Source organism: Phragmites australis, chromosome 1 (genome assembly GCF_958298935.1).
Source record: "Phragmites australis chromosome 1, lpPhrAust1.1, whole genome shotgun sequence".
NCBI lineage: Eukaryota > Viridiplantae > Streptophyta > Magnoliopsida > Poales > Poaceae > Phragmites > Phragmites australis.
The window spans coordinates 7,176,523-7,248,611 of NC_084921.1; the positions used below are offsets into that span (position 1 = coordinate 7,176,523).

General features: G+C 45.8%; 3 protein-coding genes and 2 pseudogenes across 3 annotated transcripts; all 5 read right to left on the bottom strand.

Moving 5' to 3' along the window:
- Positions 1-19,379: 19,379 nt before the first annotated feature.
- Positions 19,380-20,712, bottom strand: LOC133930741 (uncharacterized; annotated as a pseudogene).
- A 5,304-nt stretch (positions 20,713-26,016) lies between these two features.
- LOC133899662 (probable staphylococcal-like nuclease CAN1) lies at positions 26,017-29,015 on the bottom strand. The gene is made up of 9 exons (XM_062340728.1): positions 28,652-29,015; positions 28,518-28,573; positions 27,969-28,083; positions 27,758-27,868; positions 27,476-27,663; positions 27,357-27,417; positions 27,106-27,264; positions 26,616-26,684; positions 26,017-26,492 (listed from the first exon to the last, which is right to left on the bottom strand). Exons 1-9 carry the CDS (start codon positions 28,781-28,783, stop codon positions 26,391-26,393), a joined length of 993 nt encoding a protein of 330 aa, XP_062196712.1. The 5' UTR covers positions 28,784-29,015; the 3' UTR covers positions 26,017-26,390.
- Positions 29,016-62,485: 33,470 nt separating this feature from the next.
- LOC133887371 (uncharacterized) lies at positions 62,486-63,893 on the bottom strand. The gene is made up of 2 exons (XM_062327306.1): positions 63,147-63,893; positions 62,486-63,052 (listed from the first exon to the last, which is right to left on the bottom strand). Exons 1-2 carry the CDS (start codon positions 63,699-63,701, stop codon positions 62,978-62,980), a joined length of 630 nt encoding a protein of 209 aa, XP_062183290.1. The 5' UTR covers positions 63,702-63,893; the 3' UTR covers positions 62,486-62,977.
- A 4,913-nt stretch (positions 63,894-68,806) lies between these two features.
- LOC133899742 (protein ABCI7, chloroplastic-like) lies at positions 68,807-71,756 on the bottom strand. The gene is made up of 3 exons (XM_062340834.1): positions 70,810-71,756; positions 70,046-70,305; positions 68,807-69,559 (listed from the first exon to the last, which is right to left on the bottom strand). The coding sequence occupies exons 1-3, from the start codon at positions 71,650-71,652 to the stop codon at positions 69,223-69,225; spliced, it is 1,440 nt and encodes a 479-aa protein (XP_062196818.1). The 5' UTR covers positions 71,653-71,756; the 3' UTR covers positions 68,807-69,222.
- On the bottom strand, positions 70,609-70,717 carry LOC133891245 (U2 spliceosomal RNA; annotated as a pseudogene).
- Positions 71,757-72,089: the final 333 nt, after the last annotated feature.

Sequence of the window (72,089 nt, forward strand, 5' to 3'; positions counted from 1 at the left end):
TTGGCACAACATTGGGGAGAAATTTCTAGCTAAGGGAAGCAAGATTGCTGAAAGGGATGGCCAAACACTTCATTAATTCTTTTTATCAGCAATAACTAATCACCTTCTAGAATTTGTGGTGTTGACACCTTCTTAGGGTTCAATTTGCAAAATTCTTGTGGTGGTGATGTGACATGAAAGGTGATGTAAAGCTAGAAATATTTATAAATAATTTGCGTCGGTCGGGTTCTATTTTGATATCAACTTGGAGTAGTTGTCCCTAGCTTTTCCTGTCTTGATTTTAGTATGCAATTGAATGGTGCACTGAATATTAATCATATAAAGATTACTAACAATTAATCCACCATAACTGCTTTAAGAAAGTAGTATAATTCAATAGACTACTCAGCGCAGGTTGGGCATAACTGTTCAAATCACATGTTACCTGTCAACTCCCACTAGCCTACATCTTAAGTGAGTTATTTGTAGATTATTGGTATTTGGTAACGCATGTATTGTTAATTATTAATATTAAGGCAGTTATCTTAACCCTTTGATCCACACGCAAAATAAAGAAGATATGCATACTCATTTGCCCTTATTTCCTAGCTTATGTTAGCACTCTCTATGTTGACAGAACTTGCGACGCATGTCATGAAAAGAGGCTATGTTGTACTTTCTGACATGCAGAGATAAACAACATCGTACTACTTTATATTCTAGTTTTAAGGATCACTTGTATCATGCTTGTCAGTTCTCATACATTAAATCCAATTTGGTACTAAAACATTCCTTTGTGAATCAAGAAAATCAAATAGTACGATTCTTTTTGGTATTGTCTTTATTTACTAAGGCAGGAAAAAAGATTAGGTGATGCATCCCCTCTAAGGTCTAAAATTTGGAAATTGCATGATGTTAGTAGTTAAAAACCAACCTAGATACAGCTAATAATACTTTTCCCAAAATGGAAGACACAAAAATTAAACAAATACCCTTCATATAGTTGCAAATTAAGGTTGAAACATTGCCTAGGGGAGCCATATCATGCATTTATGCATCTTGGATTGCAACTACTATTAGTTGGATTATTCGAATATCCTTAGCAAATGGAAAGCATATTTGGAGGAACTTATAATTGATCACTATATATCTAACATATTGCTCTGTTTTGGAAAAGTTCTTGCTTTTGAAAGAAGGTGACATAACAAACTGAATGACAACCGAACAAACATTTGCCCACAAAGGTTTTCTTAAACCATATTTGTGAAGTAGGACACCCAACCACTAGAAGCAAGGAACTGATGAACCATCATATTTCCTAACAAGCTATAGCTATGTTGATACCCTTACCACAAGGCATCTAGAATTTTTTTCTTGCCTCCCAGTAGTAAAGGCTAAAGAACTAATGCTAGCTAAAACCTATGGCCTGAGGCCCATGTGAGTCACCATCACCAAGATGTCCCAACTACAAACAAGATCTCAAAAGGGGAGATTTGAAAACACTTTTGCTATCATCTCACTTGAGTCCTTGATGTATTTTTATATCAATAAACCTTATCCTAAATGGAACGTGATTAGATTGTGGGCCCTAGCCTGCCTCTCTTGTTGGTTTGTAACAAGGTTCCTCAACTTGATTATGCGCCAAAAGAAGTCAGCTTGTTTGTTTTTGGAGAACTCAAATATGCTATAAGTGTATATATGTGGTCTTTGAGCATATACCAATATGCATCTTCTAGTGGAACCAGGACACGACATTACCCATCAAACTATGGCTTTGGAAAACATGGATGTCCTGGATGTTCAACTCAAAATTTCCATTGTTTATTCATGAACTTGCTAGTGGTATTTTTTTTAACGTTGGCCAGGGGTGAAACTTACACCATGCATGAAAGGAGAATATTGTAGAACTGTTTTTTTTTCCTTTGTAAAGGATATTCAAAAACTGTCATGGAGGAGCGTGAAGAGAAGCATTTTGCATATGCACCGTATTATTTTACCGTCGTATTGATATGCTTATTGTAATGTTCGACAAAGTAAGGCACCAGAAAATCAACAAATAACCTACATGACATGAGTACTTGACACTAGTTAGTGGCTATCTCAGCACCGAGTAGTTAAAATAAAACATTAAAAAATTTAACATTCACTACTGCAAAAAGGAAAAAGAGCGCCGGTTGAAAAACGGCTTCAGTGCTGGTTTTTCAACCGGCACTCTTTACTCGGCACTGATACTCAGCTAGTATCAGTGCCGATTACCGTCATATTGATATGCTTATTGTAATGTTCGACAAAGTAAGGCACCAGAAAATCAACAAATAACCTACATGACATGAGTACTTGACACTAGTTAGTGGCTATCTCAGCACCGAGTAGTTAAAATAAAACATTAAAAAATTTAACATTCACTACTGCAAAAAGGAAAAAGAGCACCGGTTGAAAAACGGCTTCAGTGCTGGTTTTTCAACCGGCACTCTTTACTCGGCACTGATACTCAGCTAGTATCAGTGCCGATTGTGGAACTGGCATAGAAACTTACTATCACTATCGATTCGAGTCACGAACCTGCAGATAAGTGGATCGCGAGCCCAAAAAAGAGCTGAGCCGCTCGAAATCGAGCGGGCTCGGCTGCCGGTACGCCGGCGTGCTCCGCCACCACGTCACACGACCGCCACCAGAAGCAGCAGCAGCAGCTCGGCCACGCACCGTCCATCCTTGACGAGCACCTGCTCTCCTCTCTCCTTTGCTCTACCGCTCCTCTGTCAACCTCTCTCGCCATACGAAGACAAGCACAAATCGGCTCACCTCATCCATACGAACACAAGTACAAATCAACTCATCTCATCCATATACTCATCTCAAACAGAAAAACACAATCAAAACGACTATCTCATCCATATACTAACAAAGAACAAATCAACTCAAACCCAGATTATGGGGTAGCTCATAAACAAATGGCATGAGACTACGAGGAGCGCCCAGCAGCACAGACAAGGTGCACATGATGAACTCGAGATCCCATCCCCTGCTGTTCTCCACCCACACGATGAACATGAGCCCCATGAAACCGCCTGACGAAGTTTGCCTCCCCGGCCAAGGTATACCAGTTGAAGAAGCTTGCCTCCTGGCACTGCTCCACAGGGTTGGCTGCATCAAACTGGTCCCAGGCAAGGAGCCCTCGGCCCCGTCGCGCTCTGACTCCGTCCGGCGCTCCATGGCTGCGGAGGTAGGACAAAAAGAGAGAGGGATAGAGGGAGAGAGGGAGAGAGGAAGAGAGAGGCTGGGAGATGAACGAGTGGCTGTGGTCGAACAGAGTCGGCGGAGAGAGCGAAGAGATAAGGGAGAGAGAGCCGACGGACATGACCAGAGCCAAAATGGCAGTGAAATAAAATCCCGGATCCGGGAGTAGTATCAGTGCTGATTTTTAATACTAACCGGCACTGATACTACTTATCAGTGTCGGTTTTTTGCCTGAATGGATGGGTGAAAGTCTGATTTTGCTACGAACCGGCACTGATATCCTATCAATGTCGGTTTTAGCCCACCCGACATTGATGAGTCGACGCTTATGACTAATTCTGTAGTAGTGATTACATATAAATGAAATGGGATAGTACAAATCAAAGCATTATCTTTTTTAATTCAAATTGAACAGTAGCTAGCATCCAGTACAGTTGCTTATGTCTCAAGACCCAATAATGCTTTAGTTTTCTCCCCAAAAGAACATTGTTGCACTAGCACATATTTTGATTAAAGAACGAAACAACCTCGCTTCTTGTTCAGGAGTTCATCAATCCCCCTCTTTTGTGGGGGCCTAGTCTAGAAGGGAAGCAATGGAGTCAATGTCTCCTTTAGAATCATTGACAACCTTAGGGCATCATGTGGACGACTCAGTTTCCTGGGGCGGGTCACTCCTGTGGCACCAACCAGTCACAGATCAACAGGTAGAGCCAAGGTTTTAGTAGCCCTAGGAGTGATTGCTATGATTAGAATGAAGATGCCATGCTTAAGCTAACACTGGCATTGGGGTGAGGAGAGAGGAGGATAAAAAGTGCACTTTGGTGGACTGCTGATCATTCGGTCTGATGAAAGCTTGCCCACTCTATTGGTATCTGTACTTTGCCTTTCACTTGTCCAGTTTTCTGGTACAGTCACAGCTCCTCTTTGCCACTAGGCTTCTTCAACCAAAGCTTTGATTGTCTGAAAGAGTCAGCACTTTATCTTTTCTGTTCACTTCAGCATATATGTATTTCAAAGTTCACACCAAGGATAACATGGATCATGTGTGGAGTGTGAATTTTATGCCCCTTAGTTACACAAGCACTTTGATAGAATCCTCCACCTAATTAGCAATTTCAGAAGTTTGAAGTTGATGGAGCCCATCCACATTAATTTTAAGTAATTCTAGACACTAGGTAGAGAGTTCTAAATTTGATAGTGTCCAAAATCTTGTAGCACATGCTAAGTGCAGTAGGTTTGGGGCTTGATTAGAGGGGTCCAAACACTAGCTTAGCTCCTTAAGCCACGGCGGTATCTCATTATTGAGCTAGTTTTCTTTACTATGGTGAGAGCCAGGGTGGCACCTTGCATGCTACTTAGCTATGCTATGCTGTTGATTTAGGCACTAGTTGCGTAGGTTTGTTAGTGATGAAATGTAGGCAGGCATCTAAGGTGATTGCTGGAGCTAGCTAACCACCATCCAGCTTGCTGCAAGGCAGAGCAACGGTGACGTGAGAAAGTGAAATCAAACGCTGAGAGATCCGGCACCAACTCGAACAACACTGACATGGAAACGACGGATGGAAACAGACAGAGCAGAAGAGAAGAAATGGAAGAAAATAACTTTTTTTCTTCAGCTCCAGCTTGCGATTTACATTTTTCCTTTCAGTTTTGACTGCTTACACTGGCTCTTACAATACTGAAAGAATGGGGAGCTAGATCAAAGCAACCGTGAAATCTTAAATGTATAAAATACAAGTTGGTTCCTATGTTATCTCTTCCGCTTACTCTCATCTTATATAATAAAAATTTCTAAAATTCAAATAATTTATCTATTTTTGTCATCTACCTTTGTTCTTCAATCTCTTTGCCTCGTTACCGGCTACAGATATGTAACATATTTTACTAATAAAAATAATGAAGAAATTAGAAGGAAAAATAGTAGATAATTTCCTTCGCCTTTTTCAAATTCTATCTGAAATCAAACTACGACATCACTCCCGACGTATTTATTTAATGACTCTCCTATGACGCATCTATATCTCCATACTTTGAGTTTATGCTTGATGTTATCGTATTTAATATTTTTATTTTTATTACAAGTACAGCTATTTAGCTAGTTTATAAGTAAAAATCAAGAAAAGAGAAGAAGAAAAAAACATACTACTTCTCTCTTCCGTTCTTGGCCCGGTTCTGTTAGTCCATGATTGAGCTAAATGTGTGTGATTTCGTGCTAGGCCCACAGAACAACCGTGCTGAAGCAGCCTCGTCCATTCCATTCTTCCGGTGTCGATTTGGCAAGCCCATCTCCGCCTGACGTGTTGGGCTCTGGAGTGGACCAAAACTAGGTCTCATCCACGCACTCCCGTCCAGCCAAGCGGCAGCTACCCGGCGGTGAGGAATTTTCTTTATTTTTATATTTTTTATATTTGTAAAAATACACTGTTATTTTAAAATATTGTACATATAGACTACTATCGTCCGTTGAATGAGCGACACCTAGATGTCACCCTTCTAACAGACGACACCTTTAAAAAAATAGCAGTGTCGCACATTCAACGGACGACATCTTTAAAAAATAAAAAACACCATGTTCCATTGCTCTCAAAATACAAAACAGTATCAAAATTATCATGAAAAATTCTAAAAAAATATGTCGCAGAGGATTCTATAATCTATCTTAAAATATTTAGACAAAACTATGATTTGTACAATGAGAAAAAAAACAAATTTCATTATAGACTACGTACAATGAAATTTGTCTTTTTTAAAGTTATCACCCGTTGTAAGAGTGATGTCTTGGTATCGCCTATCTAACAGGTGACGGTATGCTAGATATATAATATTTTTAAATGGCAGTATATTTTTTAAATATTAGAATATAATAAAAATATAAAAATAAAGAAAATTCAGCGATGAGCAAGACAGGCGGCAGGGCCCAAGGTTCAACTTACCGTTCGCCACTCGGTTACCTAGGTCAAGCGATTATCAAAAATTTGTGATAACCACTCGAAATTTGAATAAAATTTGGACAAAATTCGTTTAAAAAAAATTAAATTTTAGAGAAAAATTCGTGAATTTGATCTCTCGGTAATCGGTCGAATTGGACCGGTTACCGAGCGATTTTTGTGATAAACCGAGCGGTTTACGCGATAACCCTGTTGTAACAATCAGATCTATTATTGCAATAAAGAAGCTATCTCCACCATATAGTCTCTTGTCTACTTTGTGCTTGTGCCGTGACCGAGGGTTGGAGAGGGAGAGGTCTTAACCGCCGATCACGTGTTATTGAATAGCCATTACTTCTGCCCATATACTAGAAAGATTTGTCCCTGCACACCTACTTGCGTATATACTAGTGAAATCAGCGTGCTAATTAGGGCACCAGTGCTTATTAATTTGTTTGGCTGGAAGGGCATACCAAATGGCGTGTTCGCTCCACAGAGCGTAGTACTACCACCATGCAGTCTGCACTCCACATATACGTCAGCCGTCGTGCACGGAGCCCTTCCATTTACACGCCTCCGTGTGCCTGATACATGCACGCACCTTAATGCTCGGTGGATTCACCTTTGTCTAATCTGCGTTTGGTGAATGACAAGTTCCTGCATGCAGATTTTCGCAATTGCACCTGGCTTATATACAACATAGGCGTTGCTGGGGTTTATGCAATGCGCAGGAGCTGTGGGTCAGGAGAGGGCCCGCGAGATCTTTAGAAGATTATGAAAAAAGAATAGCTAGAAACCCCGATCATTTCAATGCGCTTCCGCACTTTGCTGTTCGTTTGTGACTGACTGATGTGATGGTTCTCAGAGTATATGCATGGGGCCCGGCCATCTAGATCTGATCACTAACTGCTGTCCGCCCACGGTGACAACAATGCCGAGCATTATATTTGCATCAAATCCATGCACAGTTCTGATTCTAGTGGTTTGCACTGAGATCTTATAGATATCATCAACCTCACTCCTGCAATGAACAAACAATTGCCAATGGAATGATTATCATTTTATCTGTCCCAGTCAAAAATTGAGAGTCATGCATGCATGAAACTTCTAGGAGTATTCGCATGGCCAATCTGCAAATACTCCAACCAAACGCAGATTACTCGCCAATCTGCAAATACTCCAACCGAACGCAGATTAGACTCACTGCTCGAACGAACCTTAAGCAACAGCTCGGCGGTGGGGTTGGGTGCGAACCGAGCCGGGTGCGAGTCGTTGTGGGCATGCGAGTACGTCGGGCCTCCGGCCTGCGAGGCTGAAGCCTCATCTTCGACCTCGGAGTATTTGCCGTGGTCGTTGGTGGGCTGACGGGGAAGGTGGTACCCCTTCTCGTCCCCAGCTCGGTCGAGAACGCCCTAATCTCTTCAGCTCCCGCACAGCCGCCGCCGATCTCGACCGAGCCCACCCTGCCCCATCCTAGTATCTGATCTGCTGTCTGATAACCGGTCGTGTGCTTTTGGTATTGCGCCCGGCGCAGTTGTAATTTCGTTGGTGGTTGCGATGGCTCCCGATTTATAAGAAACGTTTAGTTGGCAATCCTAGGTACTACGCTGGGCCCTGTGATGGTTCGATCGTCAGGTTTATATTCTTTGTTGTACATGGAGTGCGCGATGGTTAAACTGCTTGTAATTTCGTTGCTTTGCGGTAATGAAATTTGGGAATGCCCCGTTCTGAAAAAAATCTGACATCTGCTCCTTTACCCTGGAGGCTGGCCTCTTGCACGCAGTTGCAGCTGCTTTCTTCTCCTGATCCCGAACCCCGTGCGTCCGTGCCACCCATTTTTTCGCCTCATCGTGCCGTCTTGGCCGGCGGAGGCCGAGGCAGTACGAGTCCAGTTCGGCTACGTGAACTCCCTCCACATCAATTCGATTCCATTCGGGCTGCATCTCCGACTCCGGATCCAATTGAGACAGCGAGCCTCCACTCCCCTATTTAAAGAGGCGAGACGTGAGATTCCAGAGTCCAAATCAACGAGGCGAGCAGCGCTAGATTTTTTGTGATCTTGTTGAGTAGACATGTCCTCGTGTGTGTTTGTGTGTGTCCATGAACGTGTCTTAGTGATCTGGCATATGTGTGCGGGAGTCCAAGTCTCTCGGTTAGGTAGTTGAGCTTTAGCAGCAGAGAAAACTGAGTTCAGTTAAGCAGTCCGAGAGAGGAGGATGGAGTGCGTTGTGGCCGGAGAAATCGGATCACGTTCATGTAATCGTGTGTGTAGTGGGCAAGCCAAAGTGCTTAATAAAAACAAAAAAGACAAAAAGAGGGAATCATACTTGACTCCCCAAAAACTCCAGCGTTATCACTCTCTGATTATTCAGTTCTCTGAACACGCTGATCTCCTCTAGATTACAGTGGAGTAGTGCGGTGAGTGCAGCTGATCGGTGAGGACCTGTTCCAACACTTGGTATCAGAGCCGGTGTAACCGTCGACGATGTCCGGCGACGGTTCGCTCTCTCCGCGATCCCCTCCGGCCAGGATACGCACCGAAGGCGATGGTGGTTCTGGCAGCCGCATGTCAGGCGGCAATGAAGGCTCAGGCGCACACGGCACCGAAGGGAGCCAACGGGAGGTGATCCAGCGAGTGGTGAGGGAGTCAAGCGGAGTACTGACGCTGCCCGTGCTAACGCGCACAAACTATGCGGATTGGGCTCTCCTCATGAGAGTCAATCTGCAGGCGCAAGGCACGTGAGAAGCAGTCGACCCTGGCACGGCGGAGTATCACGCAGATCGGCTGGCGTTGGCGGCGATCTTGCGAGCGGTGCCATCGGAGATGTTACAAGTGCTGGCGACGAAGAACTCAGCGAAAGAAGCCTGGGAAGCAATCAAGGTGATGCGCCAGGGGGTGCAACGGGTGCGTGAGGCAAATGCCCAGAAGCTCCGGCTCGAATTCGAATCAATTCAGTTCAAGGAGGGAGAAACAATTGATGATTTCGCGATGCGGATCTCTGGGGTGGCAAATCGACTTCGGGAGCTCGGTGACGAGCTACCGGATGAGAAGGTTGTTCGCAAATTCTTACGCGTGGTGCCAAACAAGTATGCGCAGGTGGCGATCTCTGTTGAGATGCTGCTTGACGTCGCCACACTATCGGTTGAAGAGCTGACAGGGCGCCTACGCATCGCCGAGGAGCGGTGCACACCGACTGAAACATCCTCGGGCAGCAAGTTACTTCTCACTGAGGAGGAGTGGATGGCCCGCGCGAAGAAAAAGGAACAAGGCGAAGGGTCACACGGTGGTGACCGGAACGGCGCCGGACGCGGCTATGGCAGGTCGCGTGGGCGAGGGCGCAGAGGCGGCCGTGGGCATGGCGTCCAGGATGGTGGTGCGCACGGTGGCGTGCGTGATCGATCCAAGGACAAATGCTACAACTGCAACAAGTTTGGGCATCATGCGAAGGATTGCCGCAAGCCTCGTCGGGAACGGCGAGAGGAGGTGAACATTGCGAAGGTAGACGAAGAGCAGCATACATTGCTTCTGGCTGAGGTGTGCGTTGATGGGCCAGTGAGCGCACCTCCTTGTTCCCAGGTGTTGATGAATGAAGAGGTGAAAGCCGGAAATGACGTGCAAATCGGCTTGTGGTACTTGGACACAGGAGCAAGCAATCACATGACTGGTGATCGCGCAGCTTTCACGTCCCTGGACCAATCAGTTGATGGCACCATGAGGCTCGGTGATGATACCTCAGTGAAGATCTGTGGTAGAGGCATTGTAACACTTCAGTGTAGGAATGAGGATCATCGAGCATTGACAGAGGTTTATTACATACCTCGTCTGAAGAACAACATCATTAGTGTGGGACAATTGGAGGAAGGTGGCTGCAAGGTGGTGATTGAAGATGGGTTCATGGAAATCTATGATCAAGAAAGAAAGTTGTTGGCTCGGGTGGCTAGGACCGGCAACAGGATGTACAAGATGAGTTTGAACCTGACATCACCAGTTTGTTTGCCGACAAGAGGAGGTGATCAAGCCTGGACATGGCATGAAAGGTATGGACATTTAAACTTTCGTGCACTTGAAAAGCTAGTAAAGCTGCAAATGGTCCATGGTATGCCTAGGATTAAACATGCTGAGCAGTTCTGTCAAAATTGTGTGCTGAGCAAACAGACTAGAACCCCATTTCCTCAGTCTTCTGCATTCAGAGCTAAGCAAGAGTTAGAATTGGTGCATGGGGATCTATGTGATCCAATTACTCCTGAAACTCCAAGTGGTAATAAGTTCTTTCTGCTGATAGTTGATGATTACAGTAGATACATGTGGATTGAGGTGATGAAAACTAAGAGTGAAGCTCTGAAATTTTTCAAGAAAGTGAAAGCTTCAGCAGAAAGGATTGCAAGTGTTAGACTTAGAGCACTGCGCACAGACAGAGGTGGTGAATTCAATTCAATTGATTTTACTAATTTCTGTGATGAGCAAGGAGTTAGGAGGTATACCACAGCACCGTATTCACCTCAACAAAATGGAGTTGTTGAGAGAAGAAACCGCACGGTGGTTGAAATGGCCAGGTGTATGCTGAAATGCAGAGGTGTACCTAGAGAGTTTTGGGGTGAAGCAGTGAAAACTGCAGTATATGTTCTCAATAGAGCACCCACTCGTTCTCTTGAAGGAAGGACTCCATATGAGGCTCTACTGAGGAGGAAACCAAATGTGCATTACTTCAGAATTTTTGGATGTCTGGTGCACATGAAGAAGCTTGGACCTGGACAATCAAAGTTGTCGGACAGGTCAGTCACAACTATATTACTGGGCTATGAAGATGGATCCAAAGCTTATCGTGTGTTTGATCCGATTGCAAAGAAAGTACATGTAACCAGAGATGTTGTATTTGAAGAAGAAAAGGGTTGGAAGTGGGAGACAACTCTTGAAGATTCACTCCTTGCTGATCCAAACATTTTCACTGTTCATTATATGTATGAAGATGCTGCACCTCTGAACCCAGATAGCAGCAGCAAGGGACAACAGAAGGTGGCTTGTTCTGCTGGTGTGCCAGGCGAGCTACAGCAACCTGCTGGTCTACCAACAGTATCTCCACCAGCATCAAGTCTTTCAGCAGCATCTTCTGTCACTCCACCTACTGGAGAGTCTCGAGATACAGAAGGTAATCTACTGAAGTATCGTAGGCTTGGCAACATCTATGATTACACTGAACCTGTCCAATTGTCGGATGAGTTGAGCTCAGAAACTGAAGAACAGGCATATATGTGTCTTGTGGCTACTGAAGAGCCATGGACAGTGGATCAAGCACTCAATGAAGAGGTCTGGAAGAAGGCCATGGAGGAAGAATTGGAGTCCATCAAAGAAAATAAAACTTGGGAGTTAGCTGCACTTCCACAGGGATGTAGAGCAATTGGTCTAAAGTGGGTTTTCAAACTGAAGAAAGACCCAGATGGTAGAGTAATCAGACACAAGGCCAGGTTAGTGGCTAAAGGCTATGCTCAGCGATATGGTGTGGACTTTGAGGATGTGTTTGCACCAGTAGCAAGAATGGAGTCAGTAAGATTATTGATAGCCTTGGCAGCACATGGATGCTGGGAGATTCATCATATGGATGTGAAATCAACATTCCTAAATGGAGATTTGGCTGAGGAGGTATATGTGCAGCAACCACCCGGTTTTATCAATCCAAGTCACCAAGGTTTAGTACTGAAACTGAGAAAGGCATTGTATGGTCTTCGTCAGGCACCTCGTGCATGGAACTCAAGATTGGATGCATCTCCGAGCTCACTTGGTTTTGAGAGCAGTCCAACTGAACATGCCATCTATAGGAGAGAGAAGGATGGTAAGATCTTGCTAGTTGGAGTGTATGTAGATGATCTGATTATTACAGGATCAGACACTGAAAGAATTTCAGAGTTCAAGCAAGAGATGTGCTCAATATTCAAGATGAGTGACTTGGGATTATTGAGTTTTTATCTGGGAATTGAAGTCAGACAGGAAGCAAATGAGATCACCTTGCGCCAGAGTAACTATACCAAGAAGATACTGCAATCTGCTGGAATGGCAAAGTGTAATCCTTCTGCAATTCCCATGGAGGCCAAGCTGAAATTGACAAAAGAAGGTTGTGGCTCACTAGTGGACCCAACAGAATTTAGGAGTATTGTTGGAAGCTTGAGATATCTAGTGAATACAAGGCCGGATATAGCTTATGCTGTTGGAATTGTGAGCCGGTATATGGAGAAGCCCACTGATCAGCACAAAGCAGCAGTTAAGCAGATTCTGAGATATATTCAAGGCACTGTTAGGTATGGTTGTACTTTCAGGAAGAATAGCCGAGAAGTGCTAAATCTTGTGGGGTATAGTGACAGTGATTTGGCTGGTGATCTAGATGATAGAAAAAGCACTAGTGGTTGTGTGTTTTTGCTTGGAGGAAATCTGATCACCTGGAGCTCACAAAAACAGAAAATTGTTGCTTTATCATCATGTGAGGCTGAATATATGGCAGCTGCAATGGCAACCTGTCAAGGGATATGGCTCTCAAGACTGATTTCAGATTTGCTTGGAGCTGATCATGACAAGTTCAAACTGAAGGTGGATAATATGTCTGCAATTGAATTGAGTCGAAATCCTGTGCGTCACAGCAGAACCAAACACATAGATACGAAGTTCCATTTCATCAGGGACTGTATCACAGAAGGAAGAATGGAAATGGAACATGTGAGCACTGATGGTCAGTTAGCTGACATACTGACAAAGCCCCTTGGGCGTGTGAAGTATGTTGAAATGAGGCAACAACTGAACGTCAGGGAAATTTTAGAGTTTCGGTCAAGCCATGTCTAACGGGGTGATTTGTTGAGTAGACATGTCCTCGTGTGTGTTTGTGTGTGTCCATGAACGTGTCTTAGTGATCTGGCGTATGTGTGCGGGAGTCCAAGTCTCTCGGTTAGGTAGTTGAGCTTTAGCAGCAGAGAAAACTGAGTTCAGTTAAGCAGTCCGAGAGAGGAGGATGGAGTGCGTTGTGACCGGAGAAATCGGATCACGTTCATGTAATCGTGTGTGTAGTGGGCAAGCCAAAGTGCTTAATAAAAACAAAAAAGACAAAAAGAGGGAATCATACTTGACTCCCCAAAAACTCCAGCGTTATCACTCTCTGATTATTCAGTTTTCTGAACACGCTGATCTCTCTAGATTACAGTGGAGTAGTGCGGTGAGTGCAGCTCATCGGTGAGGACCTGTTCCAACAGATCTCTTCTCTGCTGTTCGTTTGCCCGGCGCATTGGTCGGTTTCGTGCGAGATGGAGTCGAAGCCCACCGACGAGCTCGATGCGCTGGCGACGGTGGCGTCGTCTTTCCCGCTGCTAGTGTACGATCACGGTGAGCAGCCGGACAATTCCCAGACTGTGCTGTCGGTCGCCGACGGATCCTTGCGCACCTACCAAGTCCCCGAGCTGAGGAACTACAGATGCCTGGAGGCTCCGCGTGGCTTGGTGCTGATAGTAGACACAGCCTCCTTACAGAGTTCTCTGTGGAACCCGCAGACCGGGGAGAAGATCGCGCTGCCCGCAATGGACAAGGCGCTGCCGGAGCGTTGCCAGTGCCTGCTCTCCGACACCATCTCATCTCCGGATTGCCTCGTCCTCGTCTACCACCTTAGGCAACCGGAGCTGCTGTTCTGTCAGGTCAGAGAAGGCAGCGCCTGGGTCAGCCATTCTTACGATCTTGGCCTCTACAAGCTCCCCGAGAGCCACTTTGCCCCAAAAAAGAAGCGCATCAGTAGCATGGCTGCTGTAAGTGGAAAGTTTTACTTCATCAAGTCGCCAAATGTGATCGGGGTTCTCAGCTTTCCTCACCATCCAGAGCCACATCTCGAGATTGCTACCTTCGATGCTCCTATGCCCACTTTCGTCAGTGACGCCCCGCAGGTTGTCACCATGACTTACCTCCTGGAATCCTCCCAGGAGCTGTTCCTCGTCTGCCTTTTCTTCCCCGGTTGCAGCTTCGAGCGCATCGAGGATGTCGGTGCCTACAGGATGGACTTCTCCAAGCAAGAATGGTGCAAGGTGACTGACATTGGCGATAGAGCGTTTCTTCTTGGTCCCGCAAACTTTGCGGCATCGTGCTCTGCCATGGAACATGGTCTGAGGAGGGGGTGTGTACTTTGCCTACGACTTTCTCGGGGACAGCAACGATTTCCACATCTTTGATCTCCTGGAAGGCACTCGTGATCTTGCTGGGCCAAGCCAGGACATTCCGGTTCTCTCGCGCAAACCGTTTTGGATGGTTCCCGTCCTCCTGTAAAGCTCTTTCGGTGTGAAAGATTGCTAGTTTGTTCCTTTGACGCCGAGTTTTTCCACTACTGAATAATAATGTTTATGCGGTTTAAGTTTTTATTAGGGTAATAGGGTCGTCGACTTTGTCTTCTTTTTAATTTCAGATAGTGGTACTCTTTGTATACTTTGGTATAATTGAGTATCGGCGCCAAGCATGTACTTAGATTGTCCATTGCTATTTTGTTTGTGTTCTGAGTTAAATTCTTAGGAATGTCAAAGAGGCTGATTATTCTCCTGGAAGAGTAGATCGGTTTTGTATGAGAATCTATGTGCAATAACTCTTGTTTGCAAACTATCTACGATCACAAGATGCATGCACCGATACGGTGGGTGCATATCCAATGAAAACACCTAAACTATTGAAAATTATACAAACTTGGTACAAATCGTATCTGAAAGTTCTAAAAAATTATAAAACTTTGCACAGCTCCAGATGAGACATGTTGTACATGCATGCAAAATCTCAAGTGCAAACTCGATATGGTTGAAAAGATTAAAAAAAAATTGATAAATTTAATGTGCATTAGCACTACAGGACAAAAAGTTCAGGCTTGATCCATCATAGTTGGGCCTTACATTGACTCGTCTCCGACGGAGGATTGGTGAGACAACCCCTCCGCATCGAAATCCACTAACTTTAGCACGGTGAAATCACGGATAAACAGTAAAATGTGAGAGGGTGAACAGTACCATAACTTCAAACACCATAGCAAAATGTATTGTAGCACCAATACTGTAGTATCAAATCTGAGCTGTCCATCTCAAATCCAACAGTTCACATCAATTTAATATTCACATCAATTTAAAGTCAACTGACTTCACATGTTGGTAAAGCCAGGGATCCCATTCCTCTCCACCCAAAAAAACTACTGACCAGCTGTCTAACTACCCTGCCACCTCGTCTCCCTGCTCACCAATCGCCATAGGCATCCCTCCAAGTTCGTGGCCTCCAGACCAACCTCGAAGCCTAGAACCCCTAAACCAGTAACTTTCGACCGCGCTCATCACCTAGAGCCGTGCAAAGTTTCATAATTTTTAAGAACCTCTAGAATATCAGCCATTGATTACAACATCCAAGATGCCCAAAAAATCGGGTGCTAGTCTGCTAGATGAACCTCTAAATGGAGGGCTTTACTGAAGAAAGTTGCAATTGTTCAGAGTTAAGATATACCCACTGTGAGCAAGATTATGCACTATCGAGCGTTTACAGACCTAGGAGTCCAGGACTGAAACTCATTTGGATCATCGACATTTTTCGTTGTGAGAACCATGCATGACTGAAGCATGAGTTCAGTACTCGCTTTTCTCTTAAAACAAAAAGAAAACAGCTCGAGGAAGAAGAAAATTCGAACACGCACATGTTCCTGATGCTATTGATATGCACCTAAAATCCTAGTTCATTTGAAGTTTGCTTTGAAATTCATTAACTATGCAGTATCTGGTTTGGTACCCAGTTTTCAGAGAGGTCGTGTTATTTTCCTGCATCACTATTGCTTTTTTCCAACATTATGATTACTTTAGACTTTCTGAATCTACGATATTAGTTACAGGAAAAATTATCTGGAAAAAATTCAAGTTAATAAGCTTAAGAGTACTCAGGATTAAGCCCTAATCTTTTTTTCCGAAAGAAAACTAGTCAAGCTGTTTGAATTTTTTGACTGCTTATACTAGGGACGTTTTAAACTGAATGATGTTGCCTTTTTTAGAGAAATCAAATGATGTGGTGCTTTTCAGAGGATTTAGACACTATTCTGCTTTTGAGAGGAGAGGCTCCGGGTTTGATGTAACGTACTGCCTAGCCCGTTTCAGTATCTACAGACTCCGGTTGATGTAAAACGGCCTCTTCCGCTGCTAATATTGGACCCAAAAAGGTCCACCATTTGATTCATACTGGCCATTCTTTTATCACATTTACAGTTACATACAGACGTAGGAGCCTAGAACTGAAAACCATTTGGAACATCAACATTTCTGCCATATTATATGAAATTTTTGTGCAGAAAGATACATTGCAAGTAGTAACAAGCACAACAAAGAACTGAAAATCATTTGGAACATCAACATTTTTTGGCATATATGAAGGTTTTGGTATAGAAAGGTGCATTGCAAGTAGTAACAAGCACAGTAAAGAGTCCAAAAGAAGATGCATGAAGAGCAGGCAAAAGAGAAATTGATCACTCTATTACTGCACGTTGAATATTCTGAATCTGTCAGGTACTTAACGATGATCATGGCAATCCATATATGATACATGCAACCAGTGGCAAATCTCTGAGACAAAAATAATCTAGAATATCTTGCTTCAGACAAATAAAGCACCAAGCTAACATCCCAACTATTATTCTGCAATACAAGAACCAACTGCATGCCCTGTATCATGTACCTTTTGGAACATCAACATTTCTGCCAATACAAGAACCAACTAATAAATTGATTAAAACATCTGAACCTAATAGAACTAGTTATCCAATTAACGTATAAAGTCAAAGCATGCATGCAGAAAGAAACATTCACATATAGATCAAGGAAACAGCAAAAAAACATCTATCCGACCACAGTTTCATCACTCATCGTTAGAGTCGAAGCACAGCAAGACCCCAATAACTTGCAAGAAAACATGAACACCTTTTTTCATTAAGGGAAGCCCACACCATCAACAGAGGCGCCCCTCCGGGCTCCAGCCCCGGGGATCCAACCTGGGGTGCCGGCGTGAGAGCTGGCTCCAGGAGCCACTTGGGCTCGCCAGCTCTTCGAAGACAACCGTTCGATACACATTAGTCTTTTTCTTTCACATATACAATGACCTAAAACGAACTCATTTCGGGATGTCCTATACTGTATCATTTGGACATAGAAAGTTACACATACAGCACAGTCTCAGCACAACATATTGCAGAGAGCAACAAACAAAATAAAGATAGTCAAAATTGAGATACTGCCTACTTAGCATGATCATGGCTATCCATGCAACCGGTGAATCTTGAGACAAAATTAAAGGGAATGTGAGTTTAGAATAGCATGCTTGGGATAAACCACCAACCTAACACCAGCCCAACTACAAATGTACAAGATTTAAGCCTGTAAGATGCCTATGTATGACTGAATTCTTATTCAGATGTTACAACAGACACTAGTCCAACTACAACAATCTACATACCAACAGACCTACTACTATAAAGCAATCGTGATTTGATATTTATGTAGCCATCTGAAATTTCCTAATAGGAAAAAATATGACTATGCCACTGTGATCATGCAAGTATAATTTAATAAAAATCTGCATAAAGAGATAAAAGAGACGCTAATCGCTATGTTTAGCATTCTGATTTCTGCAGGTACATGAAATGGCCGCATCGATAATGAAGGAAACACCATGAAGAAAAACCAATGACTAGTGATCCGACTCGAACGTTTGCACCTGATATAGCTTGTAATCCCATTAGAGCAATCCACATCAACGAATTAGTATCAACCGTAATATCCAGGAAACAGTAAAAATCATCTGTTCTATCGTAGTTTCAGCACTCATCATTTTGACGAGGCATCGCAAAACCTCAAGAACGAGGCAAGAACACGTAAGAACATAGGACATACGTCTTCGGCAAATGCAAGGGACCGATCTAAGTCATCAACTAGCGATCATGCAAAGGAAGTCATGCAAAACTGTTAGACCTCTCAGTTGATAACTTGACGCCAAGCACCTAACGCACCAACCGGCCGGAGGTGATGACCCATTCTAGTGTGCCGGAGGCGAGGAGGGTGCGTAGGGGGTGGGAGAGGATGCCGAAGCGGCCGCGGTTGGGGCCGAGGAAGCGGACGCGCTGGAGACGACGATGCTGCAGCCAACCCAGCCGGTGCTCTCTTGGCCTGGGCCATCACCACCAGGATTTTATTTACGGGTAGTAGAAATTTATCAGATGTCACCGATAAACGGGATTTTTGGATTTATCGAAATTCTACCGGTGATAGATAAATTTTTCGGTTAAAATCTAGAAAAAAAATAGCTCAATTTCTCTAGAAAATAACGCCGATTGTCTCTAAACTATTTAATATAAAAAATACTACACATAATAATATAAAAATAAAAGAGTATCACAGATTTAAAGATAAAACAGTAGTGGTGTATTGGTGTGCCGCTAGGCGAGAATTTGAAAAAAATAAAAATTTTGGGCGATAAAAGAAATTTACCAGACCCAACCGATAAAACGAAAATATCGGAATTCTATCGCTAATAAATTTTTCCTGGCCGCCACCACCTGCACGGCCTGCGCCACCTGCGCCCTCTCTGCGGCCTGCGCTACCCGCTCCTGTCAGGCCTACGCTTGCACGGTCGCCTGCCAGACCGCCGCCGCCTCAGGGGGGTTGGGCACCACCCCGGGTGCAAGACGCAATCCTCGACCTCGAAGCTATCCTTGTCCTCACATATCTTGCAATCTTTGAGAATCCCCCGTCCAGAGACGGCTTAGGGGTCGGAAGGAAGTGGCGGTACATCGTGGCGTGGTGGGGAAGGGAGGGTTCCGATGGGTGCTCGAAGAAGGTTGGCGAGCACGGGTTTAGAACTGGAACTTTGGAAGGGGAGAGAAGAGAAGTGGGAGGGAAGAGAAGGGTGTTAGCCGTTTGGGAGGGAAGGGAGAGGTCTTTTATTATTACTCCCTCCATCCACAAATAGAAGGTCTATTTTATTTTGAAAAAGTGATTCAAAATAAACTTTGCTTATTAATTTCTATAATATATTGTCAAATGTTACTTCAAAATATGAATCTATTAAAATAATTTTTATATACTAAACATGCATACAATTTAAGATTATCGATCAAAACTTATGAAGTTTAATTTTTTAAAATAAAATACACCTTACATTTATGGATCGAGAAAGTACTAGTTAATCTATATTTTATATAAAATAGTTGAATACCGTACGTTACAACCAGAACCGAAAATTTACATATAATAATATTGTTGATTCTTCTAAAATCAGCTATTTGAGGAGAGTAATTTGAGATCCCAACTTTCTCATCGGTTGTTTGCTACAATTACCCAATTAGACAGAACGTAAAGTTCCCTCGCCACATGTGGATCAAAACTCACGCTATGGACAATTAGTGCTATCTCATTCCCAATGAATTCAGTGCCATCTACCGCCTTGCAAGGAATAGGGGAGCAAATCCGTTCACAGTCGCTGCTTCTCGTCACCGGTCGGCCTGCCCGACGACGACGCAACCCTCTTCAAGAAATCGGCGAAGGCGTCGGTGTAATTCGGCCCGGTTTGCAGCCGCACGAGGTTCGTCCGGTAAGGGATCAGAAATCTCCGCACGAGGTTCATGAAACCGCATCACCGCACCAATCTTAGGTTCATTCTGGATGCAACGAACGTGCACATACCAGCACAAGAACTGGGCAACTTACCGAAGATACACATGGCACGGTAGATGGTGGCGGCGGCGACGCCGTCTCGTGCAGGGGTCTCTGATGGCTGCCCTCGAGGCATCGGAGGAAGGCGAGGTCGCCGCGGAGGAGCTGGGCCTGGTCGTGGGTGTCGTAGGCCATGTCGTGGCAGTAGCAGCAGAAGTCGAGGGGGTCGACGGGGCGGCGGTCCCAGAGCACGGAGCCGGCCCCCTTGCCGCTGGACCAGTTGGGCCCGCAGTAGTGGCCACAGTGCGGGAACAGCTTCGACAGCCACCCCCGCTCGCCGCCGTGCCACGGCAGCTGCGCCACGTATGGCCGGAACAGCGGCACCGCGCAACCTACCAGCTGCCGCGCCTCAGCCTCCGCCTCCACAGCCGCGTTGGCCGCCTTCCGCGCCGCGGATGCGGCGGGGTCCGGCTGTTTCGGCGGCCGCTCGCGCCGAGGGAGGAGGGAGGAGAGGAAGGCGACGAGCGGGTTGGTCGCGCCGCCGCCGCTGGGCCGTCGAGGGGTTGCCGTGGTCGGGGTCGGGGTGGGAAGGCGGCGGAGGAGGACGGCAGCGGGGTTGAGCCGGAGCGCCGGTTGGAAGAAGTGGTCGGCGGCGGGGAGGAGGCGACCTCCACTGCCGCGGTGGGAGACGCCGTCGCTGCTGATGCCGCGGCGCGTGGGGCGGTGAGGATTTTGCGCGAGGCGTTGCAACGGGAACCGGGACGTGGGACTACTGAATAAGGGGAGGAGGGGTAGGACGTCGAAATTCCTGATTCGAGCGCGCGCGCTCGAATCTTCCCTCGAGAACGATCCAGTCCGAGCGGCCCACAAACCAACTAGAGATCGTCGGCGGGCCACGCATGCTGATTGGCCGCACCTAGCGTTGCTGGGCCGCGCGCGGGCCTTCGCGCGTGTCGAGGCCGGCTGGTACGCGTGGCCCACGTGGTGCGTTGATCGGCTCAGTTTGAAAAGTTTACGGTAAACTTACTGTAGATAGATAAGTTTGTAGTACAAGTTTTATACTGAAATTTTGTTTGTGGACAAGTTTTACACGAGAAACGTTTTGTAGTAGAAGTTTTATGGACAAGTTTGTAATACAAGTTTTGTGTATAAGTTTTGTGGATAAGTTTTAGTACAAATTTTGTGGATAAGTTTACAGTACAAGTTTTGTGAACAAGTTTATAGTATAAGTTTTATGCTGAAATTTTGTTTGTGGACAACTTTTATATGAGAAAAGTTTTGTAGTATAAGTTTTGTGAAAAAGTTTATAGTAAAATTTTTGTGTATAAGTTTTGTATACAAGTTTTGTGGACAAGTTTTGTGCTATAATTTTTAAACCAAACTTTTCTTGTGCAATTTTTTTCAAAAAAATAGACCTGCACCTGGGCTCCAAACGCCATGCACATCGCGTCCATCCTCCCACCACGGGCCTGATAGCCCACACCAACCCGCTACAATCACACACCTACATGGGCTTCTCCTCGTGCACTCCAATGCACGTGGTTGTTCGCGCTTCGCGTGGGGAAAGAGAAATGCGTATGAGGGATCAACTTTATCAGCTTGCTGTCGGAGAGGAAGCGCGACTTACCAACTCATGCGCGCGCTAAATAGCAGCGTCCGATAAGACTTCCTCCTGTTAAAAACTGACTATTACATATTTTTTAAATAGTAAAAATAGAGATATATTTTCCTCTGTTTTCATTTACTGGTCACCCTTACTAGGCCACACAGCTCAAGACAATCATTTTTTACATCTAAAATGACCAAAATGCCCCTCGTCATCTTTGTTCATGTAAGCAGGATCTGGACTTCTAAACAATTTCAGCTGGCACCAAAAATGATGTGAGTACTTGATCTAAACAACTTCTAAGCAGGATCTACCGGTACTTGATCGTGAATTGGCCTCGCAGTGTTTTATTTATCAGATGGTAATCAGTGTTTCGTTGTGGAGTCATGTACAAACACAATAAACTTTCTTTTGATATCATCCCCTGCTACACAAGTTCATATCTTACTCGACACATATTCCTGCTGCACTCTAATTTCATTTTTCTCCCGTGTTTCTAATTAGTAATCACTTTTTGATTATCTACTCAGGTCATGTTATTCAGTACCATTGCAAGAATGAACTCCCAAATGATAAACGGATGCAATTGTATGAAGCTCTGGTTTGGAGAATCACTAGAGGAAGGCAGACACTGGAAATCGCAGCCGAGGTTGCTTCGTCATTTTCTGTTAGAACCTGAACAGTTTGGCGGATATGGAAACAAGAACGCAATTGTCTGAAACTGGGAGCTAACATTGATGTCTCTAAGAAGAGGGCTAAGTGTTGCCGTAAGAAACTTCAGGTTGATATAAGCTTGTTGCTTGGCATCCCTGTGTCGAAGAGGACAACATTGGCTGATTTGTCAAGGCAGCTGAAAGTTAGCAAATACAAACTTTGGAGGCTTAAGAAGGAAGGTCGGATAAGGTGGCACTCAAACAGCATAAAGCCATTGTTAAAGGAGGAGAACAAGAAACAAAGACTGCGGTGGTGCATTTGCATGCTTGATCCAAGTAGCATTCACACAGATCCAATTTTCAAGGATTTTTTTAGACATTGTTTTTGTGGATGAGAAATGATTTTATCTTACAAAGAAGACTGAGAGGTACAATATTCTTCCTCAAGAAGAGGAGCCTTATCGCAGGTGCAAAAACAAAAATTTCATCTCGAAGATAATGTTCTTGTGTGCCATTGCTCGCCCAAGGATGGATAGTGCTGGAAATTGCATTTTTGATGGGAAAATTGGGTGCTTGCTTTCCTTTTATCACATATGAACTTGCTAGAAGGACAAGTAAAAATCGGCTTACGAGGACCTTAGAGATGAAATCATTATGTTACCAAGGAAGTGATGTATTCCTTTCTTATAGAGAAGGTTTTTCCTGCAATTCGAGAAAAGTGGCCCAGTGAAAATGTTGGAAAACCAATATTCATCTAACAAGACAACGCTCGTCATCATATCTACCCTGATGATCCTTTATTTTGCGAAGCAGCACAATAAGAGGGATTTGATATCAAGTTGATTTGTCAACCGCCGAATTCGTCGGACTTCAATATCCTTGATATTGGTTTTTTGCATTGATTCAGTCCATTCAATATAAGGAGGCTCCTAGAACATTAGCTGAACTAGTCGCCGATGTTCAGAAAGCCTTCGAAGATTATGAACCAACATTATCAAACCGGATATTCTCATCGTTGCAGCTTGCCATGACAGAGACAATGAAACTAGGGGAGGAAACAACTACATAATGCCGCATGTTAACAAACCTTTGTTAGAAAAAGAAAACAAACTTCCAATGCAAATGAAGTGTGATCTCAATTTGGTTCAGGAGGTATGTAGACAGATCAATGATTGAGCCATTGGGGTTGCTTCTCTTCATACTTCCACTCCAGAAATTATTTTGGTCTAATGGATGTGCACATGTCAGTATTTTGGTTAGAAGGATGTCCTGTGTGCACTTACTTCTGCTACAAACTCTGTACAAAAGTCTGTTTACTCCATGCAAATATGTACATAGTCTCTATGCGCTTGCTTTTGCTACAATCTTTGTAGACAAGTCTGTTTGCTCAATGTAAATATGTACAAAGTCTCCATGTAACTGTCTGTAGCGAAGTACTATGTACAGAGTCTGTTATCAACAGTTTGAGTTGAATGGTTAACATAATGCAGATAAGGACCTTTAGTTTCCACACAAGCATTTTGGGCAGTTTTCAATCAGTAATATGGCATATTCCATCCTGAACCATCTGAAACTTGCCTTACACCTTCTAACTAGAAACAATATGCAACAAATTTGATGCCCAATTCAGAGGAATTACACAATTTCTTTTGAAAAGAAAAGAGAAGAATTGCTCAATTGTTAAGCACATGTGCATAAAGGTGGGATTGGATTGACATCCAAATCCAAAGACACGAATCCAAATGAAGTCCAACTAAAACAAGGCATCTATCCAATCCAAACCCAACATGATGTCTGCAGCATCCAATCCAATCCATTCCAACTCCTGCAAATCCAAATCCATCCAGCATCATCCAACAATCGCGTCTGGCAAAGCTACAGGGGTTCGACAGTTAGCCCAAAATGAGCAGCCATTTTCATAACACCTTCACACATATTCACATGATACCTTCTCACGATCCCAAAAAAAAAAAAAAAAAGACAACTTCTCACGTATAGGATATTTACACAAAGGTCATCGGGGGTTCTAAATCATTAAAAAGCAGACCTGTTTAGGAATAAGCCATTACAAAATACCCTTGTATTGCTCTAGCATAATGCAAAATTAGCATCGTAGAATGCCTTTGAGACCAAGTAAACTAGCATGAGTACAAGTAAACATCAATAGATGCCTAAGTGAGCAGCTAGATTGAACTGTAGACCAACCAAATATAACTTAAGGAGACTTGTTGCTGGTAATCATAAATTAAACTTGCAGGTGGCAAAGCTAGCATTAGCAAAACCCATGCATCTCCATTGAATCGCTATGCCAAAACAAGAACAACTTGCAGGCTCAGGGATAAGCAACACCATAAAAAAAAATTGGATTCCTCCACCTGTATCAGAGTTCAAGATCCTTGCAAATCATGCAGGAGAGCACTAATTCACTGGTCTATCATAATTCCCGCACCAAATCACATACTATAACAAAGTGTTGTGACGGGCGGCGCCGACGTCTCCGCCGCTGCCCAGCTGGGAGAGAGGACGTCGCTGCCGCCGCTCGCTGGGAGGGGATTAGAGGACGTCGCTGCCCCGCTGAGTCCAACAAAGTCCAATGGATTATTGGAAAGAGAATCTAAAAGTTTTGTTCTGATCTGAGTAGGCTCAACATAGGGAATACCCTAACCCTGGGAACCGGGGCATATAAATCCGCTTATGGCATTCACCCAAGCATACAGAGACAGATGGAATGAAAGAAAGAAAAATTTAGGGCTAGCGTCCAAATGAGCCCATAGTTTATTGGATCAAGTGGCGATGGATATCCATGTCCAAACGAGGTCCATCCAAATAAGTCGAGAGCAGGTTGAGTCCAATAGGACTTTGGATTACGTAAATTCAATCCCACCTTTACATGTGCAGAATGCAAGAGAAAGAACACTCTTTCTGAGAGCGTGCAAGAATATAATAACTCACACGATGAATTTACATTAGCCAAGGATCTGTTACATATATAGATTACATGAGAGGGAGAAGGCAACGGACTAGGAGAGATATGCGTGATACGCATGCATGCATGCAAGCTAAACAGAGAAAGGCTAAGCATGGCAATAATCCTAGGCTGTTGTCGTATCCGATCCTGGCTGCTGGAATCGTGGGAGGCCGTTCCTGTGATGGCCTAGAAATTTCTATGCGCTGATGTTTCCGTGTAGAGTAGGTAAAATTGGAAATATCATACTGCTAACTGTTTGATGTCAAGTATTATTAAATAAAAAATAGCCATGAGTGCCAAATAAATGAAAATAGAGGAAGTAGATTTTTTCGACGGTGCCTTCTGTCTGGTTGAGAATTGACTGTTACATATTAAGGAGTAAAAATAGAGATACAGATTTTTTCGACGGGGGACCACACCGGTTCGTTGGAGACGAGAACCGGGGAGAGCTGGGCAGCCGACCCAGGTTGTCTCTCGCCGCGACGGCCGGGGGAGGCGTGCCGGAGCACGGTGGTGGGGTTGGCACTTTTTTTTCTGAGAGGGTACATTTGAGGACGCAAGGCGGTGGTTCGGTGGGGTTGGCACCTGGGCGAGCATGCGGCGTGCGAGCCGAGAGCCACGGCCCATGTATTGTTCGCGTTGGGCCTTCGGCCTGCTAGTACGGTGTCTCTTCGGCGAACTTGCTCTGCTCTTTTGTAGCCGTATCGTGGTCGGCTCCAGCTCTCAGAATGAATCGCATAAAGTTGCTAATTAATGTAGCAGTAGATTTAAGTTAACTGCATCTATAAATGGTTTAAGTTCAGTTCTATCGTTGTCTCATTTATCAGTGTAGTATAATCGTAACATTCAGTTGCTAAACTTGGTAATGATGAATATGTAAAGATCGTATCGAATAAACTGGCATGCAACAAGATAAAAACACACTGTTTTTATACTAGAGTATGGACTGAATTTGCCACGTAATTCATAGCATAGAAATACTGGTCAAGGTATATCATTTCAGGACATAGGGATCCATTCAGTCTATTGGTATTCAAGTATTTAACATCCATCAACAACACGACTTTCAATACAACACATTTTACAGGCTTCATTTTCTCTACTTTACAGCATTAGCAACGGTGCAATAACGCTATTACAATTGTACAACAAATCTCCGTATGCCCATATGCAATTAGGAACCACACTAATCAATTGCATCCTGTTTCACAGTCCTGTACATGCACACTGCACAATCTACGATGGTGTTCAGTTCAAGTTCTGCTCTGGGTTAAAAGTCTGCAGGCGAAATAAATTAGTCAGCTGCTCGTGGCTAAAACAACACACAGCACATACTGAACCCCGAGTTCTGTTCATGCTGCCCCATTGCGCTTCTCCTTCCTCCACTCCCATGGTTTCTGCGGCTTCGACGACGCCCACAAACCCTTCCGGCCAGTTTGTGCCTGTTTCTCCCACTGGTAAGGAAAAAAAGGACGTTTCTTCAGATTTTTATTGCAGAGAAATTCGGACCGTGCAAGCTCTCTTCCTCTCAATCGATCAACGTGCGTAGCTGCATGAAGTCGATTAGTACTGCTTACCTTGGCCAGCTCCGGGCGTTGATCATAGGCGGTGTAGTGCCATGCAAACCCCTTCTTCAGCATTTGCTCCTACGCATGAAACAAGATAAAAACTTTAACTATATCTTCCGTAAATAAAATGGTGTTAGGCATTCAAGAAGACCGACTGTTTCAGACTTTCAGTACATGTGAATTGTCGTCAGCTGAAACATTTCCAGTTCATGGCACCTCTGGTGCCTTGCTTCTCCTATCTAATTTAATCGTCCACATTTTGGCTTTCGAAAAAAAGAACATTTCCAGTTCTCGACTGTTGGTTGCAGAGGCAGAAGCAAAAAAAGAATTCATTACCACAAGTGACATTAATTCGCACCTATTATACACAAGACTACAGCAGCAAGCGAAATGTGTGCGCCAACAGCACATGGTGCAAAACTGTTGCAGTACTTTGTAAGTGGCTTCCAGTTATTCTAGTGAATTTCCACGACATGCATGCTTGTAGGTGCAATCTTACCTGTATAAATACGCCGTCGCAGTAGATGTCTCCGACGCATCTGCCATACCGGTCTTCGTCGTACACGAAGACCTTCAAGCTCTTTCCCTGAACAAGCTTCAACAGCGCCTCTTTAGCCTCCTTGCCGTACGGCATCGCGCTCTCCGGCGCATCAATCCCCTTGCATATTCAACTCTCATTGCATAAGGATTAATTACAGGAATCAAGGCACATGTTCCTGACCACAGGTCAAATAGTACAGGTAGCAGAAACCTTAGCCTGATCCTGTACTTCTTCCCGAGAACCTCTTCGCCTCTCGCGTTAGGAACTGGCCTGCATTACACAAGTTTCAGAATCTGTTCTCAAGAAGAAATGATCGATGTTAAGTCACCTGTATCCTGCATCTACTATGATCTTCTGCAGCGCGTCAGCCTTCTGGTAGTCCTTGGCGGTCCGCGCCTTGGCCCGCTCCGCCGCGGCCTTCTGCACCTCACGGGGCACGCTGCCGGACCCCCGAGGATCGGCCGTGTCAACGTACACGTTAATAGTGTCGCCGTCGGATACCGCCTTGGGGTCCACCTGAGAAACTCGCAAGAACATTCGTTAGCCCGTAGGCCGGTAATGGAAAAATTCAGGAGATGACTGATGAGAAAGGGAGGCGGCAGAGTCTCACGGGAAGCGTTTGCAGTTCGAACTTGGCGCCTTGGGGTTTGGGCGGCGGGGGAGCAGCGGGAGCGCTTGGTGCCGCGTTTGGATGTGGGAGGCCGTAGAAGACCAAGAAGCCCTGGGCAAACGCAAGCAGGAATCCATGGTTATACTGGCTAGCTAGAGTGCATCACCATTGTAATTTTCGAGTTGTACATACGGTTGGCAAGTTGAGGTACCTCGACATCTGCTTTCTGATGATTCTTGAGCGTTTGCACAACGAAGCACGCAGCTTCCTCCGGCGTCTTCGGAGGCGGCCGGGCTTTCTTCCATGCCACCAGCAGCTTCTTGTACCTTACATGATCAGCACCAGAATTTTATCATGCCGGCATTTTGCAATCTGAACGAGATGTTGGTGCTCGCTACGCTGCAGTGCTCATCATGATGAAACTCTCAATACTTACTCTTCGTTACAAGGTTTAGCAATTAAATGTCATAAGTTACTCCACTGATTAATCAGCCAACGATAGCCATAATTAACTAGTTTTGCTCATTTTTTAGAGAACAGAATGTACTACCACTACTATACTCACTCTTGGATTCTTGGCCACGAAAGTCAGCAGAAGACTAATTCTACTGCCACTAAGTTCTCCATTATTTTTCAAGAAAGCGTCACTTTCAGAGCTCCGCTTATTCAAATCCGTAGCAACCACGACAGCTTAAGTATACAGCTGATCGAAGCAATCAAGCAAGAAGGAAAAAGAATAGAAATTTCAGTAAAGTAGTACCAGTTCGCCTGCGCTTTCTTGGAGGAGACGACGTGCCGGCTCAGCCCATCCGGAACCTGAAAATTCACACCCCCAAATTAACGATACTGAATTGACAGCAAAACCAGCAGCAGCAGCGCAACCAATTAGCTCACCTGCGAGGTGGCCTCGAAGTTGAGGACGTCGCGGCCGAGCGCGGCGACGGCGGTGTGCGCACCGCGGAGCCCGTGCTCCTGCGACGAGGGCGCGCACAGGCCGCACAGGAACCGGTATATGCTGTTCCCCATGGCCACCTATACCTAGCTACACCTCGCTAGCTCCCCTGCTCGACAGGACGTCGAGGGCGAGATCTTGGTGAGCGTGGGGTTCGTCTCTCTGCGCGGAGATCCGCTCCAGGATTTGAAAACTTGTGCGGCGGTTTTGTTTGTCCGTGTGGATCTGCGCTGTGGCCATTTGGCCGTTTTGGAATCGCAGCTCGCTTCACGAGGAGACAGTTAATGGGAGGGGAAGGAAGGAAGGAAGGAAAGCTGTTGCGGCTGACCTGCCGAGCCGAAGCGAGATTTGCAACGTGGAGGACGGCGATTGGTTGGCGGCGGCGTCCGGGCAGGTGGGGCCGTGGGGGCAACCGGCCACGCCGGATTTGTTGCGGAGCGCGGCCGGGTTTGGATGGGTGCGTCGCGTGCTCCTCGTTGACGCTAATTACGAATTCCCGGCGGATGAGGCGATGGAGAAACGTTTGCGCGTCGTCGAGAGGTCGGCAGGTCTTCCGTTCCTCTCGGCTTCTAAATGCTTTCCTGGGAATTTTATATTCAGCAGCGCTAGGTGGCATGCATTGGCTACTGGCTAATGGCGATTTGTGTGGCGTGTACTTGCGTTGAACGACCTCAAGTGAACTTCTATGTATGGATCCTAGTTTTTTTTTTTTTTTGAAAAAAAGAAGGAAAAAGAACTTGTATGGGATAGTGCAGCATTATTGGATGGAGACAAGTCTTGTAACTTCAACATATGCAGCACGCGTTTGTTTCCATCGTTCGGTCACAAATTGTCGGTATGAGATCAGATCGTTCGGAAACCAAAAAGAAAATGTGAGACGAACAGCAGTAGCAAAATTTGGAAAGTTTACCCGAGGTTTCCGTGGCTCAACGGTTTGTGGGCCTGCAAAATGCCATCGGGCTAAACATGATGTTACGTACAACTGCAAGTCTGGGCCGCCGTTAGAAAGAGTTTTTTTTTTTTTACATTTTCTAACTTAAAATATTAAATAAATAGATTCGGATGAAAAATTTTACAGAAATACACGTTTACCATCCTCTCAAAGAATTAAACCCTTTCACAGGGCGATAAAAATACTACAGTAGAAAGTGTAGGTGTTACCACACTCTGAGAGCGGCGCCTATGAGTTGGTTAGCACTGTTACTGTAGTGAATAGTACTCATCGCTCAATTTTTTCTATAATCCATATACAATCCATTTTAATTAAACTCACTAAAAAGCATGTGTAGAATTTAAACTAAAATTCTCTAAAAAAAAAAGTACTTTATAAATTCAAGCAATTGTTAGGGCATCAAATAAATTCCCAAAAATCTAAAAAAATCACTAATATTCTTCTTATATGATAGACTAATTTTTAAAATTATTTTCAGCCCTAGATTTTTATATGTTCGAATTCAAATTAAGTTAAAAAAAGAATATCACATTAATTATAAAAATACATATAAATAGAGTATTATAAAGGAACTCACGTTTTTACAATATAACCTAGGGTTAAAAATAATTTTAAAAATTATTATATCATATAATAATAATAGTAAATTTTTCTAGATTTTTGTGAATTTATTTAAGGCCCTAATAATTGCTAGAAGTTATAAAAGTAATCTTTTTTGAAAGTTTAGTTTAAATTATACATAGGATTTTTAGCTAAATCCAATTAAAAATGCTTGCATATAGATTATGAAACATATAAAAAATTAAGATTTTTGGAATAACAGAATACCACTATTTTGAACAGAAAAATAGAGAAAATTGAGCGGCCGAGTACTGTTCACATTGGGAACAGTACTCACCGTCCTCTCAGGTGGCTGCAAGGGCTAACCGCCCTCTCAGAGGGTGGTAAGACCTGCGCTTGGTACTATAGCATCCTTACCGTTCTTTGAAAGGGCTGCAGTCTTTTGAGAGCGGGGTAGGTGTCTATTCTTATAAACTTTTTTTTATCCAGGATCTATTTAAAATAAAAAACTCTTGAGATGGCAACTTGCCAAGTGGACCAACTGCTGGGCTTGTTATCACTGAGAAATCAAGTTAAAATGTATATTGTTTTACTTATGATGAATGATTGATGCTGGTATTTATTTCGCTTGATGATATTTAGTTTTGCATGAGCTTTAATGTGATTTGAATTGATTTGGGATTTTATTTGAGAATATTGATTGCGGACTAACTGGAATTGGAGTTAGAGATATGTGTTTGTTTGTCTCATGGTGTGTAAGTAATGTATGTAACTTGGCGGTCGATGGCGGGATGATCGGGACAAAGTGGAGTGTTTGGTGTTGGACGATCAAGGAGGCCAGGCGAAATCAAGGGTGATCCTAGCTATATACGTGGATGTCAAGCAAAACATGAAATGGATGATGAAGATGACGTGTTGACAAAGTCAAGCGAAAGAGATGTCAATGCAAATAACAAAGCGACCCAAGGGATTGGGAGCGGGAGAGACTTGCCGGCGGTCGAGATCGCAAGACGGAGTACACACGTCGACATCAAAACACTTACTTAAGGTGTAAGCAAGTGGGGAGTCACATTTTGAGAAGCGTGCTAGGGTTTCACGATTTGACCTTAAAATCGTGGGAGGACTGGAGGAGTATGTGGCACTATCGCGAAGCTTGCATCTAGACGAAGCTAAGTCGTAAATGTGCCATGGCCGTCCGATGAATGGAAAAAAAATAGACCAAAATACCCTCTGTGGTATGTAGGAGTGTAATACAAGAGAGTGATATTTTGAAAAAAAGACAGAAAACTTAAAGGTCAAGTTTCGTAGGCCTATAAATAGAAGGGTGTGGCTATGGGAGGAGATGAACTAACCATTTTGAGCCCCTTGTATCATCCATATGAGGGCCTTATGCTAGGGTTTTAGATGAGAGAAAGATGAGTGCTTAGCCTATGTATTAGGTGAAAGCTTTGTGAAGAAAAATCATTATAATCTGCCTAAAATATGGCTGATCTCTGCTGCAATGAAGTTTATTTTTCTTCATATTATTGTGCTCACCTACTTCTAGTTTTCCTCTGTTGGTTCTCTCGCAAGTTTCAAGTTTTTTGGTTTCTGGATTTGATTTTCGTTTTGATTTTTTGGCTGAAAATTCAGCACCTTGTGAGGTTATTTTTTTTTATTGATAGAGATATAAAATTCGTATACACATGCTTATGTGATAGAGTCTTGAATTTCCTGACCTCTAGACAATTAACTTGGAGAGTTTCATTGCTCAGTGTTCATCTTTTCTTGTTTCGTTGTAAGTTGTGATCTTTCGAGTGCTAAGACATATGGATTTATCTTAAATGGAACATATGGTTCATATACTACATGTGGTGTTGTGTTGCCTCAATTTTCTTTTGTTAAAAATTCTCTCTATTTTTACTTCCGTTTGAGTTTTGAGGTACGTTGGGTGATCCAAATAGAATAAGGTCATCAATTTTATAAGAAATTTGTTGAGGAATCTGTTCATCCTCTCTAAACACCAATCTCGTTTCTACATCACCTCACTATTGGGCTTTCAATGAAGTTCAAACGAAACAGTTAACATGGCTTGGGTAGCATCATGCGTGCATGGGCCCAAGTCAAAATCCCCAATCTCCATTCCACCACCGAGTCTGTTTCACGGTCCATCGCAGCGAGCAGGAGTCACATGCTCTCTATTGGCCCGTTTCTGCTGCCTGCTGTATAGGGATATAGCCTATGATCAAGGCACTACTTATGAGCACTACAACGCGATCTTCCATGAAAGCCACCAAAAAAGCAAGCAGCAGTGTGGGACAGGGGTGGCTCCAATCCAATGCTGTCGGATCATGCACGGGCTGCTTGGATCAACCGATACGATGATGTTAGTAGTAGTGACATCGTACATGTGATGCAGAGCTAGGCAGGGTGGAGTCCTACAATTGCCAATGTCACATCGGTCACTGTGCTTTTACTCTCTAGTCTCTACTAGTGTTGGGACTAGGGCTGTCCCGTTGTGTCTCGTGCTATATCGTGTCATTCTTATTAGGCACGATCGGTCTATCACGACGTGCGGATACGAGTCAACTTCAGAAAAGTCCAAGCACGGTCTTCAGCACGCCGTGCTATCATCGTGCCATGCCGGCCCAAGCACGACCCTGCTCTATGTCACGTGATAATACTTACATATTTATCTTTTACCATCTCACACTTGAGTCTCTCATGTTCACGCATGCTCTATATCACCTGACAATGCTTACATATTTATCTCTTACCATCTCACTCTTATGTCTCTCATGCTCACACACCTCTCTTAATGTCTCGCGCTTTGTATTAAAGAGATTAGCGGATAAGCAAAAAAAATGATCGTACAGATTGCATCATGACCTTTTTGTGCCGTGCCGACACGCCCACCGTGCTAAGGTCCTAGGCATGGCATGACCCTCGTGTTCGTACTGTGCCATGCTTTGGATCGTGCCAAAACTCATGTCGTGGGTGGCCCAGGAATGGCACGGCCTAAGTCCCAACTCTAACCTCTACACAGTCACCAAGGTGGAGGGAGGCAACACCATTACCCAAGTCCTCTCACAGCAGACCTTTTGATCTCGTTCGTCTCTTTTTCTCCAAGAAAGGCTTGATCTTTTGAGCATTCCATTGTTACGAAGTTGATCGTTGTAAGACCCCAACCCGGGATCTCCTGTGTCACCCGTATCAGCCTCTGGATCAAGTAGCTGATACGCACAGTTTAACAGTTGTAGTATCATAGATAAACTTCGTACGTAATTACTAAGGTTCAGAGTACAAAAGGTTACAACCCATACTATATATTACAAACCTGACTGAGAGACCAACAAAATACAGCGGAAAGAAAAAGCCCAAGCCACAAGCAGCTTAGGGTGCAAACATGACTTCTAACACTACTCTTCATCCCCACCTTCACCTCCGGGGAAGTCGGTATTGGCTTTCTCATCTAAATGACAACAAGAGTGAGTATGAAAGGTACTCAGCAAGCCCTATACTACTTCAAAGTGTTGATAGATGCATAAATGGGGTAATTTAAGGATGAAGTTTTACAGTTTAGTTTTAAGCGTAAAACAGTTTATACAGTTATTCAATTGTATCGTCTATGATTGGCTTTAAAACGGTTTAAGTAGTTTAAAACCAGGTAACAAGCTACATCTGGGATTTTTCGGTCCTAGGAGGGGATACACCTCACTTCGTAGTCCCTATCATCTCATCTGGTGTACATCTAGTACCACACAACTTTTGGCGGATCGAGTCAGGAACCTCATCACACTGACATTTAGTCCACACACTCACTCATCAAGACACACGCACCCGAAGTCTATTCAAGCGTGACCATGCCTTCGCATATCCATGACTGTGGACACAGCTATTCAAATAGATTTACATTCTGCAGAGGTTGTATAGCTTTACCCAAGCGATATGCTCAGCCTCCAACCGTTGCAAGCAGAGGAGCGAATCATACCGAGACACTTCATTCACCTTTCCTGCTGGGCTTTTCTACGAGATTTACCCCTAAGCCCTAATGGTCTTATACTAAATGCCAGGTTCCCTTTTTTAAGCATTTGTCGGTCTCTGCACGTTCAAACAAAGGGCCACATAGGAACTTAACTACTCGCTGCTCTCAGCCTCCTAGTATGATGCCCAACTCAGTCCGATGAAAAAAAGTCAAGTCCTGCCCATTCAAGACGCATGGTTGCACGAAGGTGGCTAAGCTTGATGGAGCAAGACTCGGTCCTTAAGTGGCCAGGGTAGGCATCTTCGGGTCATGAACACCACAAAGGTGACTCAAGCCCCTCAGGAGCATCCTCATCCATAGTATTACTTCGCCTGCCCTCGCCAAACAGTTTTCACCCATTTTTACACAAATCGCACCATATCCCTCATGACATCAAGGATTTCACAACCATCATGGAATTCATAACCATCAAGGATCAATGGTATATGAGTTTAACATTGACAGTGGTAATTCTTATCTCCGAGGAGATGTGTTTTAAAAGCGATGTCTCCTAAGCATGCAACATATTAAGGCCGTCGTCTTTCATTAATATATATAACAACATGTAATCCTAGGGTGATATGTATTTTGGATGATAACATTTATGGTATGGAAAGTGTTAATAGGATTAACTATTACAAGCAGTTTGTAAAAGCATAATACATAGCACATGCAATATAAGTCCAGTTTTAGGTTGATCATTTAGATTATTTGAAAACATAGGTTCAATATGATCAAGGAGATAGGACTTTCCTTCTCTAAGGTTTTCTTCAAAGTCTTGGTTGTAGTCAGAATCTTTCTCGCTCCTGATGCTTCCCGCGCAGCACTCGCAGAATTCTGGTGGTTCTACAATTGTGACTATGATCATTAACGGGATATACTAGGGAAGAATCAAATAACACTAAATGGAAAACCAAATAAGTCATAATGGATATCACACTGTAATGGATAGATAGATCTCGAATCTAGATGAATTTCAGCGAAAGAATCACCGGAATCGGAGCCAAAATGGAAAAGTTATGACTCCCCTGCTCTAGTTGACAGCGGCGGCGCAAGAAATCTGGGCAGCACCTCCCCCGCTCTAGTGCGCTCTCGGCCACCTGCAATCGTATGGCTAGGTCCACGTGACTAACATGGCGCGAAGGCCAGCTCAAGAGAGAGCTAAGGGTCACCAGTGGCGGGGAAAACAGACAGTCGCACACGACTACATGAAAAGAAGGCACGGGAATTGCTATACAGTAGCTAAGAGGATACCCGAGGGAACGGGGATGCTTACCGAGCTCAAGCCCGGTGAGAAGCTGGCAGGCGATCGGCGATGCGACAGAGCGGTGGTGGTGGAGGCGGCTCGGCTACCATCGCGGGCGGGCTCTTGTCAGGCTTCTGGCCGATGGAGAGCGGCACAGGGTCAGCGGCGTCCTCCTCGAGCTCCTGGGCAACACGTGGATGGAGGATTGGCGACGGTGGAGGTGCGGTGGCGTGAATGGCGATGGCGGCGAGGTGGCATGGCGAAACGGAGGGGGAGGGGGCGCACAGAGAGGTGGTGCACGCGTGATGTCAACGGGCAGCGTAGCGGCGAGGTGGCAAGGCAGCGCCCACCGTTTTTCCCTCGCGGTAAGGGCGCTCAGGGCCGACCATGTGCGTGCGCAGGCGCGAAACTCGCGCAACACAGAGGCATGGGCGCACGAGCATGGGCGGAGAGAGAGAAGGGAGAAGAGAGAAGAGAGAGAGCGAGGGCGCGGAGGGCGGGCGGGGATATTTCCCAGAGGGGAAAAAGGGCAGCCAGCACGACATCGCGCTGGAGGAAGGAGGAGAAGGAGGTCGGAAGGGCGGCCGAGCGATGTGCGACGCGTGGACGGCCACACTCGTGCAAGTGCTCGTGTTGGGGGGGCTATCCAACGCGAGGGTGAGCAGGCCGAGTGGGTCGAGCGGTGCGGTCACGGCCCAGCGCAGGGATGGAAGGAGAGGGGAAAGAAAGGAAGGTCGGGCCGGTTACCGTGGGCCGCGTGAGAGAGAAGGGAAAGAGGTTCGGCCCGGGAAGAGAGAAAAAGGAAAATGGAATAAGGAATTATGTTTAAATTCAAATTGAAGTATTTGAATTTGGATTTGACTTTGGATTAATATCAATTCAAATAAACATATTTGAATTGTATTTTGGACTTGGATCTTGATTCTTGAGGGAGGATTCGAATTCAATTTGGATTTGGGATGAATAGAAACTAAGCATAGATTTGAAATATGGAGATATTCAATTTCAAACCTCCACACAAAGAACCATAAAAACCATAATCCAACACATATGAACTAATTTAATGCAGGATTATTTTGGAAACAATTTTAGTGCATTTTGGAATACCTGGTCAACTTAATACACTTAATATATATGAATATATACATACTAGTATATATATATACATTCATATACATATTTACTTGATTTTAGTTAGCCTAATTAATCATACAAGTTTTAATTGAGAGTGAAATTTGTAATTAATTAACATGTTTCAAAACTCAGGATGTTACAATTGCGGGAGTGGAGGGTGAGGGGAGATGAAGATCCTGGACTCGCCGCTCATGGGCGAGTTCATCGCCTACCTCAAGGTGAACCGGTCGGGCTGCTCGCGCGTCAACCATGTTAGCAAGGATCTCCAACAATCACATGCTCTCCAACAACCATGGCCGTGCGCCAGACTCGCACTGCACATGCCAGGCTCCGGACTCAGTCACCACAGCTCACCTCGCCACAGCGACTTGCCTGGCTAACGGGCTCGTAGGAATAGTTGTGTTAGTTGATTTCCTCTCCATATTGTACATGTATAAAACCATTGCTCGATGATTAAGGGCATGTTTGTTTTTTATTGTGATTCTAACAATCCAAATTATGATTCTCACAATCTAGATTTTTAAAATCTAATTGTACAATATAAAACAAACAACACCAGATTATTATACTCTCCCTTATCTTTCCCCCTCCCTTACCGACTCTAGATTTTTAAAATCTAAATTGTACAATCTAAAACAAAAAACACCAGATTATTATAATCTCCCTTTTCTTTCCCCCTCCCCTAAAGACTCCCTCACCACGTGAACGGCGGCATGGCTATGACGGCTAAGTAGCAAAATGGATTCGCGGCATCTTACTGTGCAGACAGTCGGCGACAGCGCTACTTGGACTGGCCGGACTCCATGGACTGCGGCGAGGGCGACCTCGAGCTACAAGCTACGGGAAACGGAGGGATCAAGCTCTACAACATTGCGACGAGATAAGGAAACTATCTACGGTGGTCATGGTGTTGATTGACGGTCGGAGAGGGCAGGCAACGGTGACCGACAGTAGATCGAGTAGAGAATCAAAGAGTAAAATTATTATCTTAATTTATGAACAGTATTTATATATATAAACAGGGAAGGAACGGCTAAGTATCTGTTGGTGTGGTTGGTTGTCTTCCAACTGGTGTTCTTCCATTTAGTAACTGCTAATGGCAGTTAGATTATTAATTGATCACATGTGTTGCATCCTGAATGTTGGTTCGTAACGCTCTCCTTTGATCAATTATTCTAGTTCTAAACATCTTGTTAGAAGTCCTCCAAAAACTCTGTGGAAAAAAATATGAGGAGAAAAAATATATTTGATATGTTGATATGTCATTAAAACTCCTTTAAAACATAATGAGAAAATATAAGGAGAAAAGATATGGCATATATCGGTTATTGTCTCATTGTAAGCTCATATGAGAAACCTAAAAGGGAAAAAACTTATTGGTGAGCTTAGAGAGCAATAATTATGATCTTTGGATCATATTAAAACCTCCAAAAACCACTTGGGAAAATAAGAGAAATACAGTAGATACTACCTCATTAAAACCCTTATATGAGAAACCGTATAGGAAAAACTCAGAAGGAATAGAGTGCAATATAATATGAACATGTTATTATTCAGGGATCAACTCCTGAAATTTGCAAATCTCGCAGTCGTTGCATACCAATTCCATAAACACATTTTTGGAATATAGAAGTTGGTAAGGACTTAGTGAATAAATTAGCAAGATTATTATATGATTTAATTTGCAAGATTTCTATTTCCCCATTATTTTGCAATTCATGAGGATAGAAAATTTTAGGGGCAATATGTTTAGTTATATTGTTTTTTATGTAACATTTTTGCATTTGAGCAATACATGTAGAATTATCTTGATAGATAATTATTGGTGATTAAATGGAACTAATACCACATGACATTTGTATGTGGTTGATCATTCTGCGAAGCCATACGTATTCACGTGATGCTTCATATAATGCAGTTATTTCAGAATGATTTGTGAATGTAGCAACTAGAGTCTGTTTTGAAGATTTCCATGAAATAGTTGTTCCACTGTGTAAGAACACGAAGCCTGTCTGTGACCTGGTATTTTAGGGATATGATATGTAGCCAGCGTCAGTGTATCCAATCATATTCACATATTATTTTCTTTGAAGGAAAAGACTGAGATCTATGGTGCCTTAGAGATATCGAACGATATTCTTGACTCTTGTCCAATGGCGTTTAGTTGGAGCAGCCTATGCCTAGCTAAGTTCACTGTAAATACGATATCAGGTCTAGTGCAATTTGTAAGATACATGTCGGTGTATGGAGTATATTGGTACCCTGGCAAAAGGATCCCCCAAGGAATATAAAAACCAGGGATACACATTTCCTAAAAACCAGTCAGTCGCACGACCAGAGTAGGAAGTCTCGCGACCAGTATGAGGCTTACACGACCAGCATCATTGGGACCTTGCCTCAACTCGCGACCAACCCCACTGGTCGCAGGGCTGGACCTGACACAAACTATCGAATCACATTTACTGATATATCTACTCAAGTGTTTTTCCTTCCCCAGACGCCTTCCCCTGCAAACAAAGTCATGGACGGTGCAGGAGGGTAGTGTCATGTCCCATGGCATTAAATGCTATGGAGTGGGGCTGTGCAGACCAACATGGCATTGCGCAACGAATGGGATGGTGTCAGCAGGCCGGTCAGGCAAGTTAATAAGGTCCACACATAAGCAGTAGGCAGAGCACCTGAACGAGACGACGTGACAGTCAAAGATCTATGGCGCACGACGAGGGAATGTATCAAACCCTCAGGGCAAGTGGGCACGCTTTGTCCTCTTTGATGATAGCTTGGGTTAGATATTACGATGAGCAAGAGTCCTCTGTTTGAACCCACATGTAAGTTCTCCTCCTCCCTCCTATATAGAGGGATGAGGACCCCGTTTGTAAGGCAGGAGAAAAAGTTTGGCAACCAGCTAGAACACCCTATGTAACCCATTTAGATTCTCCATAAACACAACACACAAGACATAGGATAATTATCCTCCGGGAGGTCTAAACCTGTATAACTCCTCGTGTCTCATAATTCGTTACACATGCCATTCATCCTGTGCTTCACCGAACGCCAGATCATCAACTCCCTGTGTTCTAGAGACACAGTTCATTTACCCATCGTCTAACATACTCCGGAATCACTGTCAGGGATTAACTCTCGACATTTGACGTGCCAGGTAGTGGGTGCATTTCGTCGTTTCAACAAGTTCAAAGAAAATCAATCAGGTCACCCATGGCTAAATCCACAGCAACCGTGGAGTCCCGTTACGAGGACCCCGGCTGTCGCGAGGTATTCGTCATGGGGTACCATTCGGATGAACCCGGTGTGCTCTAGGCATAGGACACCGAGCTAGAATCCGAGAGCTCCGAGACCCAACGCGAGGTATGCATAGCGCAACATGCAGCAGGGGACGCCGGAGGCCCTTATATCCCGAACGACGGTGGCGAACGCCCGGTTATACTCCCAGAGGGAAACCAGCCCGGTGCCTCAGGACAGCCTTCGCATCCCAAATGCCGTCCTGAGGAGCCCTTGCACAGAGCGCGGTTTGCGGTGGTATCATCGCCTAGACCATCACGTCGTTTAGACACCGGAGGCTCCCCTTCCCGTGACCTATTGACGCTCCAGGCCCGACGTCTCGACTACGAGACCATGACTCCGGCACAAAACCTGCAAACCCTACGAGTGCTCCTTAACCACCCACATGTATGGGAGGGTTCGCCGGTAGCTCCATGGCTGCGTGATCTTGCCCTCCTAGCTGAGACCGCCCGATGCCAGACCATGTCAACTTACACCGCACCCACCGCAAGGGCCGATGAGGTTCATGGTCGCCCAGGGTCAAGACAAGGCCCGTGGTGGAATAAATCTCATGCTCCCTCAATCACTGGGAGTACTCGAGGACCACCGCCTTGTCGAGATAGCCAACCCTTCGACTTGCGCGACTCCCTGCACCAATATGACCTCCGTGGCGTGATCTGGAGCCAGGAGGCCACTAGAGAATAGGAGGATAGGGCTCGGCGGGAGCAAGAAAGGGGAAAGCAAGCCTACCACATGCCTACCCCCGGTAGGGAGGCATCAGACGGCTCCACATGTCACCAGGACCATGAGACCGCTGTCTCTCCCCCGGAATGTGGGTCGCTACCCAACAATGAGTGGTCCGCCGCTACGGGACAGGGTGTAATGCCATATCCACCGGTTATGAGAGGTACGCTGGCCGGATAAGTTCTGAGAAGTCCTAGCCGAGAAGTACGATGGCTCGATCAACCCGGAGGAGTTCCCGCTGATCTACACCACCATGGTGCAGGCCGCGGGAGGCCATGGGAAGGTCATGGCCAACTACTTTCCTACCGTCTTAACTGGTTCGGCCCGATCTTGGCTGATGAACCTCCCCCGTGGGTCAGTTCGCTCCTGGGAAGACCTGTGTGACCAGTTCATCGCCAACTTCCAGGGGACCTACGCCCGACCATGGGTTGAGGACGACCTGTATCAAGTTAGGCAACGACAAGGAGAGTCGCTGCGAGATTTCATCCGGTGTTTCACTGAGTGCCGGAACACCATCCCAAGGATCACGGGAGAATCTGTGATCATAGCGTTCAAACGAGGGGTCAAAGACCAGAAAATGGTCAAGAAGCTGGCCACCCGAGTAATCCAAAGCACCACCAAGCTCTTCGAGCTCGCGAACAAGTGCATGCAGGCCGCTGAGGCCCGAGAGTGGAAAATCGACGCCATGCCACGTCCTGCCTCTAACCAACCCGTCTCTTTCAAAGGGGTCGGCCGGAAGGACAAGAAAATCAAGCGCAAGGCCAGACCCACCGAGGTCCTGGTGGTCGAGCAGACCACCCCATGGGCTATCACTTCGAAAAGAAAGAAGGGAAAAAGGGTCGAGGCTACTGTCCGATCCACTGAACAGACACCCACGACTTGACCAAGTGCCAGGTCATGCGAGGCATCATCGACTAGGAGCTCGGGGAGTGCAAGCGCAAGCACAACAATGACAATGAGGACAGAGCCGCTCCTGACCAATTAGCACTGGGCTACCAGCAAGCCGATCACAAGGTCCACCACATTTTCGGAGGCGCTGCGACATATTCCTCTAACAGGGAATATAAGTCGATGGTCTGGGAGGTATGGACGACCGCATCAGACCCGAGCCCACGCCTAAGGTGGTTGGAGGTCCCACTCACGTTTAGCTAGGACAACCACCTCGCGTGCATCAGACACCCCAGTCGCTACCCCATCGTGGTCGAACCCACGGTGCAGAACATTCGACTAGGCCGCGTACTAGTCGACAGCGGGAGCTCGATCAACCTCCTCTTCGCCGATGCGCTCAACACCCTACAGATTCCAAGGAGCTCGTTGAAGCCATTTCCACCTTTCTTTAGAATCACCCCGGGCTCCTCGGTTAAACCACTAGGGCAAATTGAGCTGCCCATCACTTTCAGCTTGTTGGATAACTTTTGGACCGAAAGGGTCCTGTTCGATGTGGCCGACTTCGAGACCGCATACAACACGATCCTCGGGCGACCAACGATGACATAGTTCATGGCCATAGCCCACTATGCGTATCAAGCGATAAAACTCCCTGGACCATCAAGGGCTATCACCGTTGTGGGCAATGCAAAAACGGTCCTACACTACGACAAGAGGAGCCTCGACATGGTCGAGCTAACTCCCGAGTCGCAACCCGTAACTACTGAACCTAGCAGGCGACCAGTGAAGGTTCACGTAGTAGCCAGCCCAGATAATCAGCTCAAGGTAGTAAGCCTGGGTGACACCGACCCATCCAAGACGATCTAGATTGGGGCCACGCTGGACACCAAATAGGAACTCGCGCTCATCGCATTCCTTCGGGCAAACGCAGACGTTTTTGTCACATCCCAAATCCTTAATCACGCAATCAAGAATAATCATGCTTTTTAAGAATTATGTTTAATTTTGTGTAATTGTAAATTTAGAATACTAATGCACTTTGTTAAAAGTCAATTGGATGAGAGAAAAGAAATTTGGGAGGGAAAAGAATGAAATTCACAGTCAAAACGGACCCTTTTCAATAAAACATGGGCCTCATATGTGGGCCAACCACCCCACCTCTCTATGGGTAGTAGCCCCACCTGCCCTCTCTCTCCCTCACTCTCCTGTGCTCTCTCTCCACCCGTGCAGCAGCTAGGAGCTCCCCCTCTCACCCCCTCTCTCAAACTCTCTCGTCCTCCCTCAAATCCGAGCTCAAGAGGAGGAATTAAGGTATGCATGTGGTACCATTGCATCCTCTAGCTCATGAGCTGCTCATCTATCTAATTCATTTTCATTTTCGTGGAAGATTCGAGTAGTTCTTGAAGTTCTTGGCGTTATTGAGCTTTTTGGAGCAAAAATAAAGTTTTGGGCTAATATGAGCTCTAGAGTTGTGTTGCTAGTTGATGAGTGAGCTCCATGACCCTTGGACTATCCCTGACATGTTCCCTTTAGGCTTGGAAAAGATCGCAACTCGAATCGACCAAAAATCCACTCAAGAGCAGTTTTCTGGGCTGACCCGGATATTCCAACCTCACCTAGATACTCCGGGTTTAGCGGAAATCATTCGTCGAATTGTGTTCAAAATTGGTTAGGGTTTAGAATGCAAGATGGGTTTAGAATCCTTTGGATAGGGCATATACACCTTTGTGTAGCACATATTTGTAAAGTGAGTCGAATCAACGGGGGAAAAACCTAAGTTTGTATCACCCGGATAATCCGGGTAAGCCCAGAGACTTCGGGTAGCTGTGTTAACGAATAACCGAGAGCCTCTCCCAGTGTCTCACCCGAAGTTTCGGGCACATCCCGTATAGTTCGAACCAACTCAGAGGTTCCGGGTTAAGTTAGAATAGTGGCTAACCGAGAGCCTTCACCGGAGGGTGGCTCGAAGGCTCCGGAACACAGATATTCCGGATTCACCCGGATACTCTGAGTCAGGAAAGCAAAAGGTAGTAACAGAGCGCCTCTTCCGGAGGTTCACCCGGAGGGTCCGAACCCGGATACTCTGAACCAATCCAGATACTTCGGATGACTGTTATTTTTCGGATTTCGTTTAGATCGTTTAGTATTGCATTGATTTGCATATCTTATATTTCTAGCATGTTGTTGAGCATTGTGGCATACCTTGTTGCATTCATTCATGCTCATCATTGCACACGTTCTTGTTTAGCGAACAAGGAGTCGGAGCGGGAGACGACCGTGGTTGAAGACGACTCCAATCTTCCGGATTTCTGCGAATGTTGCGTGGGTAACTTTAAGCAGCCACCTGAGCATCAAGGCAAGCATATATCATATTGCACATTTGTTGAATTGAATAAAATCTAAATATTGATAAACTATGCTTATGTATAGGTTTGCATGTATAGGGGGTCGATGTCGGGGTTTTATGGGTAGAACCTATGTTGATTGCATAATCCCTACCTTGAATTGTTCGTTGATATCCTTGTAGCCTTGGTAATGTAGTAAATGTCTAAGAGTCGATCGAAATGCTTAGCAATGCATAGGTCTTCAGTAGAAGACGAGCAATGGTTCGACCGTTGTTCATGAGCTTTGGGCTTACTACTTGTTCACGTACATGGTTATGTGGATGTTGGTTGGATGAGTGGTGAGTATGAGACGAGATGTGGGCGGTGTTAGGGGTGACATCTGCCTCGAAGGAAAGTCCTGGGGGCAGTTCGGGAGAGGAACTCGGGCACTGTAGACCGCTTGGATCGTTTAAGGCCGATCGTCGAGGTAGTTGGATTTAGCACTTACCTTACTCACCACATGCCGATTGAATGGTAAGGCGAGCCAAATACCTTCACAGTTGTGGCTTTGTAGGCCTGAACATCGATGGTGTGAGCGGACGGGCTTGTAAGTGGTACTAGTTTGCTCCGGGAGTAATTCTAGTACCACCGCGCTGAGCGATGCACGATCCATATGGTTGGGGCTGGTTGGGAAAGGTTATCATGAGTACCCCCTTGTGTGCACTTTAGCGGGTGGCACAAGCCATATGTTCCTCGTGTCGTGTGCGTCTAGGAGTATCCCCCTGCAGGGTGTATAAAACAGTTCAAACTGCCGCGCTCTCGGTCATGAGCATGCTATTGTTTCATTTGCACCCGGTCGTAGAGTTCTCGTTTGTGGGTGATGGTTCGGTTATTATGGTGATGGATGAGTTGGTTCAGTTTTCTTATAGGTTCAAATACTTATGTTACATTTATGTTACAGTTTTATTTATGTCCGATTGGTTATTGCAGGGTAGAATGGCATGCTTGGTTAAGTCTAGGTGCTCACATATATATGTCTAGGTTGCTTACCTCATATGTTTTACTTAACCTTATGGTTTATCCTTGCTAACAGCTCAATGTATAATCCTTGAAGTCGGAATATTATATACCTATATTGTGTAAGTCTTGCGAGTACCTTCGTATTCAGGGTGCTGCCCTAAAGTTGATGCAGGTATTGCTGCTGCCGAGGAAGAGGTTATCTTTGGCTACTTCGTGCTTGCCGATCAGGGTGGCGGGTAAGAGTAGTTCATCCTACTCTAGGAGGTCGTGCTTTTGGGACGGTGCCTAAGGGCAAGGGGCACCGCTCTTTCTTTTGTTGTATAGGTTTCTTCTGCTGTGTAGTTGTTGTTTCTCTTTTGTTGTAAATTATTGGAAACTGTTGCATGTTTAAAGAACTTGTAATTTAATGTTAATTACTCACTCTTTATTAAGCTATGTTGTGATGTATCATGTTGGAAGGCATGTGTTCCGATCTTGGGCACAAAACACGTGTCGGGACTACCGGAGCGATATTCAAATTAATCGTTGAAGTCATGATTAAGTAAATGATCGATTTAATGATTAATTCAAATACTGTTTGGACAGTTCCTCACAGTTTTCTTATGGAGTCCGTCCGATATGCCCAGAGTCCCCAGGGATGTAATTGAGCACAAGTTGTCTATGCGATCAGATGCGCGACCAGTAAAGCAGAAGGCGCGTCGGTTCACAACCGATCGAAAGGAATCACTTCGTCAGGAGATCGACAAGCTCTTGGAAGCAGGCTTCGTCCAGGAGGTGCAGTACCCAGAGTGACTAGCTAACCCAGTCATGATCCGGAAGCACAATGGTAAGTGAAGAATGTGCATCGACTTCACTAACCTCAACAAGGCGTGCCCAACATACCTTTTCCCTCTTTCGCGCATCGACCAGCTAGTTGACTCGACCGCCGACAGTGATCTGTTATGTTTCTTAGATGCTCGGTAGGGTTACCCTGGTAGAAGGATCCCCTAAGGAATATAAGAACCAAGGATACGTATTTCCTAAAAAACAGTCGATCGCACGGCCAGGGTAGGAAGTCCCGCGACCAGTACGAGACTTATGCGACCAGCCTCATTGGGACCTCGCCTCAACCAGTGACCAGCCCCACCGGTCGCAGGCCGGACCTAACACAAACTGTCCAATCACATTTACTAATATCTACACAAGTGTTTTTCCTTCCCCGGGCGTCTTCCCCTGTGAACAAAGTCATGGACGGTACAGGAGGGCAATGCCCCTTCCCATGGCATTAAATACTACGGGGTGGGGCAGTGCAAACCAGCACGGCACCGTGCAATGGATGGGACAGTGTCAGCAGGCCGGTTAGGCAAGTTAATAACTCCACACATAAGCGGTAGTCATAGCACCCAGATGAGACGACGTGACAGTCAAAGATCTACGGCGCACATCGAGGGAATGTATCAAACCCTCAGGTCAAGTCGGCACGATTTGTCCTCTGTGATGATGGCTTGGGTTAGATATTAGGATAAGCAGGAGTCCTCTGTTTAGACCCAAGTGTAAGTTCTCCTTCTTCCTCCTATATAAAAGGATGAGGAACCCGTTTGTAAGGCAAAAGAAAAAGTCTAGCAACCAGCTAGAACACCCTCTGTAACCCATTCAAATCCTCCATAAACACAATACACAGGACATATGGTTATTATCCTCCGGAACGTTCGAACCTTTATAACTCCTCGCGTCTCAGAGTTCGTTACACACGCCATTCATCCTATACTTCACCGAACGCCGGCTCATCAACTCCCTGTGTTCCCAAGACGCTGTTCATGCACCCACTGTCCAACATACTCCGTAATCACTGTCAGGGATTAACCCTCGACATAAATATACTAATATAAGTTAAGACTCACTAATTATACGTTAATCATGTCATTAGATGACCTCCCACCGGCCTGGCCCGGCGGAAACGGATTCAGACTCACTCGCTGATTTTACACACAATGGGCCAGGCCTGCTGCTCCAGCGCACAGACAACCAAATGCACTAAGCCTACACGCGCGGGGCCAACCAAACAGCCCCTACCTACCGATCGCCGTGCGCCCGACACGAGGACGTCCCATGCCCTCCACCTCATTTCATCAATTTGCATAAAGGCATCGATCAGTTATCTTCCATGACCCAGACCTTGCCGTTTTCGGCTACTCATTATGCGCGTCTTCGCGTGGTTAACCATCCTTTCTCGATTTCTCGCTCAAGACGCGACCAGGCCCGGCCCGGGGGGGGGGGGGGGGCGAGGGGGGCAGCCACCCCGGGCCCCCAAAACCTAGGAGCCCATTAGCCCATATATATATATGTATATAGATCAGAGTATTCCGTATTTCCGTTTAAGGTTAGAAAAATTAGTATACATATGATACATACAACTGCTATTTATTTGATATAAAAATATAACACTATTGTTTTAAGCCACTATGCTATATAAATATTTCAAAATTTATATTTAATGGGACCCATTTTTAATCTCACCTCGGGCTACCGAAATATCACGTTTCTACCTATCGGCCCTGAACTAAAGCACTTGATTTGCTGTGTGTGCACGTACGGATATGTAACCAGGTTATTCCGTTATCATGAAATGTACGTGAGCCGTCCGTTGTTAGCAACAGAGAGGCTCAGAGGCAGCTGGGCTGTGGACCCATCACCAAACGAGTGAAGAATCTAGCTAGCTACCTAGCACGTCTCCGGCCTGAGCACCACTCAATCTAGTTTGCTTGATCGACCGGTCGGCCGGGATCATGGACGACGACCTCGGCTGCTGCGGCAACTGCTGCGTCTGCTGCTGCCTCTGCGGCGTCAAAGCCATCTGCAAAGTGGTACGCCTTGTTCATCGCGGCGGGGCTCACCGCCGTGGGCGTCGCCCGCCCCGTCCGTGCCACCGTCAAGGACGCGTCGCTGGCCCGCCTCGACCTCGCCGGTGACAGAGGCTCCAACGGCACTTCTCTCGCGTACGATCTCTCCCTCACCGTCGTTCTGCGTAACCGCAACTGGGCCATGCGCGCCGAGCTCACCGCACCGCTCGACTCCGATCTCCGCTTCGCGGGGCGGCGCTTAGACGGCGCCCGGCTGGCCGGCGCGGGGAGGATCGGGCCGCTTAGCGCTGAGGAGTTCCGCGTGCTGGCGGTGTCGTCGCGGCGCGTGGCGCTCGGAAGCGACGCGGTAGCGGAGTTCGCGAGGGAGCGAGTGGCGTAGGTATTCGAGCTGGAGCTGAAGCTCGCCGGGGAGGTCAGGTTACGGCCAGTGCACGTCGGCGGGTGCAGAGGGCTGGAGGCGACGTGCCCTGTGAAGCTACTGATGGCGCCGGCGTCGGCGCCGGCGCCAGGGACGCGTTTGATGGTGTTCAACAAGGTCATCACGTGCTATTAGCAAGCTAGAAGAGAGCACCAGATAAGCACGTATCAGCTGATGCATTTATAATTTGAAATCTCTCCACCCATGCTATTTTCCTTCTCCTACTGACCTATATAGTGTGCACCGCTTCATATATATTTTTTTTCCTTTTGAGATTCTTAATTTGAAAGGTTCTATACATAACGAACATGGGCCATTTCCAATACTTAAATTGTGTGTCACCTGATATGTTCCTATGATCCATCTTTCATATGTCAATGCATGCAACGTGTGCACCGAATACCTCGTTCGTGCTTCAAGATTCGGATCCCATCTTTCATATATCCAACTAATTGGCTTCACCTAAAAAAAAACTTCCAACTACGGATTAGATCCATTTCCGATGGGCATGCCGCATGCATGGCAGCACAGAGCGGCCACAAGAGAAGTTTACGGGTGCGGCCGGCGCGCGGCAGCCCGGTCTGCCCTCTCCTAGCTCAAATGCCACCGGCCTTTTGAGTTGAGCCACCTGAAAAGCGCTAGCCTTTTCTCAGTGAAGCGGCCCCGAATGAGCTTTTGCTTTGCAGCCCGCTCAAGACATGGACCTGGAGTACTTTCTATCGACCACCGACCCAGTTCATCAGATTCATTCCTTTAAAAAAAAGTTCATCAGAGTCGTTCCTGCTCTCAAAAAATAAAATAAAATAAAATGATCAGATTTATTCCATATCCTCTACAAAATCAGATGCATTCCGTTAAGGCACCGATTAGTTTTTTGGATGACGGAAGCCCCGGCCTCTATACCACAGAGATACATTTAGCCACTACACAATGAAAAAAGGAATAAAAGAAACAGAGAAAAAGCCTCTTAACACTTGTAGCTCTGCACCCTATGAAATCCTTGATGTCCAGACACTCACTAGCTGTTACGGCATCCATATTCTTCCTCTACGGATTAGATCAGGTAGACACCATGAAATTCCGACTCGTCCTAGCTGGATGTTGTAAGGAATAGGACCTATACCCATGCCGACCAGCAGGAAGACTTTGCCAGACACTCCGTAGGCCAAGCAAAGTCGTAGATCCAAACCATCTCCGTAGAACAAAATTGATTATGTCGCTAAGACAGGTTGCAAGCATTGACATCTAAACTCCATCAGCAACCACAGAGACCAAGCCTCCCCATCATTGAGGCATGACACACACACAGAGAGGCAGGATCTGGCGGAGAGGAGGCAGCTATGGCAATCCATAGGCCAAAGCCCTCGTAGGCCACGCAAGCTTGTCGACGGCGCGGACGAGCCAAACGTCACCGATCTACACGCATGGACCTGCATTGCCATTGCTGTAGACGATGTGGCCAAGCAAATCCGACCGGTTATCCCTGAGCAAATGTTGAGAATCTTCTCTCCAACAATCCATGCTCCAACGAACAGGAGCATCACCATCGAAACCATGTCGTCCACCAAGCCAACTCGGAGGTACATCCATCGCGGGGTGGAATCTCTAAGGCAACGCCTTCGCGGAGGACACGACGTTGAGCAAACCGCTATTGCCCGATCTGGCAAGCCGAATCAAGGTTTTCACCCTGAGAATAGAAACACTCCAGCAACGCCTAAGGAGGAATACGACACCAACGAGTATCGTTGTTGCAGCTTTCGCCTGGAGGCCCTGCTCAATCCAATCCAACCATGCCGCGCCGATGTAGATCACCAATCTGAATCCACCGGATGGAATGATCAAGCCACAGACTGAGCAACACGGCACAACTCGCAGAAACCATCAGGACACGCCAAGGCCGCGCACAACACGCCTAGGAGAATGCCGGCATAATCGCCGCCCACCCCAGATTCATCGCGCCGAAGTTGAATCTGCCAGACCGGCGAAGCCGCAGCCTGAGCCTCGATAGCCTGCAGGGTGGCCTGACGAACACACAATGGAGACGGCGCTGCCGTGAAGCAGATCGTAGAAGGCGGCATTGTGATGCAGATCGGTAGCGGCATCTACCGCCACCAACCCCAGACACCCCATGCCGATCGGAGGCAGCGCAGCCGCGATGCAGATCGGAGAAGGCGGCGCTGTGATGCAGATTGGAGGAGGCGACCGTAGGTGACCGAACGATGGTGGTAGATAACGGGGAAGAAGGAAAAGAGGAGGCCATGACACCTCAGCTTCGGAGCTGTCGCTGGCCGCTGCCGCCGATGTCAGTGGTTGAATCTAACCGTGTTTTGGAGGAGCTGGACGGCGGATGAATCGCCCATTCGGCGACGCCGGGTCACATGTTTCTATCTCCCTACATGGTTTGCCCCGATTAGTTGGCTTGCACGGCTAAGGTTATGCGTTTTCACGTGAGATACCTTCCATACGATCTCTGAAGAGTCGACTGTCGTGTGCTTTTACTTCGTTGTCTTTTGTGTGTACCTGATTTATTGTCAACATCACCGTGCACCTGTAGTATTTATCGTGAGCCGTCCATTGTTAGAAACAAGAGGCAAATGGGACGGAGGTAGCTAGCCAGGCAATGCCCGTAATCAAACAAGTGGACGACCTACTCATATCGCACTCCGAAGGCAGCTCTTTTTGACCTCTTGCTTCACTGGCCAGTTTTGCTCGAGTGCCTTATATGCGATGCGATGTTACCCTTAGTAGTGCCTTCTGTCTACACTGTTCATTCGTACCGAAGAAGAACTTGCTAACTCAGGTAAATCATTCACAAAATGCGTGATCGATCCATATCCATTATATCCACCGTGTTGGCCACTTGCTCGAATTGTCGTTGTTGCTTTAGCTTAACTGCATCCCATTAATTCATCTCCTTTGTATTCAAGGAAATTTGTGTGTGTACCATTGGGAGTAGGCTATTTCGCTCTCAGTGTGCTGGACACTGGTCAGTAACATACACACAGGTCCAAATGTCATACACACAAATAACGAGTTTAGGATAGCATGCAAGCAAAAAAAGAATTTCTAATGGCATACACACAAATGGCGAATTTTAGGATAGCATGTGAGCAAAATTGTGAATTTATAATGGTATACACACAAATAGCGAGTTTATGATAACATGACTTAATTTTCAAAGAAAATAACACTGCAACTAATCATATACGGTTTAAGCATTGGATCGAATCTCTTATTTTGTGCAGGCTCACTCGCTCATGGGTGATATTGTCAAACCCATTCTCCCAATATGGAATCCTACCGCATCGAACCCGCTTTTCATTTTGCCTCTCCACATTTCCCATTTTATACTCTTCCATATCGGTTTGTTTCTTCCTCTCGTCACCAAGCCCACCTCATGAATGGATGCTTTTACCCTTGGAATCACTTGAACATGTTTTGAAGTTTCTAGAGACACCCCTTAATAGGATTTAATTTCTAAAGAAAATAACATCACAACTGCTTCTTCTGCATCAATTTATTTCTCCCTCCCATCGCCCAAGTCCACCTCCACACCGCTAGAGATTCTCTGCTACTAGATTCGACCTCCCCATCACCTCACGTGGTCGTGTCCATAGCACACGATTTGATTTTCATTTCATTCACCTCTCCGTTTCACTCCGTCCGCATAGATTTGTCCCTCACTCATGTTGCTCAAGTTTGCGTCCTTGCTGACAGATACAACCCCTTTGCTATTGAAGCTCTCCATCGTTGTGTCCGTTCGTGGTGGAGGAAGCCGCGTTGGTGCCGGTACAAAACCTAACCCTAGTTTTTGTTGTTTTATTTAATTTTCTCAGCTTAAATGTTTGATTCTGTAACTTTTTTCCGCATCAAAACTTTTTTTCAAATTGATTTAGGAGTCCCCCCCCCCCACTTTGAAGGCAACCCCACGGGTTTCGGACACACGCCCACGCCGCACAGTACACATTCTTTTCCGTTCTCACCACCCGCGCAGCTTGCCCATCCCTCATTTGCGGAATGGGCCCAGCGCCAATCCCCGCTCCGACTCAAATAAGCACTCTCATCTCGCTTTACGACCTATGAGCCCATTTTTGTCTCTACAAATATCCCGCCCGAACAGCCTGGCACGTGCTAGCACACCCATTTGATTAACTTTTTTTTTTTTGCAAAAACCCATTTGATTAACTCCTTTTAGGGAAATCCTATAACGCTAATGGAAAGCCTTTCTACGTCTTCTTCCTTGTCTTGCCAACTAAGGACGGCTCCAATAGTTATAGATAGTTTTAGCTATAAGAGTGTAAATGTCACCTATAGATTACACTAAAGCTAACTTCTTCATTGAGTTATCCTTAAACTTGTCTCTTGCTGTTTTTAATGCTTGCATGTGTATACGAAACATGGTGATAAACTACATATCATCTTTGTGGCTATTTGTGTGGAGACTATACAAAAGAACAAACTCACTACGTATAACCATCTAATTGTTAATTTCACTAAACAAAGATCACATGGCACTAGCTTACAATATTTGGTAACTTTGACAAAAGCACATATAATAAGGTGCTATTGTGCCAACTGCAAGCAAACATTGAAATAAGAATGTCCATATTATCAACAGGAACCATCGAACATGATCGGCATCGAGGGACTCTTGATGTTTTTTAAAATGCTAAACTAAGCAAACTAATGCTACTATTAACAACCACCCAGGTTTCATTCAGGCCACAAAACAGATAGAAATTGCATCTGTTGAGCAAGAACCAACAGAAGTTGAAGAACCACCAAAAGTCCAAAACCATTTGACAGCAATGACAACCTTCACCACCTGTTAGAGAAAGTAAAAACTTGTACAATGAGAATAAAATGGATAAAACAATTTACACTTCATGTTGACCGCATGATTATTTGCACTACCTAAATAAATATTAGAATAGCCCCCACACTCAAAAAATACAGATAAGACCCTTTCATCTCCCTAGTGTTTCCAAACAACTTCTCCCTTAGAATCTTCAAACCTATCATGTGCTCAACTTTCATCTCATCAGTCATCTCCCTAGTGTCCATGCTCATAAAATTATTGTATGTTGCCATCATAGTAGTCTGGTTCTTTAGCCTTGCAGCCTCAACCTTTGCATCAGAAACATATTGTTGGGTCTATGAACTCTTCATGACGTTTTTTACCTGCAGTCTGAATATCCATGTACATCTTCATATCTTTGTCCAAACAAATGTTATCACCGTTGCCCTTGCCTTTTCCATTGCATCGTTCTTAGCTTCTTTCGTCCCTATCAGACATTCCTTTTCTCCGGCATCTTCAGGCACTTGTTCTCAAGGAACCAAGGAAGATGCTTTGCAGTCCTAACATCATCGACATCATCTATGTTGATGAAGGGTTTGCCTTTTGAATCCGGTGCAGCATGTTGCAAGCCTGACATCATCAACATACTCTCGTTGCAAGCATGTGACCATGGTGCCGGGAACGAAGGATGACCATTTTGGAAATAGCTTAGAAAGTATTGTACGGTGACTACAGCGAAATCAAGGCTTTGTCCATTTCAATCCAAACTTGGTCCCGTCTATGATCTTCACTTCCTTGGCTTTTTCTGAGCTACCTAATGCTAGACTTAACTAGTGTGCATCAAAAACACCTCTTTAGTTTCACTAGGTCAAGCCACTATTCTCAAACCCTCTTTATATTATGGTCAAAGGAAAAACAAAGAAACTATCCACTACTAAGTGTCATCCTCAACTCCGTGTGACACTTAGAGCTAAATAATCTTTAATCGTTGCACATATCCTTTGACAACCATGAAAGCTAATATCAGGACCGAGAATACCCATGAAGCACCACTATGATCTAACTTTCAATGATCCTTCATAAAATAAGTTAGTCACGGTGATTTTATTGTTATTAATTACTAAAAATCGAATTAGTGGCCTGGATGCTTACAAGAAACACAAGTCATCACACAACAACATAGGAAGGAACATGTCGGAGGCTCGTCCCTGACAATGCATCCGGAGTGTATTGGACGATGGGCACATTGATTTACATTTTTGGTGAGTATGTGTACGTGTTGAATGGGCTCAAGACTACAAGAATTTATCCAAGTTCATGTCTCCCCATGGGATAATAGCCCTATGTCATATGTATTTTTTTTAAAGGATACAAAGTGTTCTCCCTTTTTCTACCCGAGTTTCCCCCCCTTTATATACTAGGAGAAAAGATGTTCATACAAACGAAACGATCTGAAACAGGCGACAAACCTATACTCGACGCAACCTAGCTATTCCTAGCTCATCATGACGGTGGGTATGCATGCCACCCTACTCCGGTTGTCCTGCCTGCCCTGTCTCATCACTGAACAACATCACACTCATCCGTCGGGTCATCTCGTAGCATTAAATGTTGCGGGATGGGTCATTGCCATACTACACCGTCCCACGACTATGTTTGCCAAAAGAGAGTCCCTGGAGAAGCAAAATATTTAAGTAGGCAATATTAAATGAGATTTGGCTGATTAGGTTAATACCTATTCTGCGGCTAGCTGGTCACAGGGTCTCATGCCATGACCAAGATGTGGGTCCTGCCCTGTAGGGCACACTCTTATCTAATACACCGACAGAACACATTCAAGAGTGCATAATTTCATAAATGAGTAATTATGCAGCAGTGCATAATTCTAGAAACAAAAACACAGTGTATAATCAAAGATGAGTATTTAGGCGACACTGCATAATTAGATATGAGTAATTAGGCAACAACACATAATTTCATAAACAAAAACACAGTGCATTATCAGATATGAGTATTTAGTCAATAGTGCATAATCAGAGATGACTATTTAGGCAACAATGCATAATATCATAAACAAAAAACACAGGAAGGAACTCATATACGATTTATTGGATGGATCTGAGAAACAGTTCATTGTTTAACTCAATTACACAAACAAAGGTCAGTTTCTTACAACTCGGATGAACTTGATGCAGTGACGACGCATAGGTCCTGCATCGGAGGTGCGGCCCACAAACCTGGAGAAATCAGGGCGTTTGAGACAAGAATGAGTTGGGAGGCAAAAACGACAGCGGGAAGATGAGATCATTTACCAGGTCTACCTCCTGGAGAGGGAGACATCTCTACACCGGATGGCGCGACGGGCAAATTGACGCCGGGCCACAAGGGAGTGGCTGCGGATCCGTGTGATATAGCCTACACTGGCGGTGGAGCTACCTCTTACTTGGACCGGTGCCTCATCTCCGAGGTCAACCTCCTGGAGGGGGAGACATCTCTACACCGGATGGTGTGGCGGGCAAATCAACGTCGGGCCACAAAGGAGCGGTCGTGGATCCAGGTGATGTAGCTTACGCTGGCGGTGGAGCTACCGGTGCCTCATCTCCGGTGATGGCCATAGGGATTTGGTGCTAAAACCGACCTCTCGCTTGTTCTACATCTCACGATATGCGTTGAGGCGGTGGGAAATTTGGTTAAGGAAGAGAAAAGGAAGGGAGAGGTAGCAATTTCGCGTGCATAGGTGAAAATCCCTTCTCTAGGTAGGACAACTGCTTAGGGTGGCCAGAGCTCCAATCAAAAAAGCCCTAAAAGCTAATTGACTTGGCACTGTTGGAGCTGCCCTAATGCCAGTGTTGTGCCTGTGCTGGAGATCCGGAATAGATATGACAGTCAGACCGTGCGTTCGGGTTTCCACGGGTTCTGCACTCGGTGGGTGCGAGTTTGGATTTAAATCTCATTCATGGTCTGACAAGTCAGGTATCCAAAATAGGTTAGGTCAGATTTAGGTTTTCAATTAGACTCGTGGGTGCCCTTGGGTAGTTCAAAATCTCAACCTAACCACACCCATCAGCTCCGCCCAACTCACACCGTCGGTCCGTCACCCTAACAAGCCCAACTCATAGTCTCTAGCATTTAGCCTGGCCTCCCATCCCATGTGGCTTGCCCGTCCCCGACGCCCAGCCTCTTGCCCTCTCTGTCGCCACCCCGCCTGACCTCCCCATTACCCCGCCTCCGCGTCCAGCCTCCCTACCACCCTGCCACCCCAACCACCGACTCGCCCAGCCTCCCTGCAGCCCCGCTTCCACCACTCCCACCTCTCTGGTTAGCGAGCTCCCCGTCCTGTCTCTTCCTATTGGCCTCATGCTCTCTCCCTCATCCTCCATTTTCCCCCACTGAGCAGCATCAACCTCCTCACTCTCCCAACCCCAAACTCGCCCAGATCTACCCAAAAGGGAACCCTTATGAGCTCCTCCTTCTATCCTTATCATCAGTTCTTCAATTCCTCGCCGGATTAGAGCTACCCACCACCCTCTTCTCCAACTCTGGCCACCTCATCAACCTCGCCATTGATCTCACGGTTCGGGCCATCTCCATCCAAGCCAAAGCACTGAAGAGCAAGCTCATTCCATGGAGAGCCTTTCCGGCACCCCTCTCCCTGAGCTTCCCCTCTCTCTTGCTCATGCACGACTGATTGCCGTCGGTGACCTTGTTGCTTGCTGCCATGGAGCTTGCTCCGGTGAACTTCAACAGTTGCGAATGCCTCAGACGGAATCCCCTTAGTGTGTTGAGGCTCTTGTTGTCGATCCCAGGCCAAGTCGTCACACTACTTGTCGCTGACGAAGTTGCGTTGTACCGCTGCCATGGGCCTCCTATGTCCAGCCCGACAGGCACCCGAAACCCGACAGGCTCCCGTCGGGTGCGTGTTCGGGTCTCATTTTTCACCCGTTAATCACTTTGGGCTCGTGTTAGGTTTAGACTATCAGGTTTCGCATCGGGTGTAGTTTTGCTCCATCGAACACCAACTCGACACATTGCCTTCCCTAATCCAGAAGTGCATTTCACCGTGTCGTGTATACAATCGATCCTTGAGGAGGTTTCTCATGTGTCCTGTCTTCTTTTTTTTTCTTTACGTGTAGACTAGCCATTTGCTAGGTGCAGTACTGACTACTGACCTTGCCTACTGCATTGTCAATCTTGAAGAAAAACATCTGAAACTTGTTTCACAAGCCTATAGCTGCTGTAGTACTGTATACTAGTATCACTTTGTTCTTAGTAGAAGTGTAGAGGTGGATGTTGCGTTGCACTTTGCTTTTTTTTTTTTTTTTTTTTGATCGGCGTTGCACTTCGCTTTTGAACGCTAAAAAGGTGCATCATCTATTTCGAATGCGCACATTTGGAAAACTCAGAAATGGAAGATGTACAGGGCCACAGGGGGGGGGGTGATGTCAAGTGTGATCGTTCAATCTTGATTAGTGCACGAACATATGGTTGGGACTTAGGAGACACTGCTAGTTACCACTGCAGCAAGCGTCGCCTATATATGCGCTGGTTTCGAACTCCAACTACTCAGGTTAATTCTTTTGCGATTAGGCTGTTTACTTGGAACCAAAATGAAACGGAATATCTTATACTTCGAAGGAGCGAGTGCATAAGGATATTTCCAATATAAATTTTAAAAATATGTTATATGTAACATTATTATAACATCACTTAATATTATTACAATACTCCTTTTTTTTATCTCCAACAGGTATTTTATTTCTTATCTTTTATTATTTTTTTATTTTTTTAATCTATAATGATACAGACGGAGAGAATCCTCAAATATAAAAGATGCAGCCCCGCCACATCACTGTAGCAACGGAAACAATCTCCGCTGGAGACGTTTTACAGCAGCTCAAGTCTATATCTGTACTGTAGCACGGGATAAGTATACTGGTCTAAAAAAGGCTACCCACACATGACATGACTGCACATCAATTTGCACTGTTGAAAACTAGACGTCCAACCTCCACAAAAGTGCAGCCTTCGGAATGCAACAAGGCAAGCAAAGGAAGCGATAGGGAAGAAAAGGTAAAGCGAGCTCATCTCTAAGCCTTTTTTTTTATAGGTATAACTTAGAACTCGCACACAACTACACTCACACCATACTCACACGCGTGTTTGACCTAAGTACACATATTTTTACATAAAACTTAGTAAATGTGCATATATGTACGTACCTAATCTAATCTGGACTATTCTCGGACGTTAACTTGGAATAAATCTCTCCCCTCTATAAGCCTTTTCTCTTGACTCCATATGCCACTCTGAGAATGCTGAACTGCTGATATTATCTTCTCTTCATACCCGCAAGTTGTCCCCCATGGAGTGCTAGATTCTAGCTAAGAGCTTGCGTGCGTGATCACTGATCAGTTAGGATTAGGCCACATCCAATGCGACGTTACAATCTACTATTTAAAGGCTGTCATATTATATAGATACAAAGCAAACATAAACTATCCTAATACACTATATCTAAAATATGATCTACATAATTAATACATATTCACTTCTCTCATATGACATATATAAGACATAGTTACCCCAATTATTATTTATGTTATGTCTATCTCTTGTATTTTAAGTAGCGGCTACGTGACCTTATAATCTAATCGGAGCCTTGGAGGATCCAAATCGCTGGTATTTTCGAGGAATCTTTACTTGGCAGTGGACGTAGACATGGTCTGTGCGTGGAGCCCGAGGAGGAGCTAGAGCTGGGGCTGCCGACACCTGAGGCCTCAGGTAGAGGATCCAGCTCGAGCTCACCTGGCTGCCAATTTTACTAATCTGGATGGATGACTCGAGCTCACCTGGCTGCCAATTTTACTAATCTGAATGGATGACTCGAGATCTGCTCTGGTCTGTGGTCTGTGGATGTAACGCTCAACCATTTAGTACAATTTTCTTCAGTCGGAAATGCCAACATGTTTGGGGTTATGCTAGTATCGAGTACAAACTCTGCCAACGTAATGAAAAGGAACAAAAGTTGACTAGATGAATCGGTGATTAGCAGATACATGGGCATAGGCTACGTGCTCGATCAAAGCATTGGTATCGGCTCTTTATCCCTCCCAAACAATGATCGCTGAAATATTTGTTCTCATTAGACCATCTTCAACAGCTAACTCAAATCTTCATCCTCAAAATACTATTACAGCATCCCCTATCACTATTACAGCATCATCTATCCCTAACACTGTAGCAGTACTGTATCACTGGATAGAGGATCTGTTGGAGATGGATTTCTAGTGCTACAGTATACCGCAAAACACTGTAGCACTAGAATCCTCAAATTTAGAGACTCCGTTGGAGATGGCCTTACCTCCTGTTGACATGGTGATCCTGTGTAAACTGTACTAGATCCCATGTGGTTAAAATGACAAGAAGCAAAAAAGAAAAAAGAACTCACTTAACCACGATAAACACCAAAGATATGCCAGGCCAAGTAGGGAAAGTACAAGGTCGCACCAACACGGCGACTAGCTAGGCCCTGACCGGGACCCGGACCAGGGCTTGCTGACGAGTGACAAGACGAGGCGAGCGTGGTTGCACTCCGACCCAGCGTGTTGACCATGTCCACCTTAATTACTCTATCTAATCAGCTAATAAGACCCGGTTTAGTTTTGTCAACCCGCCGCCACGGTACCGGTTTAGTTCATAAGATGTGTTTAGTTATTTATATACACTGTTTCGTCTATCTCAACGGATACAAATGTACACCCGTAATCTGGCTGAGCGGATACATACTATTGTATTCGTTTATACAAGTAAGCCTACTTATCAATATCATAAAATTATTTTAATACGAACAACTAATCATAATCTTAGCTCTTACATCCGCTCATACGATCTCAGATTCAATTAGAAACTCCGCTCAATCTGTTTAGACAGACACAACCAATTAAATATTATTCTCTTCAACAATCTTGCATCCACGCAACCTGTTTTCCCTTATGCTATGTATACACTCCATATGAGCAACAGGATATACAGACAACCAATCACATCTTATGAACTTTCTCGTGCGCACTCAAACTTGACCTTTCTACAATAGGAGCAATTAAATTCCATCCTATGCATAACCAGAGTTTTTGGACTTGAATGTCAAGCCAATTTTATACACTATTCACTGCTGTAATTGCCGTCGCCTTTGCAGGAACCAAGTCTGACATGCTCAGTAGTGGAGTAGTAGTAGACTTATGCACGTATTTTGGCCTTTGGGTGAGGACCGAGGGCAGCGAGCCTTGTGAAGGACAGTACTCCTAGAGAATTTCCATGCAAGTGTTTCCAATAGGTAGGTGCACCGTATATTTGATCGGAACCGTGCGCTACCAATCAGGCGGCAGCAGAGGATTACTTAGGGTGTGATTGTTATCCATATAAACCGTATACGCATACGAAGTAAATAGGTTTAGTACAGTCATACTGATTAAAAAGAAGAGTGTTTAGTTAGTTGTTTCTCTTTAAATATGATGATGAGCTAAGTTTATGTTTAGTTGATTGAATCAAAGTCAAATGAGCAGATGCAAGAGCTGAGATTTTAATTGGCTGCTCGTATGAAAGTAATTTTATAACACTGACAAGTGAATCCACTTGTATGAGTAAATACAACAGTCTACATTCATCGGATCAGTCTGCGGAAGAAAGCTCGAATCGAGCTTCTCTCCTAGACCATGCTATGAGCGTACATTTATATCTATCGAGCTAGACTAAAACAGTATATACAGACAACCAAACATGTTTCTCTCTAAGATTATACACATCCGCTGAATCATGATGCATTCATATGGGCAACCAATCACCCCTTAAGTAGAGGTGGCAACGAGTCTGCCCCCATCGGGTTTGACTTGACCACACTCGACTCGAAACCTAATTTCACAAACTCGATCTGACCCCGAAATAGATATCGGATGCAAAACGACCCCCAGCCCCTGCCCCAGCGGGGACCTAAGCCACCCTGGCCCACCTCTCCCTCCCTCGTGTGCCGCACTCGCCCGTCCGGCCCACAAGCGGTCGCGGAGGGCATGCATGTGAGGTGAGGCGGAGAGGGCAAGCGCAGCGATGGCGACTAGACGGGGCGCAACGACGGTGGGCGGTCGGAGCGCGATGATGGTGATCTCGTGTCGAATCAAAGCTTGACCATGGCCAGCTCACCAGCGCGCTTGCTTGTGCGACGGTGACGCAACATTACCGGCGGCGAATGGCATGGCCACCCGGTCGACTGAGGGTATGTAGAGGACCCATGCGGCACAGAGAATCCTTTAGTGGAGCAGCGGACCTAGGGGCTTGGTAGGGGCACGATCGACGGCGGGAGAGATGGGGTGGTGGCTTAGGATGCACAATGGCGGCCACACCAGCGTTGGGCCATGGCGGATTCGGCGCGTGCGGAACGTTCAAGGAGGCACGTCGAAGCTCACCATGGTGGAGATCAAACAACGGAGCAAAAGAGCCACGGATCGATGGGATGTAGCAGATTCATTGCCGAACTTGGGGAAGAATGTCAGACAACGCTCGATTTGGATCGAGGACGACAAGATCTGTGCGGAATCAGTTGGGAAAGGCTTGACCAAGCTCCCTTTGTGCTCCGCTTGGCTCGAGTCCTGCCAATTTGAACGGTGGCGTGGTGGATCTGGCGGCAACGCTCGACGCTCTGCTCTATGACGTGGAGCTCAGCTGGGAAAATGGGGATCTCGAGGTGAGAGGGAAGAGTGAGAGAGAGAGAGCCAAGAGCTGAGGTCTGAGGTGTGCATGCTAGTGTGCGCGTGGGCTGGCCGTGTGCGTGCATGTGGGCTGGTCGGCTGGGTCGTCTGGCCGCTTGGGCCCATCGGTGTTTACAGGACCCACGAGGCACCTGCAAGGGCATACGCAGCCCTAGCCCCAAACTCGATTGGGCCCGGGCCTGATCCGATACCCTTGTAAGACTGTTTTTTTCCCTCAAACCCGTCTCTATTAGATCTAAAACCTGTGCCGACCAGACCCGACGGAGAAACTACCATCCCTGACCTTAAGGGACGGGACTAATCCACCGATCTACTGCCCACGCTTAATTTCTGAATAGGTTAGTTTTCCATCATTAATACATAAGATTAAAACTGTGGTCACGTAGCCTAACCAACGTTTAACTCATGAAAGCCCGCACGTAACCTCCACCGCATGGGGCGCGCATGGACCGGGTCCATGGACCAGCCAGGCCACGGAGCACGCGCACAAACCGCGCGGAATCACCAACTTTGGACGGTCCATGGCTGGGACCACCCAGGATCAGACATGTCTCAACTAACTCAGGCTTCCTGACAGCGGGCCCTCCTGGGTGATATAAACAGGCAACGAAAAGGCCCTGCCCACCGGCGAGCGGTGCCAGGGTTTCCCCAAACTGTTCGGTTCCGGCGCTGGTCGGGCCCGCGTGTCAGCCGAACAGTCGTAAATTCTACGTGATTGGGCCTGGACCACACCACCCTAGCCGTTGCCGGTAAAAGCTCACCCGATATGCGACCAAAAAATAACTTCACGAGCTACTAACCATCACTTGCAAAAATGTGTTACTATGGAGTATGGAATATTTGTACTGTGATCGTCCGTTGCTTTATGTCAAGATCATAACTTTTCTCTATCGATCACTAGTTTATCCAAGTTTGAGTAAGCTACAGTACAATTCATGGAGAAGTAACAAAAAATGGGAATTATATTGGGAGGAGGACGGTAGGATTAACGTTGGAATCCAGATGTCCAGATGTTAATAACAAAGGTACCATCAAGGACAGTGCTAGCACGCGCCAAACTATCCTTTACGTCCATTTGCTGCCAGCAAGAACTTACTACTACTAGACACTTGCTACTAAGTACTACTACTAGCATTCTATTTGATCAATTAATAATTAAATAGTAGCTCATGATATTATCACCCGCAGAAGGGAGAAGAAACGAGTTAAAGAATTAACAGCACCAGATTGTGATTGGTGAATTTGCCTTGCGGTTTCCTGCTTCCCTGTTGACGGCTCGACGGTGCTTGTTGGACCGGCGGCTCAGGCTCGCCGGTCGTCCGGCACTCGGTAAGACTCGGCGGTGATCGCCGACAGCCACGCGCCGGGTAATAGCATCTGGGAACGCGATGTTTTACCAAATTACAAACGGGTCCCTAAATGGGGGCTGGAGTGTGAGGAAAGGAACGAACGATGCGAAGCAGGGACTCACATCGACCTGCTTCTGCACGGGCCGGGGCCGCCGCCGCGGGCGGCGGCGCGGGCGCGCGCCGGTGACGGCGTAGACGTCCTCCTCGATCTCCTCGCTGGTGAGCGTCACGGAGAACCGCGGCCGGTCGAGAGCCTCCGCGCGGGCCCTAGACGACCTCCGCTCGGGCGGCGGCGACGCGCTCGGGGAAGGCGCCACTGGTGGGTGGCGGCGCCGAGTACGCAGCTTCCACGGTGGCAAGGCGGCAGGCTCGGGGGCCACCGCATGGTCCGCGTCGGCGGCGTCGCGCCCTGCTGCCACCTCGTTGAGTTGGCGCAGGAGCTTGTCCCTGACCTCGTCGACCTTCTCCGGGGAGCGTCTGGCTGTGGCGATGGCGTCGCCAGAACGGTTCACGTGGGCGCAGCGCAGGACGCAGTGGCTCCCCCACGTCTTGAGCGACGGGAACGAGGAGAATGCGGCCTGGCGAGCGTTCGACGTGGCCGCCGCAGCCTCCACCGCCGCGGCATCGGCGACAGGATCCGGGGGAGGCGGCGGGGGAGACTCGGCCGAGATCACCATGGCCGTGGGCGACGTGCCGGCGGCACGCTCGGAGACGGGGGCAACCTTTGGTGGCTCCTAAGGCTGCTGCGGCGGCGGCGGCGGCGGCGACAGGAGGGGCGGGGCAAGGGGGAGCGCGTGGGACGTGGTAAGGGAGGAGACAAGAGGAGAGAAGAGAGGGAGGTGGACTCCGGCGATGGATGCGGGGTGTGGGGGCGGGGGAGGGAAAAAATGGATGGAAAAGTGAGTGTTGGTGATGAATAAATATTGCGGGTGTTTTGGTGTAATGCGCCCTCCTTCCAAAGCAATGCGCTATCAATTTATGTATTAGAGAGTTGCGGTGTGGGAGTAGATTTCACCAATAGAGTTGTGAGGGTGACAGTATTTTTGGTTTACGAGTTTGAGTTTGATTACTTCTGTCTGTTGTCTGGTTATACTTTCTAATGAGAGTGTTATATGTAGAGTTATGATCGTATTGTCGTCTTAGGGTTGGATGCTGATTTTTCTCTTTTAAACTGTATATTTATTAAGATTTTTGGATCCAATTTTTTATAAACTAGGTTAATTATTTTTTCTTTTTAATATATGTTTGATTTGAGCTCTAGTATTTGGGGCTCTTAAAAAAAATTGGAGGCGCATGCGTTGAGGGCTTGACAGGAATTTTAGAGTTTTTCTTTTCTTCTGAATTTTAGGGTTGATGTGGATGGGTGCTGAATTGCATTGAGCAACTGCATCTGCATGGGTGGAGTGCTGTCCGTGTTCTATTCGCATGCAACACCTTTGTGGTACTATGGTGTTCTTTGTAAGAGATACCGAACAGATATATTTGTGCTTTGTGATATGCTCTGTTTTTTTTTTTACTGCAAGTAAATTTATTCATTCTATGTTGAATTGTACTATCTCAGTTTTAAGATACGAGGTTCCATCTAAAAATAATCTAGCGGGCTACAATTTACAAGACTCAGCATGCTAATTCTTTTTTTTTAAACGGCAGCACAACACGTGGACACATACACACTTACACAACGTTTACCGAAGACTACAGATATGAAATTTAGAGCGACTAAATTACGTAGACAACTCACTGCTGACCAGTACTTATCTACCATGAAAAGAAAATTTCATTTTTATGGGATATAAATACAACCACTTTGACTAATCACTCAAGCCAAAGGCCTGATTCTCTTAGCATATTAATTCACTGGTCACTACAAGCGTGATTGGGGCAAAGGAATTTATTTTGTGTACCATCAGACATACGTTTAGTAGGACCGGAGCGTGAACTTTTATCTCGGGATATTTTGCAAACGCACTAAAGCTTTGTCCGTCAATTTATAGATAGAAACTCTAAACTAGGGTGCACCTAAATGCAAGAACAGAAAGCCGTGCCACTTGCAGTTGCAGAAACTTAGCACGACGCTGGGTGTTGCAAAAAGAGCGTGATATGATTACGAAAAGTGGTACGCCCCAGAGGGATTCTCTGATGATTGTTCGCAAAGTACCATGGTCTTGTACGCAAAGAAGCCGATATGCCATGGGCAAAAAGGGGAAAGAATTGTTTGCTCTGGCAGGCGTAGTGTGATACTGGCTGAGTTGGATGGATTGAACATGAAAATACTACTAATTATACGGATGTATAATTTATTAAGGCTGTTTATTTATATTAAGATTTATATTGTATAGGTAAATAAATAAATTATAGAATATGTGAAAGAATCAAAAAAAAAAATATATATATATATATATATATGAATATAAAATAGGAAGATAGATGTGAGATAGATCTGCTGCGCAAAGGTATACCTAGTTGTATTTCCAACTAGCAAGAGGCACAACCATCTATACGCTATTCGTATTAAATAACGCCGCACATCGCAGCAGTAGGTTCCCGGCTTCCCGCACATCGCAGCAGCAACCGCTCAACGAACAGCTCTCCAGCCTGCGCCGGCGCCGCTTCATAGTTTGTAACCGCTCGCGTCGCGCACTTTCCCTCCATCAAATGCCACCACTTCCTCCTCCCCCTGCGCTGCTTCCTTCAAACCCCTCGCTTCCCTCTTCCTCCTCCCCTCGCTCAACCCTCCCAAGAATGCGATCATCACCATGGAGCAAGACAAGCGCGCGGTTCTTGACCTATCCGAGGGGGAGATGGAGCAAGGAGGCGAGGCTCCGGCGCCGGGGGAGGTGGCCGGTGCCGAGGGCGGCCTGGCGCGCGGAGCCGCGTCCAGGGAGCAGGAGGACGCGGCGGCGATGGACGATGCCGGCCATGGCGCTGCGGGGTCGGAGAGCAACGAGGATGATCTTGAGGTGATATTTGATTCGGGGAGGCGAGGACGAATCCGATTTCCGAAATGCCCCGTTCTTGATTTTGTTCTTGGTTCATTGGAGCAGGACGCTTTGACGGAGGAGTTGGAGGGGGTCACCGCAGTGGGCAATGCCGGTCACGCGACCGCCTCGGGAGGCACCAAGAACGAAGACGATAAGGTGCCCAAGAACCCATCGGCGACTCGCTCCAGTAAGGTTTCCATAATTCCATTCCAATTCGACGGCTTCCTCTGTTCTTGGTTGTCTTCTTGATTGTAACCATGAATTTGTCAGAGTTTCGATGGGCGATCGCGAACCCGACGCCACCATCCTTCTGTCGCCGACGGCCGCTCCGAAGCAGGAAGCATTCCAACCCGACTCCCTCGATCGCCGTGGGAGGCGCAGCGTTGGTAGGCGGCCTCGGCTTAGCGTCGGCGATGACGCGATCCGCCGGTGCCCCTGCAATGACCAATGCCAGTCAAGGTGTCAAGAACGAAGCGCCGGGCTCCACGACGAAACGCTCTGGTAAGGTTTTTAATCCCGAACGTCTTCGTTCTTGGATGTTTTCCCGATTCATCTGATCGAACGAGTCCGCCAGAGTTGGGCGCCACTGTTGACGAGTCAAGTTCCAACGATCGGAAGAGCGACACTGAAGCTGCGGTAGCGGCGGCGGCGTCCTTGTCATGCCGCCTGCCTTCTCGCGGCAGGAAGCAGCGCCGCCCTGATCACTTCATCCCCGAGGGAGCCGAGGTCTCAGCCCGCGCCAAGGCTCACCGGACTAACGATGTTCTTGACAGGTACATCACTTCCCTGGTCCACGCCTCGCCGAAACAGTGGCCGGAGTGGATGAGGAGGAACATAACGGCAGACGGCGTCCGTGCCCAGGGGCAGCGTGGCATCAATGGCTTCAGGACGGCATCAGGAGGCAGTCCAGAAGAGCCTGACGAGAGCGCGAGAATTCTCGCGGTCCTAGCCATTCTCGGCGCTTCTTTGGCACTCAGCGTGGTCTCGTGCGTGCTCTTCTACATCATCAGCCAGAGAGCCGAGCATGGGCCGTCCGATGAGCACCAGAAGAAGGTAAGGTCTCACTTTCTGATGATGCATTGCTGTATTGTTGCGGATTCTGGGTTCTGACGTGAATTTGTTGTTGCCTGTTTTTCAGTGAGGGCTCCGAGTGGTTCAGCTTCAGCGTTAAGCAAAAGCATATCTAAGTAATGGTGTGCAATTCATGCAGTGTTTGCTAACCTGAAGCAGCGAATTCCTTGGAGTTAGTTATCTGAAATAATAAGTGCTTGTTGAATACAGAAGTTGCTGTTTTATGCTATGGAACAGAATTGTGCTGCTATCTGTACTGAAACATAATATTTGTTTGTGGATTCGAACCATTGTAATTGTGTGGGTCTTGTACATCTGCGATTCTGCAACGCTCGTTTCTTCCCAGCTTGCAGTTTATTTATTATTCTGAATTCTCACTGCTTAGTATGTAATTAGTTGCTGCAACCAAATTTTTTTCTATTACAAGGTCTAGCACACTGTTGATGTAATAAGTAAAGTGCCTCACTGAGTGGGCCCAGGTTGCTAAATATCAGCTAGCGGTTGATATACTCGAGACCACGGCTTCACCACGACCAAGACGAGGCTCAGTTGATCAGCCCTCTGATCAATGGAGAAGACCTTGCGTGCAGCCTTTACTGGTCGCATGGGAAGATACTCACCTAACCAGTCAAATTATATTAAATACCATCTACTTAAGTTTTTTCATTTCACATGCAGCTGGAGAGACATAAAGTTAGAGTGACACGTTCTATAACATTTAATGCTATGGAATAATCTTGCAGGTGAACGTGATAGCACTCAACGTACGTGATAGGGCCTGTAGGGTGACCAGATTAAATACCATCTACTTAAGTTTTTTTCATTCCACATGCGGAGAGACATAAAGTTGGAGTGACACATTCTGTAACATTTAATGCTATGGGATGATCTTGCAGGTGAGCGTGATAGCACTCGACGTACGTGACAGGACCTGTAGGATGACCAGGGTAGGTTGGGCGTTCATACCCTTTGTAATGATGAGCTAGGAGTAGTTGGTTTCGTTAGAAGTAGGTCTGCTATATGGCTTAACACAGTTTATTTATATGTACTCAATTTTCCCTTAATATATAAATGGGAGGACCTAACTTGTAAAAAGGACATTCGATAACAAGTTCATCAAATTCATAAGAAAATACACATGACATATAACTATTATTCCACGAGAGGCCTAAATCTGAATAAATCTCTACGTTGTTGTGTCCATCCGATCCCAATATAAAGAAACACCGATCAACGCACCCGTTGTCCCATACACCCTAGATTTATTATCAGAGATCATCCCCGACACACATATATACAACACTACACACGCACATTACACATATAAACGAGTGCGCACCTGTCATTTGCCTATACATAAAATCGCTGAAAACACTCACGTGTGTGACCACCAAAATTTGAACCTTGGTGCTGCAACCAAAATTTTGATGACAGAACCACTACTTGCTCTGAAGTCTGAACACTGAGCTGAAAATGAACGCTAGAGTCAGAATGAAACGCTAGGTTTTGGGAAAACTATTAGCTGAATGTGAAATCTAAAAATGCTGGATACAATCCTAAAAAAGAGGCTGGGTAGGAAAATATATTTTCAAAGCATCGTTTTGTTGAGAGTCGAACTCAAGACCTCCCGCGGGTGCTCTAAGCAACCGAGCTACAAAAGCAACAGATTACCGTTTTTTTAAACAGTATAATGATTATTCTTGCTAGTGCTAGTCAGAACAGCACACACAGAAGCACAGTACGATCATAGTTTTCCACCGAGCTCGAGATTACATAATCGACACTGGATAACAAACTCAAACTAAACAAGAAATAAAGTATCTTAGGTATGTAGGAAATTACAAAATTTGGGCTAGAGAAAGAAACCTTTATCTGTTCACCAAGCTGCTTCGAAGTATTTCTTTACAGAACCTTTTCAAGTACAGAGTTGACTCTAAAATGTAACATTTGCTAAAAATAATAATTACTTCCTCTTCGTAGTGACAAACAAGTCGTTTGCAAATAAACTGCATTTGCAAGCTAGAGTACCATTGCTGACGTCAATCCAAGATGTGGTTATAGCGCCTCGCCTTGTGTGGCTCAAATACTTCAAACGTTCTCTAATCCTCTCATCTCACCAAAATGTGTTGAACTAACTGAAACAATATCATGAAAGAAGGGCGCCATCCACTGTATGTCTGGAGGAAGTAAGCAACTCTTTGAACTGTGCTAATGTCTTCTCATTTATAGGCTTAAAAGGTATGCGCTTTATCACATGGGCTCCAAAGAAGAAAAGTAGTGCGTCTGTTGCAGTTTGCGCATCAATGCCTCTCGCTTGGAAGTAGAAGAGCTCATTTGGATCAAGCTCACCACTGACGGCAGCACCATGAGTACATTTCACATCATCAGCGATAATCTGAAGGTTTGGCTTGACATTAACAAGAGCTTTTGGTGATATGATAAGACACTTGGTTTCTTGCCCAGCATCAGTCTGTTGTGCATACCTGTGAATCAAGGGCATCGAAGTATTAGGATGGGAATATAGGATTGCAACTGTAGACAAAACTGTGTCATGACAAAAACATTGATATTGCTCATTTTGGGACATAGGTGAAACGGATTGCAACAGTACATGTTCCTACCAGCACCTTTGCACTGCTACATCTACAAGACTACAACTAAAAATGTCTCTGGCTTCATGCCAATTTTTTTTTTATTATTTTATTTCATGAACACACCACAACTTCTTATACAACTACTATATTCTAGTTGAGTTCACATCAAATGATCCTAAACAAATATAATCTTAAGATGCCCTATATTCAGCTACTGTGAAAAATTGAACAACTAGAAAAGTCTGTAGTGCATAGTGCACCAAACTAAAAAAATCTACAATTCGGCAATGCTGATTAGAAAGATGGCTGGAATAGATGATTTTTTCCCCCAAAAGAAGAAAGAAAACACTTCATGAAAGTAGCCTGATGAAATACCTGTTGACTTTAATATTGCCATCAAATATGCTATTCCCTGTAGCACAAGCAATGCATTTGTGGAGCTGTCGTGAAAAACCTCTGGGGTGATCAAGTATCAATCTGCTATGCAGATCATGTATCTGCTTATTCTGAGATGTTAAGTGAAGTGTTGACAATTTCGTCTCCGTCTCAGGGCCTAACTGCTGGATATGGAGATTGTGCCTGTTCAATCTTGCTCCGGTGCTGACCTCAACAAACTCATATTTACTGGATGTATCCTGCAAGAAAAAAAGTTTCAAAACTAATAAGACTGATTCTTTCCTCTCATATAAGCTGGATTAATCTATCACAGTCCAAACCCGCTAGAGCAAGCATAACTCCCCTGATACCCATAATTACTATTAACAGTAGCAATATGAAGGTGATTGTCTTGAGTTATGATGTTGCTAAAACAAGGATATTGTGGCATGCCCAATGCCGCCAGCTCAGAATTGATTTGGTAATTCACTAATTCTAACAATGTCCCTCTACAGTTTAATCATAATTGGCTTCTCTTATCATCACTATCCTATCCCATTTCAAGAATATATCACATTCAAACTTCACATTCATAATTACAATTTTTACAGGCCCATATCAGATATTAAACTGATAAGAACACACTTGATCTTAGCCAAAAGACTGAGGCATGACATCCTCTTAATGAAATCCGGGATGTCCTTCCCCTCGGTGCTCATTTTTAATTACAATTTTTACATGTATAATACAAAATACAGACTCACCTGCTGGACGACGGTCCATTTAGTGTGCGCTGCTGCAAACGATTGCCGCTGCGCATAAGAATGAACCACCCTCGCACCCTCATCTATGACAATCTCCGCCACCGGGTTGGCCCAATAGCAACCACCTTCTTCTCCAGCCCCAAAGTGCTCCTCCACTATGGCCACCTCTGCCTCCTTCTCGGCGACCACCAGAACTCTCGGATTGGACATCAGCATACTCCCACCACCGCTATTGGTATAGGTGAACATAATGTGGACTGGGTCGTCGGCCATCTTGACCCCCTCGGGCACGTGCACGACCGCGATGTCCCTCGTCCCAATGGCATTGAAGTCGTAGAAGAGGTCCTTGTGGGCGAATTCCGCTGAGGCGGCGAGCGCAGCGGCGGCGCGGTCTCGGGCGCGGCCAGGAGGAAGATCGGCGAGGGCGCTGACATGGGCACCAGAAGCGGATACAAGGAGACCATCGGAGAAGAGGACGTGGGAGGGGAAAGGGGAGGAGGGCGGCGCGAGGTCGGGGGATCGGGAGGGGAGGGAGATGGGGAGGGAGCGGAGGTAGGAGACGTCGGTGAAGCGGAAGGCCTCGCTGGAGCGGCGGGTGGGCCAGGGCGTGGAGAGGAGGGAGAGCGCGGAGGCGGAGCGGAGCGGGTCGAGGAGTGAGGAGGAGGAGGTTACCGAGTCCTCGAGCTGCTCGGCGATGCGGAGGACGAGGTCGTCGGAGACGGCCGGCGCCGCGCGAGTCGCGGAGGCGGAGACTATGGCGGCTGCGCCGCGGAAGCTCAGGAGAGGCGGTGGCGCGCGGAGCGGGGTGGGGCAGGAGGCGGCGCATAGCGACGGCGACGACATGGCGTCCGCGGAGCTTCTCCTCGTCTGTCCAGTGGCGGGCTGGCGGCGTTGCGGTGGCCTTTCCGTGCTCGTAGCGCGGTGACTTTGCTAGAGGATCCCAATCCCAGCCTGACAGGTCGCCCGTTTTTTATTTTTATATTTTTTAAATCGAAATTTGAAAAAATAAGGTCTGTTTTGAAAAATGGCATATCTAAACTCATGTTATCGCCGTTAGAAGGTGACAAATGCCATGTTTAAAAAATAAACCTGTCAAAAAAATAAAATACATCATTTAAATGCTCTTAAAATTAAAAATATTATCAAAATAATCATAAATAATTTTAAAAAATGGTGTAGATGATGTTCTTCAAAACATTATCTAGCTCTTCAAAACTTTTAAACTCAAACAAATACTTGTACAATGAGAAAAAAAACAAATTTTAAGTTTGTCTGAATTT

Excerpts from the sequence above, each read along its gene's own strand:
- LOC133899662 (XM_062340728.1), bottom strand. The coding sequence starts at position 28,783 with ATGGGGAACAGCATATACCGGTTCCTGTGCGGCCTGTGCGCGCCCTCG. Across the intron at positions 28,084-28,517 it reads AAGAAAGCGCAGGCGAACTG|GTACAAGAAGCTGCTGGTGG; the intron begins GTACTACTTTAC and ends TGATCATGTAAG. Across the intron at positions 26,493-26,615 it reads AACGCCCGGAGCTGGCCAAG|TGGGAGAAACAGGCACAAAC; the intron begins GTAAGCAGTACT and ends TTTCCTTACCAG.
- LOC133887371 (XM_062327306.1), bottom strand. The coding sequence starts at position 63,701 with ATGGTGATCTCGGCCGAGTCTCCCCCGCCGCCTCCCCCGGATCCTGTC. Across the intron at positions 63,053-63,146 it reads CCGTGCAGAAGCAGGTCGAT|ATGCTATTACCCGGCGCGTG; the intron begins GTGAGTCCCTGC and ends TCGCGTTCCCAG.
- LOC133899742 (XM_062340834.1), bottom strand. The coding sequence starts at position 71,652 with ATGTCGTCGCCGTCGCTATGCGCCGCCTCCTGCCCCACCCCGCTCCGC. Across the intron at positions 70,306-70,809 it reads AATGGACCGTCGTCCAGCAG|GATACATCCAGTAAATATGA; the intron begins GTGAGTCTGTAT and ends TTTTTCTTGCAG. Across the intron at positions 69,560-70,045 it reads GGCAATATTAAAGTCAACAG|GTATGCACAACAGACTGATG; the intron begins GTATTTCATCAG and ends CTTGATTCACAG.